Raw genomic sequence first — 72,089 nt, 5'->3', positions numbered from 1 at the left:
GATAAACATTAAACCGTTGCACAGAATGCTATATAATATCTCTGTGCGCTGCGCGACACGCGAAAGAGGATTATACGATCGTCAAACACAATACTGAATCTCGATACGAGAACTCACCGTGCACAACAAAATCGCAATGGTGCCGTTGTTGCCAAATAGGTACTATAGACTTTCATCTGTTATCATCACTTTTTATCGATTACAACGAATAGGAAATAAATATTCTAAAACAAATTTTCAAGTTAAAGGATTTTATTTAAAATGCGCTGAAAAATAAAAAATAATTATTTTCTTCTGCTACGATTTCGATGGTGTTTTTCACATTAAATGAAAGCGTGGAGCAGGATATGTATGTATGGCACACCAATTCATTTCGACGCTTGATTCTGTATTAAATTAATGTACATTCTGTTATGATATACCCTGCTCCACGATTTTATTCAAAGTGAAAAATACCATCGATATTATAGGATAAGAAAATAATTATTTTTCAGTTTTCAGTGAAGTTTAAATAAAATTGTTTTACTTAAAATTATCTTTTATATATTTTTTTATGTAAGTTTTGATTTGCGATTATATGATGATTTAAAGTCCTTTGGATTTGTGGTTATGGGTTATATTTATTGATGACTGGGTAATTTCTTAAACCTCTGGGGTTTTCTTTTTATAATTTTGTACTGTCATCGAAACTACGCACGCCTATAAAGTTTGAAGTTTATTGGATAATTGGAAGTGGGTTAAAATTGAGTTTCTGGATTTGAACTAAAGAAACGAGCAAACCAACAGAGAATCGAAGCTGAGTAAAATCGTTTAATAAAAAAAACGTGTTCTGTATTTAAAAAGACTTGTTTCAAAAGTTTCAAATGTTTGCAACATTTGAAGGGTAAGGGGAGAAACAGGGAATGTCCAATTTTCGTGATTTTGCGATTTATAGAAAATTTTGTTGGTGGCAACTGGGACTACAGAACTGTCGAATCACAAAGGGTCCTAAAGTTCAAATACCCCCGTAAGATAACGTTAAAGATTTGCTATACTAGTTAAAAACAGTAAATGTTCAGTCTGCACTGTAACAAAATACGGAAAATCCCCAATGTTCGCCTAAGCATAAGCTTCTGTTGCCAAGGTAAAACAGGAAATTATTTAAGAAGAAAATTATCTAAGAAAATTAAATCCATCGAACCTTGTTTCTTTACAGACGTACCAAAGCATTAAAACTTAATTTTCTCGGTAAAGCTGTTTTGTGGCAAATATAAAAATATGTTAGACAGAGAATGGGGAAAGAATCCATATTTTAATAGTGAGCAAAATATTGAAGAAAGAAAAAATGGATTCATCCATTAGCAGCATTAAAAAACTCCTTTTTAATGAAAAATGTAAAGTAAAGAGAAGGAAACAAGAGTACCTACGTAAGGCGAGTCGGGAAAAAGTCTTACCAAACTTTATAAAAGAAGCTACTGAACTTTTACTGAAAAGCGCGAAAGAAACGAATTGCTGTTTCGTGTTGTACAAAAGGAAGAACGCCAACGTTTAATTGACAAAGAGGATGTGCGAATTTTTGCTCCAGTTTGCAGACATGAAAGCAAGAGAAAACAGTTACCACTGCCCGCAGTCATAGTGTCTGACGAGTGGGAATGGACATGACGTAAGTAATCAAACAGCTCTCTGACGGCTGTCGTTGTCGAATTATTTCACAGAGAAAAAACTTTCCCGCTGTTGTGAAACAAAGGCTGCGACTAAATCACAACAACGCTTCACTCCACGGCTGATAAAAATACATTTTTTCGTGAGGATGGAACCTCGTTCCCCTGTGTCCATCAATGCTCTGATTGCAAAGCTACCGAATTAACACCCGCGAGCAAACGTTTTATAGAAACATTTCACATTCTCCACCAATTAAACGACGAAACTTTGAACCATATTTAAAAAAAAAATTAAACCGAACCTGCCAATAAGCTGCAATAAATTCGAGGACCATCTACCCAGCGCGAGCACGAATTCTTTCAAAGCTTCCAAATTGTATTCGTGAACTCCTGGAAACCTTCAGCCGTTACGTTGACCGAACAGAAACCTTTCAACGCTACAGTTTCATCGTTAATACATATATCGGTGATATTGAATTCTCAGGCGCGCTAATAAATCGAAGAGGCGAGCTGACGCGCACGTGATAGCGGCAGGTGAAGCGAGGGCGTAAATGAAAGAAGCGTAAAGTTCAAGTTTGCACGCGTGCACGAAATTTCGACGGATGTCGATGACGAAACGTGGTAGACCGTGTTCCCGGATAGGCTAGGATAGGTCGGCGTCTCGAGTACGCGCTCTGCGTTCGAGCGTCGCGACGCGAGTACCGCGAGACGGCGAGCCAGTATAGTGGAGGCGCGCGTCCCGTTCCGATCGTGCAACCCTTGAACCTCGCGATACATTTCGGTGGCGGTCGACACTGGTACGCGAGAATGTTTGCGAACGATTTCACCGACTCCTCCGAGCCTTGCACCGGTGAGTCTTTCATTCAAAATTCTGTTTCGAGCGGGGGTGAAAAGGGGGAGCGAAAGAATAAAGAAAGAAAGAGGGAAAGGAAGAGAAGGAGAAGTGGGATGCACGCGGTGAAGAGCGCAGAAGATTTCGTAGCAGAAATTACATTAGGGTCCATTAAATTTTCCTAGTCGTGCTTTGCTGTTCATAGAGGACATCGCGAGCCTTCCCCAATCGCGTGACGTTGATAAACTAATTCCCCCGTAATTTAAATCCAAGGGAATGGGTATCCTTCGCGCCCCCCGAGTGTGAGAATATTTTTCTGAACCTCCCTCCCTTAATTCGACAATGCGGTATATATAATACATCTTGACGAAACAGACTCTGCGCTGTTGTGCATATTGCATGTGACACTTTACACCGGAGTGTGCACGGAGCACCGTAACCTGTACGGTTTGATAAATTATTCCTGCTGAAAATGGCCCCTTCTTTACGATTCAAAGCGCAAGCACTCATAGGGGGCCTCGAGATTTTGCGCTGTTTTGCAGGGGTTTAGATAAACGACGGCATTGGATTACTCGTGGAAGCAAAGCGCTTGCGAAATTGAAACACGGCGTCCGCGTCGCGACGAAAAATCGCCGAGCCGTTCTCCGTTCCGCGGAACGGGCGAGGCAAATGGAAATCTTCGTTCCGGTCTCCGAATGCTTTTCGTTCCTTTCCATCTACTTGCTAATGATGTGTGACAAGCAAAGAGGGATCGTGAACGGAGTTAAAGAAGAGGAAGATCTCTTCCCGCGTTCCCAAGGCAGGCAATCCACGCCTCTTCTTAATTAATCCCGATTTATTAATGACGCCGCCTCGAGCATTTCTCGTCGCGTTACCAGGCGTCGTCTGTAAAGCTCGAAAGGGTCGCGCAAGTTTAATTCGTTCCGTCAGGAGGTGGCCAGCGGATCGCTGCCGGGGAACTCCCGAAGACGGCTGCGACTCAGCGGAGTGAAGTGCTGCTGCGAGATGCAAACTCGGTGGCTTGCGCTTACCCGTTAACAGGGGATGATCGCGACTGGCCCGTAAGCCGGCCGGGTAAACAGATCGGCGCGATTGGATCGAATAAAATGTTCATCGAGCGCGATGCAAGCGGGCCGCGAAGTAATAGCGTGCCAGCGAATATTACGCAAATACGTGCGCCGCTAAAGTGCGTTTCGAACGGGGCACGCGATCTTGTGCGCCCCGTCGCTAATATCCAGTGGGAAATTCGCAACTTCGCCTGGTACCGTCGCCGGAAATATTATCGTTTGCCGCACTCTCGATTACAGAAACTCGGTAACGCGATTTCGCCGCAGGCTCGAGTGTTCTATCAAGCCACAGTACAGCCCGACGTTTTCCGAGCATGCTGTGCCACTGAGCGGGGTCCCCGTGGCTTCTTTTCCAGACCGACGATACGGCCCGTTTAACTATTAATTGCGGAATTGCCCGTAGGGTCGCTGCGATACATATTCCGCGACCTTTCGATAATCTATGGAAATAAATACCAGGCGGATCGCTTTGCCCGCGCGCGCGCACACACACACACACGTGCTCAAGAGGCCGAGGTGGAAATCACGCGTTCGAGAAAAGCCGGACGCGCGGTTTGATTCTCTAATGAAAATTGACGGTGCGTGACAGAGCGCGAATTCGGACGGTTACAGTCGCGATCCCGTAATTATGAAATTTATGAATGCTCGTTACCGAAGCACGACCGCCCCGCCCCCTCCCCCCACCCTGCGTCGTTTAATAACATATTCAATTTGCCGCTATCGCGATTAAATCTCACGAATCCCCGCGGCGCCACTCAAGTGCCAGATTTGCGTTAATATTATCCCAGGCCTCTGCGGAGGAAAAAATTATTAACAGCACACCCTCGGCCGGCTCTCTTGACCACCATTTAGAATCGAACCGCCGCTACCAATCTCGTGATTAAGCTGGCGCGAGTTATGATATTTTGCAACGGAGGTGCAACTGCTCGGGGCAATCTGGTCGAGCTGTAAATTTCTATCACGCGACACTGCGAGTTCTTGTAGCTGGACGAGAAAGTGGGCGAATTATGATTCGATCGCACGGGATCCAGTTAGGGGATTTTTGTTCAAGTTGAATTTAACGGTTCGGTATGTTAATTAGCGATCCGGCGAGTAACGCGATTTCGGAGGAATGTAGAGATTGTAGAGTGATATGCAAAAGTTTTTGGACTGTTGCATTGTTAACGGTGGACTTTCGGGCAAGGGTTGGAGCACGATTAATTTCATCAGATACCAGCGATACTGAATATCAAATTTTACTGCAATTTCGAATGTTAACTGTGAAATTCATTCTCACTGCTAGTATTATGTAATACTTACTAATTGCGGATGGTAATAGGTTTTAGGAGTAGGTATTTGCAAGGGGAAATACAAGATTCGATGGTCTTCAATTTGTAGCTAAACGTGAAATTGAAATGTTATTGTGTATGGCTAGAAAAATCATTCTGAATTGAAAATTTATGCTGTCTTACTTAGTTTAGGGAGAATTTCCTCTGCATCAAGAAAGCTACGTAGTTTATCAAGTTTGTAAGCCTGTTAGTAGGTACTACTAGTTGTTCTGTAAGGTACTAAAATTATTTATTTATTCTCTTGCTATTCTGTTTGTTCTCTTACAAATGCACGGAGCTTGCACAATTACTTACGAAGCAGGGAATCTTAATGTATGCATACGCTTCCTCCAAAGTGTGCTTCGAATAAACATCGTTCAGCTTTTAATGATAAAGAAATATTGACGGATTAAAAGTAAGGAAGATACTGACGTGGCGGTTTTTTAATAACATATAAGAACATTAGTTAACCCTTTCGCTGCGCTATTCGCTGTGGACTTTGACTTTTCGAATTCACGCATTAAAAAATGCATTCCCTTGTACTGCGATACCAATTTTAAATATTAGATTTTAATTTCAGGCATGGTAAGTCTCAGTTTTAAGTACGTAACGACTGCACTTTGCGCTATTTTTTTCTTTCATTTCTTTCCCTCTCCTCGTGCAATTAAGACGCTTAATAATAATACCCAGCAATGTTCTCCGATGTATCTGGTCTACTGTTTATTTCTTCGATTCCATTCTTGAGCTCCTCTTAGACAGAGATGGGCAAAAAATTATTTGAAATCAAACTTTGTGTACGAAATTTTTATTTCAAATAATTGTTAGCCCATCCCTGCTCTAAGACAGCTCTATCGGCAACCACAAGTTGAAAATAAAAAAACTTTTTTCTACAGTTGACACTTTTCAAGAATCGTCCGCAGATTTAAATACGCAGCGAAGGGGTTAAAGCAAACGACACGGGAGTGGACGAACGCTTGTAAAACTTGTTTCAGTGAAAACTTATTTAATAACGTTACACTGATGAAACTAGGCTTAACTCTTCTTGGTGTTCAGTTATTGAGAAATATGAAATTTCTGTAACTGAAGATTTACTCAACAAATTTATTCCTCTCACAGTGACTTATACTAAAACATTCCTGTGAGAACAGAAATGATACAGTGCTTCATACGAATCCAGGAATCCACAATATTTTCATTCAGTTTTCAGATTTGTTATAACGCAAAGAGAGTATCGTACGAATTTCTGTCAATCAATTGATATTACGTTATACTCTATAAAGTGTCCATTTGAAAACAATCTGCCCACGATTTGCCTCACGAGTGAAATTTAAAACAACAGAAACCAGAAACCCTTCCTCCCTATATGTTCGATTGGCCTTTATTCCTGCCATGGTAACTGATCACTAGCTTATTCCCTTCGCGACTTTTCGTGAATTATAAACTAGCTACTGTAGCGCTGCAGAGGCAGAATCGGATGTGGGAAAACCGTTGTCGCGATATGCCACTGCCCTTACGATAAATTTAATGCTGTAGGAGTTACCTGGAATAGGTGTGTTGTGATGATGGATGGGGCGTGAGGCTGGGTACGCGAGTAGTAACGAATCTTGGCGCATTTACATGATAACAACTGAATGTGACTAATGCAGTACAAAGATGCACCTTGAAATGTATTGCACGTCCTTGGCAAAATTGGATATCTGTCTTCTGTAATTTATTTCTAGTTTCCCTGGCGCCTCCTTGTTGATACCCGCTGCATTCTGATTTTGAAAAAAAAAAAATGCATTTTTAACGTCGACATTGATATTTTCCTATTGGTGGTTTCCGTGTAATGAAGATAAATGTGCTCCAAACTCATTATTGAATTCTTTTACGGGGAGCGATATGGTAAGCAATGTTCTGTAAAGGGGATAACGTTCTATAGTCCTCTTCCGCCACTGTAAATTACATCAGATGAGACTCCTATCTTTATTACCAGCGAGACTGCTGCTGTTGCTAGCATAATGCTTACTTCTGTCTTTTTATTTGCGAAACAGAGAAACAGTGCGCCTGTTTTTTGATACGAAGAGACGAGAGATAGAGCAGCAGAGCAGCCAAATGCAGGGATATATCGTCGATGGTCTAATTGATTTACTTCGCAAGTGCTTTATTTGAAATTCTTGAAAATCAGAATGTCACAATTTACTGTTGTAATGCCCCGTGAAGAGAGTTATATACACCAGGCGCAGCCTATTAACATTTAGAGGGCCGGGATATTTTCATTGAAATTGTAAATTTTATTTACTTAAAATTTATACATATATACCACCCAAATGGCCGGCATGTACTGGAATTTTTAAAATTTGAACTTTAATGTTTCAAAGGGTTTTCGATATCGCTAATCACGATTCTAAGGTCAGAGTATCGAAATTTTACACAGAAACAGCGTTGCCACCCTAAAGAAGCAAAAATGAATAACAACAGTTACATTCATATATTATTATTTCCTCTGGCGTTACCCAGAGCTAAAGCTGTGAACGTGGAAAGTTTTGTTGCTCTTTTTTTTTTGTTTTTGGGGATTTTGTGTTATTTTTGGATTTGATTTTTTAGTTTTCCGATTTTACTATTTATTATGCGAGCTGCAGTCGTGCAACTCACTAATGCACATGCATTATAGAATTTCATGGTTGTTGCAATGAAATGATTTCTATGGTGTGAGGGTGTTCACGACCCTTGCGTGCCTGCTTCCCATAGCAATATATATTCATGATTAGAAAACAAGTTGCTAATGCAAAGTGTTCCATTGCAAACAGTAATACGAATTTTGCATACATAGATAAGGATATCAGTTGTTCACAAAGTTTCCTTTCATGCCAGGTTAAGGGACAGCTTATATTATTCTCTTGGAATATATATATATATATAGAAGTAACCAGAAGGGTCCTACTCTTCTTCACGATAACGTTCGAACCATGTATCTCTCACGTTTGACGCGACAAATGCTAAATGACCTCGAAGTATGAGGGTCTGTGGCATTTATTATACTCGCCAGCTTGACTTCCCATGACATTCTTTCTTTTCTCCCCTTGAATATATTTGAATGAGCTTACTTCTCAACGCTGAACAGCTGAAACACGTTCTGCTAGGACAGACAGAATGGAGGATTACAAAATTCAGTGCACATGAAAATTGAAACGCACTGATTGAAAATAATGTCACCTGATTTAGAAATAATGGCACCTAACCCAGACCTAACCCAGACCTAATTTAGAAGGCTCCTTTGTTAAACAATACCTGCATAACAATACTCGAGCCTAAAGAAACAATACTTTCTACAACACGACCGAATTAATATAATTTATAAAGTATTAGTAGCGAGACACCAAAAATTTTTGCGAAATAATTCTCTTAGCATCTAATAGTAATTGTAAGTATCAAGTGTAAGTGGAATACTGTTCTATCAACTGTAAAATTATTACACAATTTAATGACTTTCTTTTTACGAATTTATCTTCGTAATAATTGCACCCGCAAATGCTTTCATTGGATTTTCTCGTTTCCTTTAAACGGTAAACGTACGAATTAACAATACGTATTTTACGTGGACTTACGCAACGACTGTGCACGAACAACACCAGAACTGTTCGTGTAATACTGAATATCTGTTACTGAAATTGTCCGCGTTCTAAATATGTACGCTTCACGTGAACGTAAAGAAGAATTTATGCACGCAACCACTGTTTACTAAATTAATGGGTACAGAAGATGTGCATTTGTCCCAACAGTGAAATAGTAGTAGGTGCATGTTCTTCATATATTTTGCGATATTCATAAACTGAATTTGAAAATAAGGAAGAGTTATAAAATAAAGAGGAAAATCGGGTAAGCAAGTTCGGTATATTAATAAAATATCTCTATTCTTTGCAGAAGCTCTTTCATGGCCACGTACGAAACATAAAAAAGTAAACGCTGATATTTACTTTAGAAAAACACAATTGCGAAGTGTATATTTATCTTCGTGATTGTGACGATTCTGTACAGTTAAATATCTAACCAAAAACCAGCATTTCCAATGACTTCATTTATTTTTCTTATTAACCCAACTTACCTTTATTCACGTCGTTCACTTTTCAAAAATGAACGATGTCCAGGAGTTAGTTTAATTATTATTTAACCCTCGGTTGCCACACTGGAAAAAAGTGACCCACAATTTGAGTTTGAGATAAAATGTCTTTGAGGCATCATTTGAAAAGGGCAGTACCGTTTAAACATGCTGATATTTTGCAATGTTAATTTTCAACGATGAATATATATCCTACTATGTTCAAACTATATCTCAGAATTTTTACAACTTAATTTAACAAACAGTTTTTAAACACCAGCTGATTGATAATTGGCTTGTGTCCAACTAACCCAGTGTGATAACTCCGTTCGAAGAAATAGGTGTGGCAACTGAAGTGGTCATTTCGGCTAGACGGGTTGAAAAAATCGATTTTTTTAAAACATTTTTTTAAAGTACATATCCTCAAGAATGTACTGTTAATTTTTCATGGAAAAATTACGATTATTTTAGCTCCGTCAGAGGCATTTTGTAGGGACCGCAGATGCTCGGCCTCTATAGATGAGAAGGTTGAACACGTTTTTCTCGAGACGTCAGTTTTTCACATCGTGAAGATAAAATCTCAAAATCCATCGAACCGATTGCTTTATAAATTTTACTGATTATTCTGCACACCTATGATTCTCGCAGGGACTACAACCAAGTATTTTCATTCGGACTAATCTACTTTTAAAATGGAAAATAGCAAAAAAAGCCAAAAAACATTTTTCTTGCATTTTGCTAATTTTTAAGATAAATCACTAATTATAGTCCGAGCGATAGCGACAGTCTGATCAAGAATCTGTTTGTATTTTTGGGTGCCCATAAGTTTAACAGCTAAACTCGCCTTCAGGAGCGAAGCATGAATTTTTAAACATGTCAACATTTTATTACTTTTATATTTTCTATTTACCGTAGAAATGTAGTTTAAAAAAAATAAAAAATAAATTTATTCCATTACTTCAACTGTTTTCATCGCAATAAATTTCTGAAAATCGCTGAATTTATCGGCGCGCTAACCGGAATTACCCCTTAATTGACGCTTCGTTAAAAGATACGAAGTGTCGCTTATATATATACCTTAAAATTCCAGAAATATGCAAGTAGTGACCCGGGGTACGCACTTACCTGCGTCTCTATAAATATTACAGTTAAATGTTAGAAGCTGAGTAATAACAGGCTACAGTACATTGCAAATGATGAAGATACATAAAAATATATCAATGAAATTAAGCTTCTCCAAATGCCACGGGACGAAATCCAGTAATTTTTCTCCGCTTATATACGCACAGGTGTAAAACAGTGCGAAGCTCTTCGAGAATCATGTTATCCGGATCGGTAAAAAGCAGCAGCACTTGAATAAAAATTTCAATTTACATAGGTTCTTGCGAGCCGGCTAACCCATCACATCCCTCTGATCCCTGTAACACTCGAAGATTCCGGGCATTCTGCAAACAAACAGCCCCGCCATTATTCTCGTCATTCTAGCCACCCATTTGTCATTCCTTTAGTGCTTCCCATTTTATTGCGTTCCATTTTTCATCCATAGCGCAGTGTTGTTGCAAGAGCTCTTAGTTAGACTTTTTTAATGGAAATATCCAGAATGGTATATTTGAAAGCCATCCATCAAGAATGATATATATCCGCGTCGAAATTCGCGATTGGGATACGATAGAGGTGTAATCGATCCATGACGCCTCAAGCCGACTCGTCAATGTGTTCCTTTTTGATTCATGCTCGAAAGTTTGCGGTGGACGTGACGAGCCTGTAACAAATCAGCCAGGAAGCGTCAGTTGTTGTAGTTCGAAAATTGTTGAAGGCGAATATTCGTCAGAGTACTCGCGCGCATTAGACCACAATTTGTTAGGGCAAGCGGTACGGATGCAATGCATTCAGAAGTTGGAAAGCAAGAATTACATGGCGGAACCACCGACTGGCGGATATTAGCGGCGATCATTTCCTCTCGAATTGTCGACAGCTTAACCCCTTCGGGCTCGGTATACGTTACAATGCCACACATCAATCTTCACTTTAAACTAGTTGTCCCACTTGGAGCTAGTAGATCTAACGTTACTCTTATTTGTTTGCGTACAGGGGTGTATTTGGAGATTTGGCGCCCCTTGCGTGAAATATCATCAAATAATTTAGTGCCAAAAAGTTGGGGCGATATTAAAATTAAGGGGGTATTTTCGTCTAGGAGGCCCTTTTTTTGTCTTTCTTTAGAGGCGACGCAGAAAAGAACTACACAGTTTTTACCGATGAGCATTATCCACATGGATTTATTAATGTTTCAGTAAATTGTAAACAAATTTTCAGCTATATGTAATAATAATTAATGGGAATATGGGTCATAACGTAAAGCATGTGCAAGCAAATTTAAATCCGCTGATCTAAAACGAAAAAAGGGATTCTTAATCAGTAAGAGTGTGGCTATAGTCCCTAGCACATTTATGAAAAAAATCCCAAAATCGCGAGACATCTCACAAATGAGTTATTGCTAATTTGCTAGATGAAAAAAGGGAATTGTTTTTAAAATTGCCTCAAGCCTCTGTGTTTAAAGAGCACCAGGGCAAAACAGCTAAAATAAAAAACATGGTCCTTTCTATTAAATTATGTCTAATATTTTATTCATATATTAAGCAAATAGGCATATCTGTAGGTTGCCGCCCCCAAAAATTCGCCGTCCTAGGCTGCAGCCTACTTAGCCTGTATGTATACAAATCCACCCCCAATTTACGTAAGAGTGCAGTGGAAGTCTGAGAAAAAGTTGGATAAACAGATGCTGGTACAATATAAAGAACGAAATCATGAAATATGTTGTTATTTCATAAAGGGCAACCATTTCGCATGAGAGCAACTCAATTAGAATACAGAATAATTAATCTTCCTTCTTATAATAAGTTATTATAATAACTTCAGTATCGAGTGATTGATAAATTCAGTGATTAATTATTCTTTGCAATATTAAACGTGGTTAACGCTGCGGAACCTTTTACAATATTATTGTAGGTTCCTGTGTACACGTATAAACAATCGTAATGCATTAGAACGAGGCACATCATTTTCATGTCGAACCGAAATCCCATGAAAATATTCAGACTTTCTACGTTACTGTGATCTAGACATCCTGAACATACAAACATTGTGTAACTTTACGTAGCGATTTTCTTCGTAAAAGCAGATGAAAGGACGGTGTAGGGAAACATATGTGCACGATATGTTTGCAGTGAATTTAGTATTGGCTTTATACGCAGGGGAACGCAGAATTATGCGCGAACAGACGATGAAACGTGAAAAATGGGGAATAGTCGATAAAGATTATTGTGTATTCAGTTGCTGGGAACGAGTATCTAGAAATAAAGTAGCTGCTTCAGCATTTGGGGGAGGGGGGTATCTAAACAAAGGATTTAGTGCGAAATGAAACAGACTGCAATAGGGGAAAAAAGTTTATTAATTTGTAGTAAACGCATTAGCAATTATATGTGCGAATATAAAATTATTCACAAGCGGAGAAGAGTGAATATAAAGCATCTAAGATGTCTTTGTAAAATTACGTAATAGACCACTAAGTATTTTATTGACAATATATTCCATTTTTGTATGTTTGGATGTTCTATTGGTGTAGGTTATTAATTAAAATTTAGGGAGAAATTCGGTTAATTAACTACTACTTAAATTGAATCTTTTTTCCCTTTTCACCCCTACCTTTCCTTAATGGTTATTCAAATCAATTTTGCACCTTGTTACTCGTCAGAAATTGTTAATAATAAGTGTATAATGGTTTTGCAAACAATGCAATAATATATATTACTTTCTATTTTTGTTCTATCGATGGATATCTGCAAATCTGGTTACTGAGAATGTTTACGGTTCCAGGTTATAATCGATGTTCAGCAGGAGAGCATAATATATCTATTTTCCAATAGACGATAGAAAACAATAATTCCTACAGAAAAAAAACACTGTACAGTTTCATAACATGTATCTTGCTTTAATTATTTTCATAGTTCTCCTGCTGATATAATAGTGAAAGAATGCAGTGACGTGAGAGTGACTTGTAAGTATGGTATAAAAGAAGCATAGAGCAACATTAAATCTTTTTAAATGAGAATTATACAACTCGTCCCAGATTCTCAAACAGTAATTCCTTCATACAGGAAGAAACTGTAATCTTAATTAAGTCAGTTTTATTAATTTAAAAATTTCTCGATCCTTCACCAGTTCCAGACAGGTCCACTAATTTTTAAAAACCATGCGAGCATCTGGAAAGTGGAGCACAACATTCGCTCTTAGTTTCGTGTATGGGAAAGTCGTGTATACATTTTTAACCAGCTCCGTGGCCACTGACGACTGGCCGAGGTAGCTAAAAGTGAACGAAAAAATAAAGAAACTGGGAAAATATGGTCTAACGATAAGTAAAGGGAAGTACGTTCAAAGGAACGCTAAATGGACAGTAGAGGGTTCATATTTTGCTTTTTCACATAATTTTATATAATTTTCCTCAACAATTTTTCCATTCTCACGCAACGCACAATGTTGATGCACTACTGTCACATAATTCAATTATCTTTTTTGTTTTCAAAATGAGTTCGTATAATTAAAATGGTGGGAATGAAAGTAAAATGGAAAATTAAAACTACATACTTCAAATCCTTTCAATAGTACAGAGATAAAGATACACTGCTTAAAATAATTAGGAAATTAAATTTAAATATTTAATTAAATTTACTACTTTTCGATGTTTTCAATCTCATTGAAATTATTACCACATTAAATATACCATATGCCTTTCAATTCTGATACATATTCGATTTCCCCTTAAATTCAGAAACGCGACACCTTGTTTCTTAATATATACAATTTTCAAACTGCAGTATATCTATCCATCAATATTACTGGTAAATATATGCCAATGGGAACCATCTGTAGGGTGTCAGTAAAGCAGAAGGGTTAGTGTCAACTTCTTACAATATGTATTAATCGATTGTTTTGAATACACATTGCGCACACGTATATTGTTTCATAACAACGTCAGTATCCTTGTCAAAGCTCCAATGAGAAGATTACGTGCTTCGATGGCCAGGGTTTCCTCACGGGAGCATCGATCACTGCCATTGTCGAAAGATAGTACAGCGCACAGTCGCGTACCAGAGGACATTCCCAATCAAAATCAGTTCAAATCTAATGGTTCACCGATTATTGTCCATGACACTCGACCGTGACGCACTCATGAACCGAGCATTCCATGGTGCTCTGATGGTCGAGCACAGTGTTGGAAACAGACAACTGCTCGATGCCATAGGAATCAATGGGACAAAAGGTTTACCAGGCAAAGATTAAACCATTTTTCTCATCGCTGAGAAGTGTGATGGCTTGTGTTGATCGATTGTATTGCAGGGTTCTCTCTCTGCTAATAATTCAAATACTTTTCTAGCAGATTTGTGCATTATTTGAATAAAATATCTTAGAAATGGTTGTACAAATTGTATATCATCATTTTTCACTTGAAGTTATATTCAAATACTGGTACTTTATTTTATTCGACCATGCGAATGATATTCCTCTCAATTATTTCGTTACTTGGTTACTAATCAAATGTATTTATTTTTGTATTTTGTATTTGTACATATGTGATAACACATAACCGAGATTAATTTTATAATATCATTGCACCTGTACCTGTTCTGTGCATCGCAATTGTAGCTGAAGCTACAACATTTTCTCTACACCATTTAAGGTCCGGAGAATGAGAGTGATGTAAGTCAGGGAAGCTGGAAAGTTGAATTACTTCCATGGTCTGCTTCTTATTATGAAGTATACGTAGCACGGAAGCTGAGTAAGCAGGCTTAATACTAAGTTGCTTATTCTGGCGACGGTGGTACTATATAGGGTCCAATTTAGTCGCATGGCGTATTATCATTACAAAATACGATTACGCTGAAGGTGGTGTTTTGTCAAAACGTGGAACCACTGTTCCTGAACAGTTATATGATTTTTATTCTCTAGTAAAGATTTATTAATTTAGCAGAGTTAGTGCAGTGGTATTAATTTGGATCTTCAGTAACATATTACTGCGTGTGATTGAGAATCATAAAAGAAAATTAATTTTGCGTTTACTACTAGATATTTACTGTAATCTTTCCTTTCGAAAGACTAATATTTATTATTCATTCATTTACTTACTTATTATTAACGTACTTAATAGGTAACTGAATTAGCATACTAAGTAATTAAAAAAATATTAATATTTGGTTTATTTTTATTAATACAATTTGTTGTTTTATAATACTATTTAGACAAATTAATAGAGTAAAACATGTAGCCTTAAGTTGATTCTAAACTCAGTGTTTAAACTGAAAATGACGTAAATTACTTTTGGTCATCCCAAAATTTGTTTTATTGATTCTATCTAACAAATGGTACTTCCAACAACGTATCTTATTTTCTTAAACAATTTGTATACTAAAATCTTAATGGTTCTTCACCAAGTAAGGAACTTCTTCTCAGACAATAGCCAGGGTTACTCAATTTAACTAAATATAGATTCAGTGAAGGATGCACAATAGTTCATTGCTCAAATGTTAACCAGATTTTACAATAGATTTTTGGTAGAGACTCACGCATGTAAAGTAAAAGTTCCATTGTGATTGAAATGAGTTCCCCAAAGTGGAGGAAGGGAATAACAGATAAGAGAAAGGTTCATACATAAAGCGTAACTATATATCCGTGAAAGATGCACGCGAAGCTTGAGTAACAGTATCATAAAGGGTAATCCGATTGACGCCTATCCATCATAGGAATAAAAAATGTAACGTATGACCCAGGGGACTCTAGGATATCAAAGAGACACGGATACCTTTATATCCAGAGGAATGTTTTTTAGCGCCATTCTGAACGCTCCACATTCCGAGAATTTTTGCCACAGCGGAGTTACGTTGCCATGTAAGCGACTAATAAAATTTTAAAGTCCGCTATGTAAACGCTTTTGAACATGATAAACTATACGCGAATTCGTGTCCCACACTGTTACCTTTCATATACATAGTTCGTGATGCGAACTATACAGGATGATTCATAAATGCCTGTCAATACTTCATGGTGTAAGTCTACACACTAATATAAATAAAATCGTGATATCAGCATATGTCCTCGTTATGTGGTGAAGTGAAGTGGAAGGGTTCACTAATTACACTTTTATTTCAAACAAGTAACTTTAATAATAAAATATACTTAATTAAATCAGAAAAGGACAAGAGTATCCTCGAATACTCGGCTGCGCGTTAATAACTTGATAATAATGACTGCTCGCTTAGTGTCACATTTGAAACTGACTTCTCTTGTTCTTTGGGGTCCTATTATATGTACCCCTTTTTGGTGGTGGTGACACGAACCTTGTACCCTTTTGATAAGGCGTCCGAGTCATGAACGAGCCAAAGTAATCCATCACTGGGCAACTAATAGTAAATACATTTGTGTTTAGAATTAGACGGCTATTCTGATATATGTATTTTTAAGCACCTCATAACAGTCCTACATGCCCTTATTTTTTGAGTCATGGAGATATCACGATTCCCTGATCCCAACAGGCTTTTACTTTTAGGGCTACTTAAAAACAATAATTATGTATTCAAGGCAAGTGAATAATGTGTATTTTCGAGTCGAGTGCGAAACTCAATGCTACCCCTTGCCACCCCTTGAATCTTTGGCATGCATTTGTGAATCACCCTGTACGTACAGCGAACAAAACTGTCCTATGTAAACGCAGATAATAATTTATTTATAATAATAAAAGTTGTACGGTAACGTGAATATAAACTCCATCAAAAACGTAAGGGCAGAAGTTTTAATGGATTCGAAGTACAAAAAGAATGTACCTAGATTCACGAAGATACCCACTTTAAAAGAGAATACGTAGGTATTTCGATAGCAAAGAAAAATTTGGAAACTATGTAATGACTAAGTAGGAGGAAGGAAATGCTTGAACTTTTATATGAATTCTGGTTCGTAAATGTAACTGTACCTTTATAATAAATGATGGTTCTCTGTGGTGAAATGTAATCATGAAATTAATCAGGAAATCGATATCCCGGACATCGTGTTCGCCACTTAATTTAGGTAATCAAGGTTTTACCTACTGTATCAGAAAGAGAATTAATTCAAATTTTTTTTTAATCCCACCTTCACCATTTCGTGCTATAGCGTACTGATAAAGAACTTTGTATTACTGTATTATTTAGCACTATCGTGCCATGTAAAACAGGAACAGAATACATACAGCCAAAGTTCGGTTGCCTGCCATGCCCTTCATTAAACTCAACGTTGCTGATACTTGGAACTCTTTTAGGACAGCGCACGAAGCAATGCTTCCCCTATTAGATTTACACGTCGACCAAAACACCTAATTGACCGCCGCTGATCGTCGATAGGACAAACAATACGTTGCAATTGTTAATTTCCTGTACAATTATTGCGGCTTACCGAGGTGATCGATTAAGTTTGCGTTCTGTAATTGAGCGAGCTCACTTGTTGCAGGTGCAAAAATTTCAGGATGTCACAAGCGACTATCAATTATTGAGCAGTGATTTTTCCAAAGGGCATCGCCTCAATAATGTTAAATTACATCCCCCAGGGGCACAAAACGCTACAAAATCTAGCTTCAATCTCTTTTCGAAAAATTGAAGTGAAACTACTTGTTTCATACAAAAGGGCTTATTTCCAATTATTGACAGCAAATAATTCTTCTAATTTAAATATTCCTCGCTCGCCCTAATACATACCAGGAACAGCGGCGATTAAATTTACTTAATGGGCCATACGTAATATTTAAACGGGTGCCAAGAACAGAAATTGCGGAAGATATACGAGATATGTCGCGAAGGAAATTTCGAAAGTTACGGATCATGATACTAGAGCGTGTAGTTTCCAGAATGAATGTAGTCTCGCTGATTTAGGGTTTCGCAAATGTTCTGATGCAGATAGGGGGAGCTAGTGGAAAATTAGAATGCGTCTTCCCTTCGTTGCAGTTATTATGTTTAATCACAAATTTATTCTACTCGCGATAATTTTCACTCTATCATTCCATTCATTCCCGTCTCTATAGATAGTCAGAAGAAACTGTTACCACTTTTAATCTTCTCTGTACCTATTCTCATTTCTCTTGTTCCATTGCGTTATATTGGCAGGTACTTTGAATTAAAAGTCAACTTACAATTCATTGGTAAAGTACACTTAATCTACCTGAATAACTTAAGGTATAATACTTGCCAATATGGTGGGTCTGTATCGCAGTAATACCCACGATATTTCAAACCCTCGCGATATTGTAATACAAAAGAATGAAACTATAACTGTTTTTCATTAAAAGGTCGTGATCAAATTTTCTAAGTACCCCTTCAGAGGGTATTCCACTGTGAACGGTCGAAAAATCAAGCTATCTTTAAAGATTTTTTTCTCAGTAAATACAACATATAATGAAATAAATCTTTTTGATATTCATTAAGCTACTCTTATATTATACCAAAAATATTAAAGAAAATATTTTTAATTTATTATACTTGTTTTTTACAAAGCGTCAATATGACACCTAAACAAAAACGGTATGTTCGTGGTGCAGGTGATTTCGCGGCTTAAGCTTATCCGAAACAAAAAATTCGAAAAGATTCTAAATCTGTATGAGTGTCGTTATCGCCCGTAGCTGAATTAACAATTTTTCTTGAGAGTCTCCCCTTCTTAATCAACATGGTACATCGAACAGCCTCGGCCTGCGTATTACTCTATAATAAACTCGGTGTTCTTGCCATAGCTACAGCGACGATTACAAAATATTTTATACGAATCAATGTTGTGGCCACGAGCAGATGTTCCCACACGTAAACCGTGAAGGGAGCCTTGATGGCTCCGCGGAAGAGATAGACATGTAAGAGGGTTTTCATGTTTTGTGATCGGAGATCGAATCGCGTGGTTAAGAGAGCCTTTTGGCCAAAAGGGTAGGTGTATATATATATATAAGTGTTCTATCCGTAGAGCTGCCGAGGCAGCTGGATGCACGGAAGTTTGACGAAGGTTGGCCGTCGGATGGTAATAAATCGTCCTATCTGAACGAATCCAGCCTAATACATCGCGTAGCCCGTGTCGTGAACTCCGGTAGGGGGACAGTCGTATCTGTACACTGCATAGGACACATATGTATTTATGAGCGCGGTTGCTATCTTAGCTTCATGCAGAATTGAATATGAATTCGACTTCGTAGCATTGAATCTACATTTTGGTGAAGACATATGTCGAGCACCACTCAGCAGTCCTCTCGTCCGTGTTCATCAACGAGCACCTCTAATAGACATTTCATGCACTTTAGGAGTCAAAGGAGATTGGACAAAAAGGGGTGAACCAAAAAAGAACGTGCTGGCTTTATAATTTCATTTTGTTTCTTGAAATACTACTGTTCTTTGTTTAGTTTGAAAGGTATTATTTTGTAAATAACACCTTTTGTAAATAATACCAGTTTTTCTTTTCCACTTTGATGCTGATATTTGTTTAATAGTATCTTTACTTAAGTTCCTTTTAGTATTAATAATTTCGTCGTTACCCTTGTGTATATTAGACAATCGTGCACTTTAGTCACTTCCATTAAAGCAGAAAGAAATTGAGGATTTGATTGCATACTCACATCAACGTTATTTATTTATTCAAATAAAGAAATGATCTATTTTCATTATTTATTGATTTATAATGAAATTTATGGCAAGAAATCTGAAAAGATATGCATAGGTATACGATAATAAGGAACATGGCACAATTTGCAAATTGAGAGAAGATATTCATATTACATAACTTTCGCAAAGTAAATTTTGTCGGGTAGGAATAATTATCCTTTGCACACAATAATTTTTGTAAGTGTTATATAAAGTTAATATAAGAGAAATAAATGTTCGAGTGATTAAATGAATAACCACATTTTATTGATTTGTAACATAGAATTTTAATCGATATTATTTTGAATATAGATTGATTATATTTGGCTGGAACGCATGAAATATTTGTTTTTCTTCAATAGAAATGGAGGTACTTCATCTTGTAAGTGAACCAACTTCGCTTAATTGAAATATTCATCATTGAAAGCGAAACACTTTTACGCAGATTGCTCCGACTTTTGATTGCTGGAATTCTAATCATCTGATCTAGGATTCTCTAATATCCAGGATCATAGATCCTGTAAATTCTAAGAAATAATTTCCAAAGCTTCATACTCGAAAGAAATACTTGCTTTTAGAAAATTACTTGATTAGAAGAAATCAAATGATTTCTATATTCAGGAATGTGAGCTGCGCGTTTAAATATTGTCATCGCTGATTTTGTGTAATCCTGTGAATTCGTTTTAGAGATAGACTGTTATATCGCGAGCAGTAGTTTGTCTACAATTTCGTCGCAAGCTCGATCTTTTGAACAGTCGAAGGAGTTGTAGTTTTAGAACAAACTGCACTTTTCATTTAAGTTTCACTCTTTCGACTGAGGATAGAAACAAGTGATTCAATAAGTATTGAGGAAGGAGGCTGTAGTCGATCGAATTTCCTTAACGTCCTGGTACGGTGAAATACTATCGCCGATAATAAATCTCATTATCCGTGAGAAATGCAGGAAACTCTTGTCGACGGATTCGCGGTGAAGGAATAGAGTTGTTGCATTTCTATGAGTGCATTTATCGAGTACAGTATTTGCATTGATATTCAAGTTCCATGGTACATTTAACGTTATTGACCTGTATAATTATTGTTCATCGTAAATTTATGGAGATTATTGTTCCTTTATGAATTAAAGCAGTTGCTTTAATTATTTAGCAGGACCATAAACTTTAGCTATTTAATTTATACAGTCTTCTATATCATAAATTGCAAAGAAAATAATATTCAATTTCAGTATCTTAAAGATATTTGGACGCTTAACAAAACGTAATATGTACAGTAACGAAATTACAATGATTTTCATACTTTGTTACATAAACTTTTGTTCAACAACAAAATTGGAAATAAATATTCTCTAAGTAATCAGGTCTTAAAGTGAGGCCTTTCCAAGTGATCGCTTTTATCAAGAAATTGTTTTACAAACCGAACACTGAGCCTGGTTTTTTTAAAGTAAATATTCGAGAACTCTCAGACAATTTACTTTTAATAATTAAAGTAATTAAGTTGCTTGCGTTATACATAATGTACTTTCATATAAATCTTACCTATACATTCTGTTTCTAATAGCAGAAACGTATGGCACTTTTGAAATTAACGTTTCCCATTTTTTTTATTGTTATTTTTTACCATCCTTGAAGAACAATGTACGCTGAATATTGTTTGTAATTATAATCAGCAACAGCCCTGGAGAAAGTTCCACGCGAATACAAGGGACCACTGGCAATAATTCCAGGCAAGCAATTAGCAATCATATAACTCTAAAACCAGATTGCAATCTCCTTTACTTCGATTTATTTCGTGTTAGGATTCATTCATGAATGGGACTGGTGTTGCACTCGTCGGCTAGTTGTTATCCCAATGTTAAGAGATGTTATGGAAGGCTGTATCACAATGTTGGAAACAGAGAAATCAGAGTTGCTGAACAAATACTTCTAAGCGATAGTGTATGTAATAGTCTCTCGCTTCGTCCAGTAAAACCATTAAGGGCTTTAAAGTCGTAAGTGGATTCCAGCATTTTGCTCAAGCTTAAAGGTACCGTACAGTTGACTTAAACTCTCACATCCGTGTCTTTTAATACGGTCCGTCGACGCTGGAAACGTTTAACTGGCAAACATCCAGACCGCTGGTTAATTTCTCCGTTATATTTCTTGGCCGATTGTTCCTTAATTATGTTAGAGCAAAGAACAGAGTTACAGTTTGAAATTAGATATTCTTACGAAGTTACTGTCGAGTTGGTAACAGTGTTACGAGGCTGTTGTATAACAAAGCATTATAGCAGAAGTAGAGTGTTTGAATATTCCAAAGGTGGTATTTTCATGTAACTTTGCTCGCCCCCTTGGTTCTATTCATCTAAGTGGTGCGTATGCCAAATTTTGGACAAATTTAATAATATTTAGGGGTTGCACAGTTTTATCACTAGGGTAGGTCTGGGACGGCAGTAACACTTTGACTTTGGAATACGATTACGCTGGAACTATTAAATTTACAACAAAAACTCTTATACGCAAATGTTACTTACTTATCTGACATCATTGAGTCACAACAGTTCCACTGTATGTCAAGTAATATCCAAGTTATGAATAAAAAATGTGAAGCAGAGTGTTATAGCCCTAACGTTACAGTGTAAAGTGTTGCAACCGTCTCTGACCCCGGGTCGGTTGTAACACTGCGTGGATTCAATGCAAACAAGACAATATTATTCGCCTTCTTTGACACTATTCGGGCCTGTTGCGGTACAATCGCCCCCGACTGTGCTTTTGAATTTCAATTATAAATTGTAAGTAACGAAACACGTAAAAGTGCTAAGTAACGATCAGTATTACTTAAAAAAAGGTAAAATTACAGATTTAAAAAAGGACATACTTACAAAGGGAGTGTTTTACATTATAATCATAAGTCAGTAAGAAAAGATTACTTGAGGGTAGGTATCGAAAATTTATTTTGTTTACTATTCATGTCTATTGCGTAGGTATCTATACTGCTAGGACATGAATGTGTGTAATTTCAAATGTCATTGTTGATCATATATCTAAAATTGGTGTTAATATCCATTATATGTTTTAAGATATTAGCGTGTTACATTCGTTCCCCCTGTTACTACCCCTCCCACCGGTCTACCCTACGTATTTTCGCTTTTTCAAGTTTAAAAAATGTGGGTAAAATAATAAGGTACAGAATTTCTATAGACGTGAACAATAATAATAATAATAAAATGTAAATTTATCTAAGTCTAAGTCTTCTTTGAAGTTTAGTTTCTTTTTTAAGGACTTGAGAATAAAATTAATTATCATTGGAAATCGTGTTTCCTTAACCCACTACATATTATTTAGTGTGCAAAGTGTGCAACCCCTAAATATTACTCGATCTGCCTAAAATTTGTCAGATATTTTTTTTATATTAATAGGAACCAGGTCATGAGCAAAGTAAAGAAAATGTAATATTTTAATTTGACCCCTGTAGTATGAAACACCCTAAGCAGGAGGTACTTTTGGTGACCGCAAAAACTTTCCAGGTGGTTTTGATTATAATATACCGGGTAGGTATTTTTTATTTTAATCGACTGACTATAAATATTGTCGAACTGGTCCAGAAGTTTCGAGAATTTTTTGATGGAAGTTGAAGGATATCAAGGAGATATCATCTCTTTTAACGAAAGCATGCACTATTTGGGATAGAATTTTGACTTTAGAAGATACGAAAGTGTCGATTGCGTTAATAATAAAAGATATTGAATAGCCATAAAATCGATCAAGGGCACCTTCCCATCAAATCACTCCAAAAGTAGGTAATTTTAGGATTTTATTTAAAAGAAAGTAAACGTCATAGTGTTTACTTATAAGTAATATTTGTACATCATTAAGGATAATAAGAAAGATTTTTTGCATATTTTATCTAATACTGCTGTCTCTTGATGGCTGTGACTGTCTTGGTGATAAAAATTGTATTATATTTTACATTTACAAATTAACTATTTTTGGAATACTTTGATGGGAGGGTACCCTTAATGCAGTGGATACAAAATTGATTGCTCGTAAGCTGTGTATTCTTTTAGTCTGACAATGAGTGCGACAGTTCATTCAATTCCCAAATAATTTTTTTTTATACATTGGTTTAACGTCGCATCAACTACCTGGTTATTACCGACAGCTATTTACAGTACAATTTCAATTATGCTATCATATTGTATTATAGAATTTTGTTTAGTAATTTAGACTCCTTCAAGAATTCCACAAGATGGTCTAACTCATCTTTGCCGAAATTGCCCTTCAGAGTTGGAGTGATCTTATGGCGGTCGCGGTACATTCTGTATTTCCCAAATAATTCGTACACTGTTCCCAGCATTTGTTGAGAAACATGTTGAAATATGATAATATTTTGACACGAGACATATGTGGGTATTATACAGTTACGAATAGCAGTGTGGTTTAAATGTTGGTGATGTGCAAGTCTTTCGTGGTGCTGTCCTAATTCTCCCTAATTTTCGTGGCATTCCCTCCACAGTAAAATTTGCAAACAATTTCGCTGGGAATATACACCACCATTCGTAACAATTCCATTACAAATTCGCCATCCATACTCAAAGCGCCTACATAATTTCATCTGGAAAACTGTACATTAGAAACGTTTTCATTCGTGCCATTTTTTCCATTGGAAAACGTTTGTCGCTTATATGCACAAGGAAATTCAATTAAATCCAGTTACAGTTTCTACTTTTCCTGGCTGAAAATTATTTCTTATTTTTCACACTGGTCGTCGCAGAATAACTGTGTCATACATCCCTCACGCATACAGAAATCTTAATAATGAACTGAATATTGTAATATTCTTTCCCCAGAACGCGGTGCTCTATATTAAACAGCGAATCAGGTGTGTTTTAATATTTACATACAAATTGAGACATCGGCGAATTGTTAATACCTATCCGATAGAGCCGATTTATTCGTTCTAGCGTCCAGATGCTACAACTTGGACGTTTGTATGTAAATCCCAAAATTGCGGGACTGCTCTTTCCGCGGCCACTCCTCGAAATTCAATTTCGATACATTGAACACGATAGATTATGTATACAGGGACAAGAGGAGTTACAAAGCTGAGAACTATTCTTACGACTGAATCAATAACACAGCCATCGTTCTTTCTATGATTTCATCTGGGCATTTATGTTACATGCATTAAGAAACAGCAAGCTTCCACTAATTTGCTTTATTAGACAAAACAGCTTTTTAAGGTTTCATATCTTGAAGAAAATTCTGCCACTTCACCCTTACTAGTTGGTGATATTGAAAACTCTAAATAGTGCATATGAAAATATTTTTTGCTTTTCAATTATTTTATTTATTTTTTTTTTTTTTAAGGTTCTGTGACATTTCTCGAGTCATGAGCCAGGGTTAGTAATTGTTACTGTATTCCCGCCATAAACAAAGGAACTTTCACCCCATCCGCGATCGGCAATTTCGTAATGTGGCACTTGCGTAACGCGGACCTCTCTATATTCAAACGCTATTATCTAAAAACTGGTTGGAAGCACGAAAAAATTACATAAACGGTAATTATAGAAAATTGAATGCTCTTTTAATATTATTTCAACAAAATTTCGATAGGGCTTACCATTATTAAGATATTCTTTAAATCCCCCTTTCTTGTTGTCCGATTGCAATAAACTTTTTTAGGGATTACTTTTTTATGAAATTGAGGGGGTAAGAGCAAAAGAAATCGGATGGTGAAAAATAAGGGCCACGCTAATACATACAAATCTTGAAACTATTATCTAGGCGCCGGAATATTTTAATTGCAGTTCAAAAAACTTTAACCATAGTTAAAAGAAAATCTATTGGCCTCTCAAGACCACCGACAGCTTATCCCCACCATTACGTTCACCCCTAAATTGTTACTTGCCCGAAAGCTTTCATTTGTCACTGAGTCACATCTATCTCGAACAAGAACCGCTATAATTGTATTCTACGATCTTCGTTTACGCGACAATTACACGGCAAGCAGACTACCGAAATGAATTCGTCGCCGACGCTTTTGTCCGCGAATCTCTCGTTTCGTGCTTGAAACGCGATCTTTATGGGCACAAACGAACAGTGGAATTCGCCTTGCCCTGGCAGAAACATTTCACCTAAAGACGCAGCAAGTTCCCTTGTTCAAAATCTTGGAATGACACTCGAACGTAGCGAGATCAAAGGGAGATGATAAAAGCGCGATATAACGGGTCGAGGATCCCCGTAAAACTGTGTGGCAGAACGAAGGCTTAGACGACGAAAGGGATCGTTTCGTTCGAGTTGCCGTCTCAACGTGCGGACCGAACAAGAGATCCTCAATTACGGCTGATATTATCGTAGGCTTTTGCTCGAATCTTCGCCGCGACCCCACAATTTTTTCCCTTCACATTCGGGGGTTGTATACTCCACGGAGCTCAAGCTCCAATTATACTGGCCGCTGATGTTTCCCTTAATAAGCACATTCGGCTGGCAATGAGGGTCGTGAAAATCAGCCTTATCCTCGTCTGAACTGTTCATTCTGTAAAATTGCTGGGGAACAACGAGGAGAAGCTTCACCCTTCAAAGGAATTTAGCATCGAAATGAATTGGCTCGGTACAGTTTGAGAGTTGGAAACTTGACACTTGGACACGATCACTTGAGTGTTCTAAAAGGAAATCGTACGGGACTGAGATTTTGAGTAAATAAATAGGAGATAGATGACGTATTTAAAGTATTTAATTAAGTGACTATTAAACTATGAGAGATACGATGAAACGTTATTACGCGAAACGTTATGCAGCTGTGCAAAAAATAATAAAAATGCTATTTTTTAATGTATTATTTAAACAAAGGGTAATTTTTGGAATCTGATAACACAGTTGCATTCCGTATCAGAAAATACACCATTTTGCTATTTACACAGTTCTCCTAGTTCTAATAGTTTCCAAGATATTCGACCAAACATGTTTCTCACCCTTAACTTTGAGAGCTGTTTTCACCCCCTCAACATGAATGTCAGCCATTAAAAAAAATACGTGTCGAATGTTTTTGTAAGAACTAAGTACTTTCTACCAAAATCGCACTAAAATCGGTGATTGTCACTTCGATATTTTGCCTTTTCAGTGTGTCGAATGATATTTCTTAATCACTCTGTGTGGCTTCTATGGAATACTTTGTAATGGAAATATTGAACCTAGTATTACATCGCTCTATTATTGGGTCTGCTAATAGATCTGTGCTGATGACCTCCTACAGTGATTTGGGCATTTCAGTAACATGAAACGCGACACGATGTGTAATAATCTATAGACAATAAATTAAGGGTATCGATAGTTACATTGATCACTGATCGCAAATAGTAAACACATTTTTCAACTGTATCTATAGAAATAAACGGATTGAATAAATAACGCCGCGATGGGCTGTGATAGGTACATAAACACATTCGTTATTTCTTTCTTGCTTTTACTATAAATTTTTAGTGAAGTATGTACATTCGAAACTAGATTCATGTTATGACAAGCTGATGCAGGCTGATCATTTATTCTGGGATAATCTGGGGCCACTACACTTTCACTCATTATTATTCAATACCTAGAGTGCTAAGCTTTTCAAATCGAATGCAGTTTCACTCTTCATTACTCTGCTATTTACAGTTACAAGATTTAGGGCATTTACATATTTGTAATGCTCACATATATTGTGTGAAGTTTTATTTGCTATTGCTCTTCTAAATTCCTTCACTTAAAGATAAGAAAGATAATTTGATAATTTTGATACACAGGGGTCTATGTAACGATAGGCTAATCTTAAGGGATATAAATACTAAATAAACTCTGCAATATTTTATGTAGTATTATAATTTATAATCTAACTTTCAAGTTGTTTATTTCTTCACTTCACATTTTTATATTATTTTTTCTTGTACAATAAAAACGTAATAAATACTCATAAAGGTACAAGTGATACTCGTATGTATGCTCCCACCTATAACTAGACACTTCGTACAGTTGCTAGGAGGACTATTTTACAATGTGAAATGACCGGCATTATGATATAAAGTTAACATATTAAATTTTTATTATGTAGAGAATATTTGTTTCCAATCTTACATTACAAATTTTACCAGAAAGTTAGAAAATGATCTTATATTCCCTTTTCCTCTTGACCACTTAAACTAATAGCTGCATCCCTTCGATTAATCTGTTTAATATTTGTGAATTAATTTCTCAGCCTCCTTCCAATCTGTTCCACAGCTCTTTGATTTTGAACATGTTTTTCTTATTTTTCTACCAACTTCATCTCATAACTTCTCGATTAGGTTAAGGTCTGGTGACTGTGGAGGTCATGCCACATGGTTTTTTAATTTTCTTAAATCTTTCATTCAGATCTTTATATTTTATTTATATTTACTTATAAGTAAATTAAGTGAATATACAAAACTGAAATAATAAAACCACTTCAGAAGCTTGTAAGTGTGTAAGTGTTGATGAAGTAAGGCAAAAATGACTGGTTTCTTCAAAGAACATTTGCCAGATTTAAATAAGTAATTTCAACTGGGCCCCCACACCACAGCCGCATTTAGTAATTCATGACTCTCTTTAAAAAGTTGACTAAACTACTTGAATCGGGTATTTAAGGGATTACATTCGCCTGGAGACTTTGAGAAAACCGATTTCTAGCATCTTGCACTATCTTAAAGTACGAAGCCATGAGAATATGTTCGCAAAATATTAAGTCAGGATCTACATAATTAACATACTTCTGGAATTTTAATCGAACCAAGCTCCTAGAGCAAAAGCTCGCAACTTACACCCCTTCGCTCCACAAACCAATAGTCGACAGTTTCTGCAGGATTTGAAATTTTATTTTGTTCCTTAGATAATCTCCTTTCCTGTGCTATCAAATATGTATACACTTGAAATGTGTTTGACCAAGACATAGTGATCGAGGTGAAACAGAATAGAAATATCTTAGTTCAGAAGTGTCTTCTGCTGAATCTATACTCGTGGCTTTCTGAAAGCTACATTTCTCAAATCGGCAGACAGGATATCTCAGGAAATATTTGATTTACTAGAAACATTCAGAGAATATTTTATGAAGCTATCAAGAGTTAGTTACAGTCAAGTGTTTTTATAAGTGCTTTCATTTCTGTTGCAACCGAAGGACTAACAAAAAGTACGGAAAAGTTAATATTCACGTTTTCGAGAATGGTCATATTATTTTCATTCAAAAATTTGAATGTGTTCAAGTGTACGCATCTCCTTAAAAGATATTACCAAAAGGGGAGGGGATTCAATAGACGCTAGATTAGGTCAAAATACGATGAACCATTGGGGGGTTTCTTAATTGAAACTTCGAATATACTTTGTGAACACAAGAACTGGAAACCCCATCGAGAAGACTAGTTCAGAATGCAATTAAGTGTCGAGAATTGACAGTAGCGCACCCAAAGGAGGGGGAAGGGCAAGAGAGTCTGGCACCCATCAAAGAGGGTGCTTAGCAGAAAGAAAAAAAACTGGATTTTCTTCCATAAATAATTTTTTACAATCACCTAATGAATTCCATTGAATTCGCATTAAAAATATTGTTCTCCCTTCAACTTCTGATCCCTTCAATTAAACTTCTCTGTAACTTTCCTCACAAAGCAATAAATAGATTTGACTAACACTCATGTTGGAGATACACAAAATAGTAAATACTAATTTGGTAATATAATCATCTACATATTCTCTTTTGTCACGATACCAAAGAATTAATAAGCAAGTACCTACGCAGTTGACTTCAATACATCATGCTTATACATGCCTCAGTAACAATTCACACAAAGCGCCAAACACGTTACCATAGACATCGACTTAACCGTCAGAGCTCGTGTATGCCAATATTGTCAATCTCTCAGGGCTCCCGTTCGAAATCCTCTGTTTACGTTGCAAATAAAGCTGCACTGCACGAGCATGGAGCTCCCTTAGTATTCCAAGACACCGAGGGGAACATAAAGGAATCGAAACACCGCGTAAGATGGGGGCTGTCTGAGCGCAGAGATCGGCAGCGCGTGTAAACGCAGCGATTCGTTGGCGGAGAACGAGAAATAAAAGTGGAATGTCGCCATTCGTCTTCCTGCATTGGACGTGGCTCTACAGTCTCCTCTACACAAACGACGCTTTTCACCGACGATATTGTCAACGTAAATACAGCTTAGAATCAGAGGATACGTCAGCCCGCGCAGTATATCGCTCTCGGCCCTTCCGATGTTCCTTTAATTTCACGTCGCTATCTAGTAATTTGTGGGCGAATTAAGATCTACACACGCGTAAGTCTCGATTCATCATTTAGCTCGACTCGGGTGGGATACGTGTGAAGTGTTGCAAGTGTTTCACTCGATTCTGCAGGACCCGCTTTATGGATTGAAGTTTACTAGACAGGCTGCTTCACCTAACTTCATCACTTCATAGGGGAGAGTTGCCAATATCGTACCTACTGGTCGTCTAAATCGTACCTCATCAATTGCTCATGACGTGTAATGGTGAAAATATGAGAAATGAAAAACAAAACCTCTAAAGCTCACACCCTATTTTGTGGGCGCTGTTGTATTCCGTATTTTTCGTGTTACTTTTATTTTATTAAATAACTTTATACAAATAACGGAAACTAAGACGATTGCAGATAAATACTAGATTAGAGATTCAGAACTAGATTCTCGTGTCCAGACTATTCGGACTGAAGTGCTCGAGTGCTTCTGCCTGGAAGAATTGCGTGTAATATATATATATATATGTACGGTTTTCGGTAAGCTGAAAAGTGGGGGTTGTCCTGAGTTTAACGGTCGTTAAGGGGGTATACCCGTTTGAACCCTCGGAAAATGTATACATTTTGTGGATTTTTTTACAAGTCAACGGTTTGATGCAGATTTCCCGTTTTTTAACTATGTTTACATAGTATTATGAACTACTTATAAAAAAAGTTTCAGTTAAAAAACTATTGTTTTTCGGAAGTTACGGATACATGTCCGAAAGTCTCTCGATTTTAGACGGCTAAACGGTGGCCCTAAAAACTCGCGCTACGTTCAACCAATTTACTTCAAATTTTGCATGCAGAATCATAATAAGATTCCACATCGTCCAACGAAGGCGATTTTGAAAATTTTGAAAAATAAAGAAATGGTGAGAGATCAAAGGTAAAGTTAAATTTTTCTAAGAGAAAAATCCACCTTTTTCCTTTATAAATAATAAACGGGGAATCGAAATAAAAAAAGCCTTCGTTGGACGATGCGGAATCTTATTATGATTCTGCATGCAAAATTGGAAGTGAATTGGTTGAACGTAGCGCGAGTTTTTTGGGCCACCGTTTAGCCGTCTAAAATCGAGAGACTTTCGAACATGTATCCGTAACTTCCGAAAAACAATAGTTTTTTAACTGAAACTTTTTTTATAAGTAGTTCATAATACTATGTAAACATAGTTAAAAAACGGGAAATCTGCATCAAACCGTTGACTTGTAAAAAAATCCACAAAATGTATACATTTTCCGAGGGTTCAAACGGGTATACCCCCTTAAGGGATGAGGCATAAAGATCGAGGTTCAAGGATGAGTAATAGGGCACGGATAAGGTCATAGAAGAAGGACTTCAGGATGCTTACTATTGCTATCTGGAAAAACTAACGCGCTGACTAATACTTTATGTACAGAAATAGATTTAAATGACGTTGGTATACAACAGCGCTAGAAACATTTAAAAAAATCAGGGATGATTGACGTAACTTTTTACCAATTTATTTTAGCTGATAATAATGTAACCATGCAGTTTCATCCTGTATTTTTTATTTTTCTAAAAGCGGTTTTATCGTGGAATAATTTATATTCATTTTACGTACATACTAGCAAAATACCCCGCGCTTCGCTTCGGGGATAATATATATTGAGAAGTCCGTGAAAACACAGTTTACCCCTTTTCAACCCCTTACAGATTGATTAGAGTAAAATCCTTAAATTGTTTTTTAGGCATTCGTGTGGGCAATCTTTATCAGTAAGAACCAAGTAGATATCTAATCGGGCCTTATTAATTCGAATAACGGAGGTTCTTCCGTAGAACAAAGAACCCTAAAAGACAAGAATTTTTTCCCCGTTAAATCTGACTTTTGTCTGAACGCTCATCAATGAGCGGTCTCGGTGGGATTTTCCTTCAGCAACGACCATTGAATTAACGACGAGCCCGGGAGGAAGCCGTTGAAGAAGGAACCACGGATGTAGCAACTGTTCCATCCCCTTGTCCGACCACTAGGGAATTATTTCACTGGAACCTGCGAGTGACGTCTTCTCCAATCACCGGTACGACTGTCAAGGGTACATCCTAGTGACCTGGTCTAGCCGCTCGATCCGCCCCGATATTTCAAACCATCGTGGGAATTTGTGTGTGACAACTGAGTTATGACTACCCCAGAAATGGTCCACCCGCTCCTCTCCTCCACAGACCCTATCATCGAACCGTTACGTACCACGTCGTTTCACTGGAGAATTTCTGGGATTTGTATCACCTATGACACAACGTACCCTCCCCAAACGTGACCGTCACACGCGACACACGAGAAATTATTTATAGCCAGAGAATAAGTTTTCCCTGGCCGTTACGATCTCCCAGCCTCCGCGGTCTGGTCAAACACGAGGCGCGTTGATTTTTAAGTCCCCTCCTCTCTGGACACCGGTAAAATCTCTGGACGTTCCGCGTAACGAGACGTCTCGTTATATTTGCCTGAAAACGAACGAAACGTTCCAGCGTTTTGAAGTTTTCAAAGCCGTTCCGCCAGCATGGGAGTTTTAGGAGGTTTAGGAAAAGTGAAGAGTAAACGAAGTGTGGAATGTTTCCCTCTTGGAAAAGAGAAGGGGATAGCAGAAGGGCATTGTATTTATGGACCAGATAAATGGCAATATAGGAGGCACACCAGGGTTCGCCTTACTACTTAGTCATCGATGTGTTTACAGACCATTGCTTCCTGATCTCTTTGGATGAAAGATGCTCCCATCCCGAAGCTTGTTTTTATGAAGTATCCAATGGAAGAGGTGTTACATGAGTTCCCCCTGATATACTACTGAAATTTCAAGGCTGCTGGTCATACGTGTAATTTGATCAGTCGCTGCTTGTTTATTTGTTCTATTTTCGAACGCTATATCTGAATAGTGTAGGATAGCTTAGTTTGTTTTATATATGTCGCGGGACACTTGTAAATCAGCCTCACTGTAAAAAGCCTAAACGTCGCTTTTGGAAAACGGTTTCACCTCAATTAATCGTAGCCTCTTCTGAATTACCAAGATGATCCCACTAAATGGGTTCAGGGTAGGCCTGTGTTAGGGAGAAAAGGCTACGATTCCTCAACCTATTTCTGGACAAAAAAGCGTCCAGCTTACGTGTTGTGGAAAGGCTGCTTTCACAATTTTCGTGGAACATATGCGTTGTGTACTATGTTTTGTATACGTTAATATACAAAGTGTTCCCTGATGAATTGTACCACTGGGAGATAGTGACTCTATATATGTGCAAAAATGAATGCAAAACATATGTAATTGGGCCAAGTTATGCAGGAAGCTACCAACCCTCAATGATCTGAAATTGAGTAAATTTAGTTTGAAGATTTTAATTTAACAATAAAAGTAACGTTATTTCTATTGGGTATATTTTATTTCTTGCTATTTCGATGTTTTAATATTATATTAAATTTTCTGCAGCTTTCAATTTTAAGCCTAAAATGGAACTGCGGCTTGGTAGTATTAATAAATATATAATTATTGCATGGTAATTTTTTGCAAAATAAAGATCGCAAAATTATGGGATTTAACTAATTTCTTGTTATTTCGAAGGTGGTAGATTTCTGCACAATATGGCCCGATTATTCTTAAAAGCTATCCACGAAACGAATACCAATATTTCTTTTGATAATTTACTACTTCTTCGTTCAACTTGGCCTTTCTGTTATAAACACTCATTACAAGCACTCAGAGGATAAGCTCGTGTAGCAGTTTTTTCTTATCTCGAGCTAGAGCACACTGGCCTCTGACATACTGTATTTACTTAGGACGGGTATTGCAAATTGTACTCTGAATATTAAGAAATTCACGGTAAACTGAAGTTTAAGGCTATGCACTCCAGCGGGTGGACGATAATGCGTGTCTTTCGCAGCGTACTGGCATTCTCGTTCACTCACAACTTTACAGCACACGAGAACCAAAAACCGGAATTGCATCTACCTAATCGCTGTCCCAACCTAATTAACTAAAAGCAAGCATGACATTCAAATTTATCGTCAGACTGTTTTCCAACGTCCCAGCAATCATGAAACGAAGAAGTATGTTAAAGTTTGCATGCTCGCGTCACATTTGCTGATGGAATGAAAGTAGTAATGCTTGTTATGGTTTCTTGCACTCTTTCGATGACAATAAAATTGCTCCACGTAAGGCAATCCTCGAAATGTAAACAGAATAAATAATATTGGAAACTCGCCTCGTATACGATCTAATTCAAACAGAATCGAAAAAATTCCCTGCCAATGCAATTATATGTACTTCTTGCTAGGAAGTTCTTGCAAGGGTAACAGTTTCCATGAATTATTTACAACTTTTTCTCGTACTGGTGCGTCGCTCACTGCCATAAAAAATTATGCATGTTGGAATGAAATCAACACGCGGCTTCTTAATAAGAAATTGCAGTCTCGCCTGATAAGAAAGTCACGTTGTAATTGACAGTTTGTCAATAACTTGCAGCAGGAAATATCGCTGAAGAAATTCTGCACAAATTGATCGTCTTGCTCGTTATTATTGAGAAAGTAATTACTTAACTTCAAGTAGGATCGATTTTATTGGTAACTGACGCGAAATATCTTGGTGTTTTTTTTTTCTCGATCGAGTTTAATGAGGAGGCAATTATTTGAAGATTGATATAGGTAGTGGAAGCTCGATTATCGGAATTAATAAGGGCATTTTTGGATAATCGATTTTCTCGATTAATCACTGTAACACTATACGTGATTTACTGCGTGCTCTCGAGATAGAAGGCCGACAAATTTTGTAATGTGATGATGACAATTACTAATTAAATCAGGACACGTGCGAAACGGATAGAATAAAATTGACGTAAATTTGAAATAATTTTAATGACCAGTTGACCAAGTCGATGTTTCTATATTGGATTCTTGTTAATCCTAGCACGACCATCTTAGAATACTATTCATCATAATTTGCACTATCTTTTAAGACTAATTAGGGAAGGAATATTTGGATATTCTTGTAGGTGGCAAGAAAATTGTGGATTTATAGTATTACACATATAATTGCACGCAGATTCATGCATATGAAAAAGATGAATAGTTTCTGGTCCCCTTCCTTCGTCTGTCACGATGTAATTCTATACTATCTGAAGTCCATCTTAAGTCTTCTCTTTCCATCCCTTTAAATAAGAAGAATCCTTCCTGGCGGAGCCTTTGTACATCCTTCACTATGCTGTAATCTCACTTCGTTTAAAATTCATTCAAGACTTCCTCCTTGGATGAAGAGTTACAAATACGATGTTCTCAAGATTTTCACCCATCACTATGTATACCAGTGTAATAATAGCTTGAAAGAAGTGCTCTCGCTTAAAAATTTGGTTTCTTACAGGATCGCAAGGTAAAAGGTGATAAGTGAAGTGAAAGAGTGGGACTCGATCAAAATTAAGGAACTCAATATTCCAGTATCTTTACACAAAAGTGTAGAAAACTACGGCACAAACGTTGGTAAAATATGAAGGACAATAAAGGCCTCTCAAAAATAGTGATCGTCCAAAACCGATCCCGATTCAGCTTCGTTAATTTCGATATTAATTATTTGAAGTAGCATGCAAATAATCTGTTTGTTTTAATGAATTTCATTCCAACTTGTAGTTTCTTGACTCACGATCAGCAAAATGCGAATATTTTGATATTCTATATTCTCATAATATTTCTCATAAATTTGACTTGTTTCATACATCACGCAATTAAAAAAATGTAGAAGGTATTGATATTATTTCTTTAAATGATCTAGCACCGTCATTGTTTTTTTTACTCACGAAGAATCTTTTCCGTTTTCCCCAATAGTTCAAAAAAACAAATCACAAAGTATCACGCGCTTATTCTATATACAGTGGCAGACGAAAGAAAGTTTACAACCTTTAAAATCGCATAACTTCTTTAGAATTGGTCCAAACGACTTGAGTTTTTTTTTTGAGAAGCTAGAAGGATTAGTTTTGCTAAGTGACGTGTTTCGTTGTTTGGAAAAAAATTGCAATTGGTCGAAATAGTAGTAAAAAATAGTAAAAGTCGTTTTTTTTCAACTTTTTTGTCTAAGCCTGTAATGAAAATTTAAAAATCCCGTTTGTAGACTTAAACAAGTTGTGTACCTACCTGCTAAAAATTTCATGAAAATCGGTTAACGTTGCTCTGAGCTACAAACACTTAAATATCGCAGAATAAGGTCGAAACTCGCCGACTTCGACATATAGCAGCGATTTCGACCTTATTCTGCGATCTCTAAGCGTTTGTAGCTCAGAACAACGTTAACCGATTTTGATGAAATTTTCAGCATGTATACAAGTTATTTCGGGATTTTTTAATTTTCATTACAGGCTGAGAAAAAAGTCGAAAAACCGACCTTTACTATTTTTTTTTGCTATTCCGACCAATTGCAATTTCTTCAAAACGACGAAACACGTCACTTAGCAAACTAATCCTTCTAGCTTCTCAAAAAAATTCAAGTCGTTTGGACGCATTCTAAAAAAGTTAAGCGATTTTAAAGGGTGTAAACTTTCTTTCGTCCACCACTAGCTTCCTACTATGTGTACGTAAGCTAATAGACATAAATTATGCTTTTAAAACCCGACTGCAGTTGCTAATCACTAAGAAATAAAAGCACAAAGAAAAGCGCAAGGGCAGAGATGTATAAATCCAAACAAAAAGGAGAGCCGAATACAGAGCGGTTTATATTTCGCAAATTTCATTGCCAGCAGTAGAAGCATCGTCCGAGAGAGCTGGTAGCTAGAGCCACTTCAATTTTCATACTCCGCGCGTGTGCGGCGTAAAACGCAGCACGAGCTTTCAAAATAATTCTTTGTGGCTTTCGCCGAGCCTCGATGCGTGAATTTAATGGCGGAAAGAAGCCCCTGAAAGATATTAAAACGTGACGCGGCCACATTTTAAATACTCCATTAAACGCGAACGATTATCGAGCGCGCTGATAGCACGATGGGTCCATCGTTGCTCTGCAATCGGCAGACGCCCACGAGCCTCGAAATTCCTTGGGAAGCGTCGGAGTACTGTGAACTGAAATGTTTTAAAACGGAAAGAGGTTTTTCCACGGCGAGGGATGAGTCCATAGGCCACAGCAGTGCCTCCGCCAGAAGTAGAAAAACATTAAATTGCGCGCTTTATGATAAAACACACCTCTCCTCGATCGTTTGCCAAGCTTCCCGCTGGACGTTGCTGAAATTTCGAAAATAAATATTAGGTTGGTACAGAGGGTTCGTCGCTTGTGTGCGGGGCCGTGCTTCGAGTAAAATGATAAAGTTCCATTGAATGGAAGAAGCTATGAATACAGAATGGTATTGTTCGCAGCTCGATATAGCCGAGCAGAAATTGCTGAAAAATGACCAATAGAAAAGGAGTTCTTCTTCCGCAGGATAATGCTTAACCACACAACGCGAATGATATACTGCAAACTGGGGCTTAAAGGTGAGACACTTCGACGTCCACCGCACTTCTCTCATTTTTCGCCCTCTGACTTTCATTTATTTAAGCATCCCCATCGACATTTACTCTGTAAAAGCTTCTTTAGCGGGGAGTTCATAAATTCTAGAAACCTGGAATTCTATAAAAAACAGGATTGCAGGACGCATTCCCAGAATTAAAACGTACGCCCACGCCATTAGAAGCTACTTCCATTAGAGGAAATTACTTGGAAATTAAGTGATTCCCGTTTGAATCCTCGGTGACAAATATGGTGAACTTTTTGCACCAGCGCAATATTAGTCCGATGCGAGTGGGAGCTCTCTACTTAAAAATTTCAGAGACGAGATCCGCGATCTGCTGCCGGGCCTTTTTAACGTGCGCGACGCATAATAGCCGCAGGAGCTCTCACAATAGAGCATGTGCTTGTCATTTGCCTTTAAAAAGTTCAGTTCGGAGAGGGTATAGGATTTTGCGGAAGGAACGGCAATGAAAGTTTCATAAATCGGGCAGAATGCACAATACACTTTTGTACACGGTTTGCAGGAAGTTACGCAAGGTATGATACGTGGAAAGGATATTAGGGCTCTGAGGATAGACATGGTGGTTCCTGTGATAAGGGTCGGTAATACGATAAGAAGTATGGAAGAACATCCATTACCGAAAGTAGCAGTAAATGTGATTGCTTGGATAAGGAACTTTTTGATAATGGACCACACACTTCTTTGACTCTGATTTTATTCTACGTTTCGTGTGAAACAATATAGAATGAAATTAAGGAAGAATCATTCACGGGTCTTGCGTAGTCTCAAGTTTCTGTACGCTGAAACTGTTTAATGTGTAAACCGTTTTTACTAATGCAAAGTCTACATTGAAAATTCTCAGGGAAAGCATTTTTAATAGGGCAGACCAACCAGTGAATGACCGAATTGTTGAATATATGGACCTTTGAGATTAATACTTGAATATATTTATGTAACAAAAGAATTAATTTAAATTGCATTTAAATTTATTTTTCTTGAAATTTCTATAAAAATAATTACTTATTCTTATCGTAATTTAAACTAAAAAAATTATAAAATGCAAAACGTGTAGAAGCCCAGTAAATGACCGCATAATTTTAATAAGAATTGTATCTACTTATTAATGTTTGCTTAATACGCGTAACTAAAAATATAGGATATTAAAAGTGCAACTACGCTCCATTTATAAACATGTATTAATGTTTAAATTTATGATTGACATTTCTTTGCCTAATGGTCATTCAGTGGTATGCGGTCAATTTTACTGGTTGGTTTACCCTAGCTGTAATCGTGGCTTTTATAATAGCATGCATTATTGCTAATTCTATGGTACTCTGAACACTTTATAATTTTTCAATTATTTTGTGCTTCGTGTCACAATTCACATATGCACTTACGTACATACATACATTGTCGCACCTATTATAATTATTAGAAGGACTAGTGTTGGTGGGTGTACAATGTAGAGGAATGTTTCAACAAGTATTTGAAAGGCATTCAAAAATAGGACTTTAATATTTTCATAGTGAAGATCATTAATATTAATAAATTTCCAGTTTCACTATTCTGATTTCACCTTATATAAATAAATATGTACTAACCATTAAAGTACATTGATAAACGAAACAAAAGATGCTTCGCGAACATAAATTTAAAAATTAAATTTCTCTCAAAGTTAGAACCAATTCAACCAATTTACTCGAGTGCCTTGTTTCATTTAGTAACATTATTTGCTGCAACGAAGTTATTTGTACCTGAAGATTGAATAACTAATTATCCTTTAATAACAAGATTATTTTATAGCATGCTGTTTTTCCATTTATACATGAAGTACTTTATTGAAGAAGAATGGAGACACAAATCTGTCGTTATCGAATCAACGAAGTGGAACAAAAAGATTTCCACGTATAGAAATTTTCATAGAATTTCCTTGGGACGAAAATAACAAAGTTTGTTCAAGTTCCTAGTTGAATTATCCAAACTAAACTAAATGCTACCATTTTTTTCCTCGCAAATTATTCAAGACAAAAAGGATATATAATCAAGGCAACGTCAGAAGAAGAAATAAATGGTATATTAAAAATCAATGCATACAAAAATATGTAAACAATATTACCATTTTACTTATGAAACTATTGTGGTTCGTAATACCTGCTTCACTATTTTTTAAAGAAGCAGACAGAACAGATTTAAACGTGCCTGAAATACCAGTTGTCAATCACAAAAGTGTTTCACGTGAAAAGGCCCTAAAACGTAAGGACTGACTAAGCTACTCCTTATTGCAACTTTATTCCCTTCATTAATTACCTGGAGACAGGAGAAAGCACTTTGTAAATTGCGCAAAAAGCAGTCATTCGATTGGTACAAGTCTAAAGTGAGATCCGAATTGAATCGCTCCCTTCCTGATTTACATTTTGCCCATTGTTTTCTTAACGAAATAGCATCCTATCGGTAATCTCGTTTCGTAATGGAAGCTCGCGGCAATGTAAATTTACGATGATTTCAACTGTGTTTATAATACAACACAATCACGGCGAAGGGTAACGTGAATTGTTTGCTGCGAAGCGCGCCTATTATGAGCACGTAAGAAAATATATTGTAGCCTGATTATGTGCGTCGTTAAGGTAGCGGGATTTGCATAGGAAATAATAAAACGAAATACTCAAGCATTTTATGCAACCGCAGCTTTGCTGACTATGTTTTTCAGCAAATTCCGTGCAATCTGCACAGAGTCCAGGGAAAACACTTTCTCCCCTTAAATTAACACGTTCCATGCCACTGTAGAATTTCAGCTTTTCCACAGGATTTTACCAAGAGATAACAAAAAAAAACTTACGAAAGTGGTAAAAAAAAATCTTTCGCCTAAAAATAATATCCCTGATATCAAGTGAGTAGAATATTAGATATTCCGTGATTTATACTACCAAGATGTCGTGTCCTAGAAAATATAATGCGACCGTGATCCTTTCGAAATCCCTCCGCGCTGGAAAAATCATATTCCTCTGGTCTGTCAGTATGTCATTAAAACAAACAAAAGAGCACACGTCCTATCGCGTTCCTAGCACGGCGGCCAGTTTCATTAGGTGGCTACGAAGGACAGTGATTGCTTTGCAAAGTGAAATCTGGGAAAACGCGATGGAAAATAAGGAAAATCACGAAGTATCTTCAATAAAACGGTATTAGGTCACGTCAGCATTTTGTCACCCTCGCAACAAAAATCGTGCCTCTAATCCAGCAGCATCTACAAACCCCAAAAGTAAAATACTATTATCGAATATTTATTTTGAAAGTGTTTTGCACATTATCAAAAATTTTGAAGTGACCCTTAGAAACATTAATTCCTATTCTCAATTTAAAATTCATGTCATATCTTTTTCTGCAAAGACTAACTTCTCAGAAGCTTTCCCACGCTATTATGAATGAGAAGAGACTACTATCCAACATAATAAAAGGTCATATGTTAGCTTTAATTGTAGGTATTTCGTGGCCAAAAAATGATTCCTGCAGCATACAGGAGAATTCTTAAAAACGATCGGGAAGATAGAAATCTTCATCTTCAACATTTTAGGAAAATATATAGAATAACTTGAAATGAATCGTTTCATTCGTCCCTGTAATTTGGAGCTGCTACATAACTACAAGCAAGAGGCAGTTTCCTTTCCCTCTGCCGATCCTCAAAGGGAGGACCTCGGACCATTACAGAGCCCACTGTTACACCAGTGAGTGTACAGGAAAGAGAATAATACATCAGGCTAGTTAATTAGAAAGACATAAAGCAGTGCAAATTTTAAACACTTGAACTATTCACATTGTTCAGTCTTTGTATTTGTATGACCGGCTTTTGAAATTCGCCAATATTACTTAAATTCTAATCCTTTATTTCAGAAATTATTATTTCGCAGAATGACCGAATTATTAGGTCGTTGCAACGATTTTTGAAATGAGAAAATAAAGGAAGTAACTAAACAACCTTTTGCCTTTTTCGAGTTTAAATGCACAATAATAATTGAACTATTAACAAACTTCTCTGTATTAAATCTGACTATAGTTTGTAATAAGGGGTAAGCAAAAATCACTGCAGCAACTGAGAATAGAAATAAGTTATAACCAAACTGGGAAAGGGATCAAGCAAAGGTAGACTGGATAACATTTATAATACTATTTAACTGAACGTTTGACTTTTATGGACGGCTCGCGTGATCACTCGTTATAATCGATCTTCGAAATCGCTTGACCTAATGACCCCACAGGGCAGCTGAGCTCTAGGGAACATTTAGGGCGTTGTAATATGCATCCATATATTTTTTTTCAGATTCACGTTTTGTGCTCTTAGAAATTCTCACAGTTTTGTTTCCGTATCGCTTGTTTGTTTGTACAACAGAAATTCTACGTTTAGAGGAGAACAAACACCATGTGAAAGAATACTCTGCATTTAAAAATGTTACAGCTCTCTTCATTAAATTCCTCTCGCAATACTTTAATCAAAAACGGTCCCTTAAGGCAAAGTTCCAAGTTCAGAATGTGGAGTATGTTGGAGCGAAGGGAAAAGCACTCGATCACATGGTAAGATGCTCAAGAATGAGAAGAGGAACAGTAGTAAAACACAGTAGTAAAAATACCAAGTAGTAGGGGAGAGAAGAGACGTGGATGAGGGTTAGAAAAGATAAGGCAAATGGTGGCATGGGAATGGGATATTGAAAATTTTTAAAATCATGCAAACATTTGAAGTCTGTGTCAAGAAGCGTAGAATGTTATTATTACGCAGAATTAAAAGTTGAAGTAAAATATATTGTAGGAAACCAAAGGAGTGCAACTGACGAATGTAACAAACAAGTAAGAATAATGAGATGAAATGAATATTAGTAAAACGAAATTAGACCCAAAATGGTTATAATCACGACATTCTATCAACTATCGACTACTGATTTGCGTTTCTACGTTTTGCGGTTTTCTCGATTTGCTAACACATAATACATTTCTAAAGTACCAGTAACATTGAACACATACGTTTCTATTTATTTTATACTAGGTATACGAAGACAGGGGAAATCTACCTTTCAAAATGCATTCGATTTTATTGCTATGATAACGTCTGCGTTGCAAGTGAAATTTTGATATGATCTACTTATAAGTGACACGTATGTAACAGGGCCTTGATTATCCGAAATAATTTACACACATGGGCATTGGGTACAGCCTCTCCAGATACCCGAATTTTTCGAATAATCGAACGATTCACATTATGTCAAAGTTACAGATGAAAAAGTATATCTAATTTATTGCGTATAATCACCTACATGTCTTCCAATTTTCAATCACATTCGTCTGCTTCAAGTGTCATTTTCGAACCACTCTGATTGCGAGTTGCTAAATTGCATATTTTCTTTAAAATTAGTATTTCCGCAGGATTACTTTCTTTTTATGTTTCGTACCATCTAATTACTGTTTCCGATGATATGGATGCTTCAGAATGTGTAGAAATGTTATTTATGTTTTTTGTTGTTTTCATTTCGGTGATATATCGATGCGTAGTGCAACTGAGTATGATAACTGCCTGGCAAACGACGATACTATTCGGATTAATATGGTACAACTGGTTATAATTGACCTGTGTTCGAATAATCGAGCTGCTACTGTATTATGATCACTGTAACAGGTATTGCATGGAGATACAGTTATCTGTAACTCTCTCACGAGATTCTAATACAGAGCGAGAGTACAGAAACTTATTATCAATCATAGGCAGCCTATAAATCATATACCAGAACGCTGACAAATCGGTTCACGAATCATGCTAGCGTCTTCCCTTTTTTTTTATTTGATTTATGACATATATTCCACAACGTGCCCGTTCGAGCGTTAAAGCTCCCACGAGCGGGACCACGTCAAGTAGAAAACGGATGTAAAACGATAAATCCGCTGATAGAGTCATCGATGTGTAGGTTTTAAACACGTAAGTGCGCTTTATTTCACTTTCGATCATTCCGAATGCAACGTACGAAGTGCCCGAAAATTTAAGCCATTATCTATATAGAACCATATTCTCGAAAATCTAACATAAATCTAGCATTTGCACAGATAAATCTGAAGAAATTAATTAAGCCACCTTTGAGGTCTAAAAGCAAATTCAATTTTTGAATACAACGTAAATTAACACGAGTACACTGAAATTAAAATGGTATTATGAGTTAGAAAACTTTACATTGAATGTTGAAAATTAAATATTTTCGAATTCTGTCACTGATATCATTATTGTCGCGTGATAACAGATACATTTCGAAGGGGCAAAAGTGTAATAACTTATGCGCTACCTCATTTAAAGTAAAAATCAGCGGTAGTGACTTTTATCGATATCATTTATGCTAAATGGAGAATTCCAATAAATTTAAAAGGTATTTAAAAACTTCGCGTGACTTGTTCTGTTTAATTGAAGTTCGTCCAATTTCGTACAGCATATGCAATGTGACCTTAATTCGAAATTAGTGGATAATATACGAAATTATATCTTGCCAGATATAATTTTATACAGAAGACATGTAACCACTAAATTCATGGGCATGTAATTCTACTGATAACCACATGTCGATGGCAATCTGGTTTACAGCAGCATTAAATAATTAGAATCGTTCGAACGAACACAATTGCACGGCGAGTCTACTTTAACGTACGAGCGAATATTTTATGCAGAAATCAATTTTCCGTTAATAATCATATTGGAAGATCGGCGACATAAAGGCGGAAGGAAAATACTCGTAAAATGCAGTGCGAAAACTATTCATGAAGCTGATTACCTGGATGTTATTGTACCTACCTTGCATTACTGAATTTCGCCTCCGTTATAATTGGTTAAAACAGAGTCGATTAATAAAAAAGTGAACAATAGATAAATACGGAATAATGATAGGGGCATGTGTATTACATTTTTCACAAACGCCTCGTCACACAAGACACGTTTATGACTCACGATTGGTATTTAAGGTCCGTTTTTACGTGACAGTAAATCGTAACTTTTACGATTATCACACTAAATGTCATGAGTTTTGTTATCGTGACAACTAAATAATTCATTCATTCACGCTGTCAGACAGTGTCGCGACAGCGAAAGTCATCACTTTTACAGTCACGTGAAAAAAGACCTTTGCTACAAAGTCACACAGTTTCTACCTCCTTCTATCTTTATTAAATTACATCTACCTCTGTCCATTAAATCTAATCCATACAGCAGTTGCGAGCCACAGCAGTGTCTCGTGTGAAAGGGCCTTAAGGGGAAACACCACTGTGACGGCCGGAAAAGTCAGCCATTCTTAAGAATTTTTTTCAGGAATAATTTACAATTTCCATTTAAAAATTTTATTACCTACCTTTAGTACAATGTGTTAAGCGAATATAAAAAAAAATGAATAGATAAACATGCATAAATTTTAATATATTAATATTAATCTTCTAGACCCCCCACTCGCGCTGGTAGGATCTGTAACTATGAAACACCAGGTCCGAAATCAAATTTCATTTTTTCTTTAGAAACTATGTGAATGTAGTTTCCGTTGCACGTGCGTAGTTTCTGCTCGAAAACAAATTTTTTGAAATAGGTACGCTGGAAAAATTGTGCATGCAGACTATTTAGGATCAGACCTAAATTAAAGTTAATGAAAACTCTTATTCTTTATGAAAAGAAACTAAGACCTCATCTTTTGCGGCTTGGGGGATGGTAAAACCTCATCAATGGAGTCTCAATGGGGTGTTTGTTTTTTTTCACAAAGAACAAGAGTATTCATTAACCTTAACTTAAGTCTGGTCTGAACCTACACATTTTGTGAAGATGCTCGAATTTGGTTTGAATCGATTGAAACCTCTGTTTTTGAGTTATCACTGCAAAACAAAAGAAACTTTTTTTAAAAAAGCCTCTTTAACCTTTAGAGGGCCGGGATTTTTCATTGAAATTGTAAATTTTATTCACTTAAAATTTATGCATATATACCACCAAAATGGCCAGCACAGTATCCAAATTCTTAGGTGGCCACTATAGTGGTCAGCCCGGCCCTCTAAAGGTTAATGATCCATCTGTAGCATCATACATAATGCATATTTTTGACTAAACAAACAAGTTTTTTAAAGCTTATGATGTTAATAAACTTCATGCCACAGAACAAGTCTCAGTTTCAATTTGTTTCTTTATAATTAATTGAAACAGAAATGCTTCATTTTAGACAGGAACACGACTGCCTAGTACCCTTAAAGATTAATATGCAAGCCTGTACATCTGTCGAGATTTCACTCTCCCTTTGTATTCCAAAAATTACCCTAAATTTCGATTATTAATATGAGCTTCGAATACAGGAGACCCCACCACTGTACATTAATAATACAGCATTATTCCCGAACACATAACACAACAGTATTTTGTCTAATTAGCCCGTTATCTCCAAACAGGCATTGATCTCCAGAATGCATCAAGCGGTGTTTAATATCACTACAAGCAATATTAACACAGGACATAAGCCCTTGATTCCTTACGGGCACGGAGCCAAGAACCCTACAGCTGGCCAGCTGTTGGTTCTCGCGGATTTTAGTGTTTCGCCTGAGAAATTACTCGTAGCGACACCATTGCAGCTTTAAGGGTCAACGTCTAATATGAAGCATTCCTGCATTGTCGTCGTGTCCACATTTCTCCCTAACACACAGACAAAACGTTTCGACAAAACGTTTCGACGAAAATGACGAATGGCTGTGACAACCCTCCCAAGTAGCCGACATGACGTTATCGACCGTAACTTCTCGGAATACGGTGGAACTTTAAATGTATTCTGCAGGAGATTTAAATGCTGGCCGCTCGACCTCCTTCCTTTGTCCTGACAAGCTGCATAAATAAAAAGTCAAGTCTCATATGACTGCATCCTAATGCAAATGAGGGAGCAAAGCGAGGAGCGCATCTTTTCGCAGGTTACTGTGTTTTATTAGGCTGGCGCGCTTGCAAAGCATAGCTCGATGACTGTTCAATTTAGGTTTAAGACCGAAATCGCAATAAGGGTGAAAGGGGGATCGAGACGCGTCATGTCGCGTGGCGACCGTTTGATAGAAACGAGCTAATGCACAGACAATCCTGGGATGCTAAAATCATTCTCTAAGTGATGTGGATCGTGTCCCTTTGATCGCAGGTTAGGTGGATTAAACGTAGGGCTTTGACACCATATAATCGTTAATGGGACTCTGGAATTAATTCCTTCTTTAACGCATCTACGTGGAGGAGGGATGAAGATCAATGTAGAATCGTAAATGTGTATTAAACCTTCGCTGACACTCTGTGTGTGAGCCACCCATAAGCTGATTTTGACGCTCTGTACCTTCTATATGCAAAATAAATACCTTTTCTCCAAGGCCGACTTATAAACTATTTTTTTCTCTGAAAATATTATATCTGAACAACAACTCTGTACATTTTTAGCTTCTAATATTGAAATTTGTAAAAGTTACAATTTTTTGAAGATTTTCATCGTTTTTTCTCGACATAGGGTAATCTAGAAATTTTATAAAAAACTGTGATAAAATTTCAATAAAAATAAATATTGGAATATATTCTAGAGACCTTGAAAATGGCCCATGATTTTTTTCATAACGATTGGATTCTTTAGATGAGAATGGCAGTCGTTCAGAAATTGCTTTGGGTGTGAGCCATCCATGTATGTTAAAATTGATCGAAAAAAGAGGGGTGTCAACTAAGGGTTAATACATTCAATACTAATTGTATGTTGAATTTTGTTAGAATTCAGTAGTATTCGTAAAAGTAAATTTCAGCTGGGCTCTTTTGAATATCCCAAATTTTGCAAACACTTAATCTCAAATAATATTCAGGACTTACTTATGTATAGGTACTATAAGAATACTGTCTAACATCGCAATATTTAAATTGAAAAGCTAATTCTTTACAAGTCGTCCAAAATTCCACATAATTATAGTTGCATCACCATCCATACCCTCAGAAAAAGTTGTTTTGGAAAGCAGGAAATGTTATAAATAAAAAGAGAAAGAAACTAAACGTGAAAATAGTAAATAAAACACTATTGTCAAATAACTATAATTGAAAAGTTTATTTCCAATGTGTCTCGAATCTAACAAGAAGGACACTTTGAGAATCAATTTTTTTAAAGTAATTTTAATACATGTTTCCTTGTTACGAAGTATGCTATCATTATTGATGGATACTATTTCTCGAACCTCAATATTTAATTAAAAATATTTGGGATGTTCAACAGCAGTAGAATGAAGGAAACATTTGTGAATAAGGAATGCACCGACCCAGTTATCGTACCCACATATTTCTCACAGTATCAGCTTCGTTTGCACTTGCACCATTCAGTTCTGCAAACACTCTCTCATCCTTAATCTAGGAACCCTGTGTCATCTCAGCCTTTCCTGTTCCTCACTGAAACTTCCTAAAACTTGTACTATCCAATCACCCGCTCTCCTACTTTAAAAATTCTTCAAACCTATTCCACTTATTCAGTTCGGTCAGTTCAAATTCTTACGAAAGCCAATTCAAATTTTTATGAGTCCTAGTTCCCAATTCTAGCTAGCTGTATCTTTACGCGATCCTGAGTAATCCTTTGAAATATAAATCTTGAAGATAAATTACTAGAAATCGAAGCGATTGAAACGTAATGTACTGTTTTAATTTTATTTTTACTTTTCATATATTTTTAATGTGTATTCATAGATTAAATACAGTTCAATGGTTAAGCATCTTCATAAATTAGAAATAGTTCATATAAAGTTTTCTTAGGTGAAATTTGAACGTGTTACATCACAGTTCAATTATTTATTTTCGAGGTATTCCTAGATGGTACGAGTGTATTCTGAAATTTAATTCTATCTTCGTCAGTATTGCTGTTATTTTCTCGTTTAGTCACTAATCGTGTGTAATCAAATTACACAAGCAGTTTTACGTCATTACACGCACAAAATGACATGTATACGAGGGCAAATACCCATGGTCGTGGCGGTTTGTTAGCTTTTGATCGTCAGTATAAAGTGCCTTTATCGTGTACCTAATGGATTATTAATATCGTTAATGCGTGTTTGATCAATCGACAGTGTCCAATTACTTTTCTGGTGTTGCATTCATTATTGGTAACGATCTTCGTAGTAAATATTATTTCTGACATTACTTTTGGGGTAGCACTTAATTCCCAGCAAATTACTTTTGCATTTATAAAATAATACTGTAATATGTTATCAGAGTATTCTATGCTGGAGGTTTTCTTTCCTTATCGAATTACTATGGACTTTTTAAAGGTGTTTATATTAAAACAAGAAATACCAATATATTAATGTCATTTAGTAAAATTCTAGTACAATAATATATTCTTTATAACTGTAAATTATTCATTCAAGTTTCTGTCTAGCAAGCTTTTCTTCGCGAGACAATTCCTGATATAAAACAGCGAGCAATAAATAAAAAAAAATCTACAGTGGAAGCGTACGAAATATTGAAACAGATAAACAATTCTTATAATCTATGGGTATGAGATTATTAAAAACGAAATACTAAGTAGTATACACATTAATCTTGCTATGGTCCTCGAGTCTTTCTCAAAACTTTTTTAATTTTTACTAAAACATGTGGAAATCGTTACTGGTATGTGTGCTCGTCATCTCTTGAAATTATGTTAAATGTGTGACTGAATTGAAGACCATAATGGGGTTAACAGGGTGGATATGATTGACACTCCTCACCGATGGCATATTATCGACCAAAGAAGAACGTAATTTTAAAGTGTTCATCGAAAGATGTGTAATTGTTGCACTATACACAAGTGTGTTATGTGTTAACAGTAACAATATACTGTATAACGAATCTAGTAGTTTCTGTTTACGCCCATAATACTCTTAATGCAAATAATAAAGATAATAATAATAATAATAATAATACGTCTTTATTACACCATGAGATTGTGTTAGATTAATCCATAGTTAGTTATTTTTTTGTGGTAAATTGAGCTTGCTCACATTTAAAAACATTATTTGAAAGAAAAAATAAAGACTAATATTTAAACTAACGATCTGTTCGGAGTACTTCATTATTTGTATTTTAAAAACAACATAGAAAACGTAACATTATACTGTACCCATACCGGTAACATCATTTCAAAATAAGTTTTTATTACAGTTAATAGTTTTAATTCGAATAAGAGATGAGCTTGAGTTTGAAAAACTGTATTTTGAAAACGTGTAAAAGAGAAGCAAAATATTATAAACAAATGACGCAAAGTACCACACTGAAATGGTGAAATAATTACTTTAAAAATTTAACAGCTTTGCCTCTCACAGCAGTTCTAATTTTAAAAAATTTCACCTGAATGGCACCAATATCACGAATTAATTACACACAACAACATAAAATGAAAAATACATGTGGTTTGGAGCTAAATAATGAATAATTCAGAAGAAAATCATCTGTACGTTCAAATAAAGCGAAGTAGGTACCAGTATTTTGAATGTAACTTGTAAACAAATAACATGATATATCGTTTAAATAATCATTTGTAAAACGTTTTATTCAAGCCTATGGATTTCATGCCTAGTCAGTATAGTCGGCACAGAATATATGTACCTTCGTTTAAAGTGTTTGACATCAGTAATTCCAACAATTTTCAAGTAAATAACTATGGAGTGGCAAGCGGATGAAGAGCATTGTAGTTGCAAAAAAATTCACGTTCTTTCCGATCTCCAGCGTGGATAGAAGTTGAAGATCGATCGACTTAACTCCTTCGGCCTGTCCATTCTTCGCTTTTTGCCCTTTTCCATCCGCCGGGCCATTTTGCTCGTGAAAGGAAATCTTTCTGGATCGCTTTATCAGACCTTTTTACCCGTCAATTTCTTGCTTAAATCTCACACGGAAACTGTGATTTATGATACGTACGCTAGACAATAGGCGGTCAATCATCATGCATGATTTCGTGGGAAAATTGCAAAAAATTCAGACAAATAGGAGAGCCTTATCGAAATGGGATGATTACCAAAGGTCAGCAATATATTTGTGTTTTTGTCAAACAGGAATACGTTAATGAATTGGGCTTTATGCTATTAGAAGAAATATTAATAATTATTTTCTACAAAGATCGCACGTCACATTTACGCAAGACAATTATGTTATTCGTTTGAATTCATCCCATTAATCGTCAGTGAGAGAATAAATTCAAATGGGAATGAGCCAATAATATCGTCATTTCAATATTAACCGTATGTTCATGGGGAGTAACAAAGAATATAATCGCAAATATCTGCGTTACTTTTAATAATACCATATCCTTTATTTTACTAATATTTAATCAACGTGTTACTTCTCACCTTTTAATGAAAGATGCTTTTTTCGACGACTAAATCTAACGACTGATCTGATTGAATGAAAAATATTGAAATTCGTTCAATATGCTTTATATTATTGTTTGGACAGTCTTTCTCTTGGAATAGAAATTACTAGAATGTATTTATTTTATTTATTATTTATTATATACTGTTTATTACCAGAATAATTTGTAACAATAAAATCATCATGGTAGAAAGGTGTAACAGATTCACAGTAAAACAATTTTTACAGGCACGAATCTTTTAAGCTTCGAAAAAATTGGAAAGTTAACTTTTCTTTATTCAACCTTGAAGAAAATATCATATTCAAGTGTTGACGAAAACTGTCGAATTTTTTTGTCACGAACTTTGTACGATGTCAAGTGGCAAGAATGTGAAAAGTAGTCTACCCACGAACCAGATGCTTCTTCGATTTTACGATTCCCTGGAGTCTACTTTTACTTTTGCGGAGACCCTTGCCCCCGATCACAGGTTACAGATCTTTCTTTTTTACATGTCGATAAGTCCAAGTAGAATCGTAGGAAATTTTTGTTACAAAAAAGATAAGTCGCTGTTGGCAGAATTATTTAACAATATCGCATTTTCGTGAAAGAAATATTCGTATGCGTGATTGGTAACTACAAAGGACAAGCGATCTGAGATTCGAATCTAAGACATATCCTTTTTGGACACACAGAAAATTTCTGAGTAAAGACGTTTAATCCGAAGAGAGGAGTAATTTCAGAAAGAGTATTTTTCTTTGAATTGGTTTTATAATTATGAAATGACTTAAGTTATTAGAGATAAGGATAATAACAATACGAAAACAGTTAATTAATCCTTAATGCGTTCAAAATTTGTACGATCTCAAAACGTACATTTCTATCATGACATCAAAGTTACGAAAAATAAAATCGTTTAAAAAAACAATTTCTCTGCTCTTAAAAATCTGTCCACTTCATGCTACGTAAACCCGTGCAGCTGTAACTTTCAAGGAGAACAGATCAAATATTGGCCCGACTGAACGACGCCAGGAAATACAAGCGTTCCATTTGATAATTCTTCACGAGCAGTAATCACTTCCACGGTCGTCACAGTTTCCACAGTCGACAAGTAATTACTTCTGTGTTTTAATTACTTTTCCAGAGATCCATGTGTATTATATAGATATACACAGGAAATTGATTAAAAGTAGAAAAAAAGAATATGCCAGCAGTATTACACAACTGTTATATTGGGACGACGATTCCTTGAATAAGGAGAGAACAAAAAAAAATAGGATTTAAAGTCCACTTGTACAGGGTGTTGCAAAAAAAAGAATTTAGAGCGTTTAAACCTACCCCGGAAGTTCCGTAAAAAATACGTATCGTTAATGAACGCACATTTGAAAAATGAACTATATCAGAGTTGAATATAAATTTTGCCCCTGGTAATTCAAGTTTAATCTGCCTGCATTTATTTATCGCATACAGATTGAAAATAAAGCATTAGCTTTATTATTAATTTGATATTTGCAAAAGCGATTCTAAGTATTTTGATTCGATTTTTACTACAAATTCAATCCTCTTTGAAATATTTTCTACTTACTCTAGCAAAATTTAGAATATTCTACTTTATAACATTGCAAAATTTTAACACGAGTGAAACCATTAATTGAGATATGAATTAAACACTCGTCTCGTGTTTTCACGCGCAGTGGAATAAATAAAAGCAGACAAATCACTTGAATTCTCAAAACGGAAAATTCGCGTCTAACTCTGACAGGCTTCATTTCTCAACCCACGTTATTTAAGCACTTTTTACTTGCAAGAAAACGTCCCCAACCCCAAAATTCAGATTTTAATGAAACTTCGTGTGAATGTAGAACATATTGGACTACGCAAGGAGAATTTCTTTCCTGCAAGAATTCACTCTGAAGGGGTGAATTCAGCCCTTAAAAGTTACCGCGTTCTTTCGTTGTTTTAAATATAACTATCTAACGATGCGAGCTGGAACAAAACTCTTAAGTATAAGAATTGCTCAGTCTTTGTACTCTATCACATTGCCAAAAGAAAAATAAAATTATATTTAAAAAAAAAACGAAAAAACGCGATAACTTTGAGAACTGATTTCATCCCCTCGGAGTGAAGTTCCACAGAAAAAATGAACCCTTTGCATACTCGACTAAGTTTCATTAAAACCAAAATCTTCGGGTGGGTTACGTGTCCTTGTGGCTACGATTTATCCTGCAAGCCATAAACCCTTTCCAGGGAACACGCTGGACACGTTTTATTATCGGTGGCATCGATAGGTGTATCGAAGGTGAAGGAAGATATCCGATTTCTTAGTTGAAAGACACACAAGGCTCTCCCTCTTTCGGCGCCCTATCGAATTCCCAACTAAAAAGACCTTCCCCTTTGTTCCGCCATTGAATGGCGACACAGGATGCGTTCTGGAGTAGCTGATTCTAAAAATACGTACACACCAAGTAAACGTCAAAGCATTTCGATACAACACATAATGCAACTCGCCACTTTTCCCGTGGCAAGACAAACGGTGCAATTATTCGCATCGATAGACCACAGTCGATCACATTCTGCGAGCGAAACTATTTCTGACGGCGCGACAATGAATTCGCAAAGCTAAGGGATACAGTCATAGTCGACTTTCCTATTTAATATGTTCGATCAAACCCGGTTCAGTTAACACGTCACTTTTTAGTTTTAATTCTCGTGTTTGCCAGATTACTGTGCTTTATGACTTTATCATTTGCGTGGCTGGCGCAAGAGCAGGTGGAATTTCTGCGCGCGTCACCCTAAAGTTTATTTCCAACCGAATATGTGTTTGTTAGGGTAAAAGTTCGGGGACCGGTGAATCTTGGAATTCGCCGGGGAATCCCAGCACTCAGCGCTATGGGGCGGCAAAAGTCCGAAATATCCTACAAAACATTCAAACCTCAGACTTCCAGCAACAGAAGCCCGAGGGTTTAAATGTTTCGTGGGATATTTCAGACTTTTGCCGCGCCATAGCGCTGAGTGTGGGGATTCCCCGGTAAATTTCAAGATTCACCCGTCTTAGAACTTTTACAGTGACATATCAATTCCACCAATTTCTCCAAACCGAAAAATATTCGAAAGGTCTGGGTTAACACATTCAGTAGCGTCGACGTGTTTTCGCGCTCAGGGGATTCCACCCTGTACATGGTTTCGGCGTATTTTAGCGTCGATATTTTTTAAAAAGCACCGAAAGTTCTCGGATGAAATTGGTCAGTTCTTGGCTGACTTAAGAAGGGGCTGTTCCCGTCTAGAGCCCATATCAATAGGTGATCTTTAGGAATTAATTAGAGGAAAACTACTACGTATAATTTAATGGAACTTTTTGTATTAAATTAAGGATGTCTTAACCTATAGAACTACATTTTTTATTTTATAATTAATCATTCCAGACGGCACTGGGGAGTCGTTATAGTCAAGGCGTCAAAAAATTCATCGAAATCGGTGGAACCTGTAGCACCTAAACCATCCGTCGGAAATAAAAAAACAATGCCAGATTATTAAAGGGTGTAAAACTCGCTCGTGGACTAAACAGTAAAAATTACAAAAATGACATTTTTTTTAGAAAATAACGACACTCGAAGTTTGAAGTCACTTTTCCCTATATTTTTCGCTCTTTCAACGCCTTTAAAAAATTACAAATTTTCAATTCTTTTTAAAATTTACTAGTCTGTCCACGAGCCAGAAGTATATTCTTCAAAATAAAAAAGTATCAGTCGAATCGGATAATAACTTTTCGAGATACAGATTCCGCCGATTTTAAGAGCACTGTTTCGAGATAAGCGCGTTAAAAAAGTTTTACGTGAGCGCCGAGTGGTCGGGTGTTACGCATGCATTTGCCGCTACTCAAATGCCTATAAATTTCGGGAATTGTACAAATTTCAAAAAATCCTTTTTTAAACACGTATTCTTAAAAGGTTGAACATTCGAAATAAAAATAAAAAAAACAATACGATATTTAAACCGGAACCTCCCCTTAAGCTACTGAGAGTGATAACAACAGCTGATAGCTGTACCTCGCTTCTGCATCGCAGTATACCTCATTTTGCTTGACACTATCTGTCTCCTGTCAACATGTCGTGTATATTATTATGCACAATAAAGAAGTATTATAATTATTAGCATTCGCAACGTAACTAATCCACGTATTTCACCCCCCGCAAAACATGCCCACCCCCATCTTTGTAGAACTTCTCGGCGAAGCTAAAAATTCAGTTGCGTTAAACAGCCGAACCAATTAGTTACATTTAAGCTGTCCAAACAAGTTGCACCGTGCGCGCTAATAAGCACTTGTATCTTAACATGGATCAACTACCAAACTTTACTAACCAGAGCAACTTCTCGCCAAGGTGGTTCTTATCCTACCCACATCTCGAGGGGTACAACCAAAGTGAACATTGTTAACGTTCACCAACTTGGAGCAACCAGCACAATATTAATTCAGCAGTTACAATCGTCTTCCCAATTGCGCGAACGCACATCGTTCAATGCTCGAATGCTTCTGACCTTTGAAGTCCTGCCATTTGTTATTCGAAAAGTATGCGCGCCGTGTCCGTTTCCATCTATAATGCTCGTCTAACGAATTTATGGCAGCGATAAATCCAGAGCGTAACGTAGAAGTTGCAAGCGGCTCGCGTTGCTAAGATGCAAGCTATCTGACCAAATTCCGCGGAGGCTTGCTGCGAGCAACAAAACCACCGCGCAGCTTGGTGCAAAGCTGCTCCTGCCCCTTGTGTACCGATAGTACGTAAACAGAAAGCGGGGCTGCAGTGTAGATGAAAGGTTGATACAGTCGTAGGGGCGGTTGCGCGTGTGTTAATATCGCAGCAGAGATTAAGCGGAACGATCGTTAGATCAGACATCAAGGGGTGGGTTGAATGCAGCTTCTTCTTTCGGGAAGGCGAATTTACACTTTCTGATTTTGGATGCGCATCGCGGATGATTCATCCACGGTGACTGTGACAGATGAAAGCTGGAGTATTTATACTTGTTCAATGGTTCAGTTCAATTCACTACTTAGTACTCGAAATGTCGGCGAGTGAAATAGGGAGTGTCGAGATTGAGTTAATAAGTTTAGCCCTGGCAGGAGAATGTCGTAAAATATTAGATACGAGAAAGGAAAGTACCTATTTAGTCTCTGTGTACAGATTTGGGTGGTTTTTTGTGGATGTTTGAGATAATTCTATAATGAGGTTTTATGGTAATTTTCAGATTTGTTATTCTAGAGACACTCGTAATTTCGATACATCTGTAAAAAGGGTTCCATATTTTAGACTTCAAAAAGTCATTTGCAAATTTTGCTAGCATAATTACACGGCAAAACTGCGTGTTACCTGAACGCCTATTCTTATATTCATATTTTTTTTATTGTAAGTTCAATATTCAACTATATTATAACAGTGGAATCTCAAATCATTGTGCTATAATCATCTTTTTATACAATGAAATTAAGGTGAACCTGTATATTTATGTGTAATTTTGACTGTCTGCTAGTGTCTTAAAAAATCGAGGTATATAAAAATTATGTGTTTGTGTGAGAAAGAAAAAGGGAGGTGTGAAAGCCATGAGTTGTTAGGAAATTGAGCAAGGTAGGATCGCAAGTGGAGAATGATTCAAATTTCTGTAGTTTGATATATTGTACTCTTTGTCACTCGTTTGCTAATTTACTCCGGTTTGGGCAGCTTTGGAAAATGTTTTGGTGTCGTTAGTGACTAGGATATTTGTTTGAGAATTTTCGAATATATCTTTCTGTATTTTAATGGTAAATTCGTCGTACATTTTCAGAAGGTAACATTTTATAAAATAGAAATATGAAAAGTATCGACTTTATTTCTTTGCGAAATAATATCTGATGTGAAAAGTTTTCCTGCGAATTGATGGATGATTATGATACCCCGGTAATTCAATATCTGAAAGTCTTCACTTTGTTCGCGTGTATAAAGTTTTCTCGAATCTGCTGCAAGCGTAAACACGTAAGTAAAGTTTCAGAATTTTCCACTTTATAGACTTTTTATTGAAACACGTCGATCCCCCGGCCTCCACTCTTAGTTCTGAACCTTAAGATGAGCTACCTATGCATGGATCATCTTGAACGCGGTGCTTGCCTCAAGCGACGTAAAGCTATTAATCATTAATCTCGGGCCAGTGCAGCACGGTCGATCCAAATATAGACAACTAAGAATTATAAACCATCTGAACACTGATTGCAGTATGCAACAATCCCATACGCACGCACAAAGATGTAAAAAGTTCATTTTAATATAAAGAAGGAAAGACAAAAAATGTAGTCGTTAGCTAAACCAACGCCACGTTCGTTCAACGAAACCGCGAGAATTGGAAAAAATGAGGTTCGCTAAGCGTAATTAATTATTGTGATAATTGCGAGATATGTGCGCGGTAAATTGTACCTACATTTTAACCGCGAAACGAAGTGGAACAAACAGGAGAGAGACATATTTACCAAGGTGTTTTATATCACATTTAATGCTCGGGAAGAAGTTGCAAAGCAGCCACTAATAAATGTTTATTTAACAAGATAAAATTAAACGTGGACCATATCGTTATCTAATTCAGAGAATATTTTACTAACAGTCAACTATTTAAGATTAAATTCACCATAAAGGATAACTGAAGGACAGTAAATCAATTCCATAACGCGTAAAATATCTAAAGTGTATTCAATTATAATTTATTGTAAGCTCAAGCATTTACTGCGTTGCTATTAACCCATACGAGTGGTTGGTACGATTTAAATCGCAAAGGGAAGATGAAATTATTGTAACTTTGCGTTTCATAAGTTTACTCTGAGAGACAGGCGCGGCGAGCCTGATTTTGTTATAAACTGATTATTAACCCTTTGCACTCCAGGCGTGCCTCCAAGGTGCCCGCGGTATATAACGTATCTGTAAGTTATGCTGAAATTTCGAAGGAGCTTACAATGAACGTATTGCTATTTTGTAACTTTGTTCGCTTAACTTTGTTTCACTTGTATTATTAATTCTTACAACGGACATGCTATTATAATACTTTTCGATGTGTAAAGGGTTCTTGATAGTTTAATTCTATACGTCTCTTATTAAAAATGAGGAACCTAACTTATTGCAATAACATTTATTCCGTTGCAGAAATTAAGAATTAAGACGTCCATATTTTGATAAGCATTAAAACTCAACCTACGTCGATGTAACATATTTCACTTAAAACTGGCTCCACAATTTTACTCGCAGAATATTTATATTACTTTCTAGTTCACTCTTTATAAGCTTTAGGTGATGATTTTCAATTTAAACAAATATAAATAAATTTTGACAATTTCTCACCTATGTATTTAATTGAATGTTTTAAACTACTTTGCAGATTTTGCTGGTCTATTTTGGTGAAAGAAAGTACCGGCTATCTTTCTTTCTTTGTTAACTACTGGTGTTGAGATTAATATTCAAAGGGCACACTTTTGCCTGACCTTTCGTAATTTTCTAATAGCTAGTTCCTTCGGAGAAATCGTGATGCACTGACCGGACAATACACCGTGAACAATAGCATCGTGTGTAACAGTTCTTAAGTCAAGCCTGAGCCGTTCACCAATTTTCTCAAGAGTTCGTTGCTAAACAGACCTGGGGGAACCTTCAATGGACAAAATAAAAGCTGCTGAAACAAGTCGAGTGTCTGTCGAACAAAGAGGATGAAGAATATTTCTGTGTATTTCAAAATTCTTCTGTCACCCATACCAGTTTGCATGACATGGCTAATGTTCCAAAGAAGAACATAACTTTATAATTATGGCTCTGCAAAACGAAGCCTCGTTCGAAAATAGTTAATTCATAATTTTCATTTATCTCGGCTCGATTGCGGCATATTGTAAATTTTTATTGTTAAGTTCGCGTGCACCAGCGAGCAACGTTTCGAATTCAATTTTTCCGAGAATGATGCCCTGTGTAAATAAATTTTACTCCGCATTATTTATTCTTACATAAGGAATCACATCTCTTCTAATTAAATCGTCAGTTCGATTACACTGCATATTTATAGATTTTAATACCACAATGAGCCTTCATATTAGTGCAAATCGTCTGACATTTATACGTACAAATTTAGAAGTTTAAGATAATAATTTCAGTATGCATATAATAATTTTGATTTTGAAATTGAATAAGTTTTATTCATTTTCATAAATTCTGGATTTTTCTATTCGTTTATGATCCTGGACTAAAGCATCTATAAAATAAATGCCTCGTACTTCGCCAAGCAAAGGAAACAAAAATATTTAAATTATTCTACCACTAATAATTTAAATATTTTACTACACGTGTATCACGTAAAAAATCACACATACCTATTTCGAAATATAGTAGAATTCAAAATGAAACAACTGAATTTTTCGGTGAAGGCGCTCGTCATTTCTGAACGAAAAAGATTTTAGAATGAAAGTTCAGCATCCCACGGATCGCGATAACGTAGTTTCAGCATCTAAAGTCTTCCAACGGGGGCACGGTTTTCCTTGTGCTTTTAAAGCACATTAAAGGCACTCTTCCGGGACTAAGATTTGCGTATCGACAGCGTGCCGACAATATAATTACGTTTGAAAAAAAAAGATCACGTCAACGTCAGGACAATATGGGTGAGAAAGGAAAAACGAAGGTAGTGAAGAGATGAAGTTACGGAATGTACAGGGTGCTTTGTCCAACACTCGCGCCCGCGATGTTTTTTTTTGTTTATTCGATAGAAGTTTCTTGGATAAAAACGTTTGTTTCGCGGCAATAATAACGAAGACACGCACCTTGCCTTGAAGTGGCAACTTTGAAAACGAAATTCCAAAACTCTGAAACGTAGGTCGTTACATTCTCTGGGTAATATATGAAATTATTGCTGCATCGAAACAATTCCGAACGACGAAAGTTTTAACAAAATCTTGAATCTAATCCGCCTGAAACTGCGCGAGAGAAACTTCGCCGATAAATATTAGTCGCTCTACGATTATTCGTCACTTGCTAACTGTTGGCGGGGTTGGCGTGGTAAAGAAGATGGATGAATGGGCTCCGCACGAGTTGAGCAACGTTTAAGTGACTAAACGATTTCAGACACGCGCTTCGTTTCTCCGCGGCAAGAAATTATTTCATCCGAAAAGAATAATGGTGCTTTCTGATATTCGTGTACAGAATTTATTATAGCTTTTTAAGTGTCGAAGTGACAACGCTGGCATAAACATGTCGCAAATAAAAGGGGGAGCCATTTAAAATTGGTACACAGCAAGAATTTCCAATGAAACTGGCATTTAGAGTTTTGGTGGGATCATAAAAACTAAGGAAATTCTTCATCATTTCTGAATCTCATTTCCTCTCGTTTAATTTTTCACGCCGAAACGAGAAACAAGCTTGGTTGTTGAATCAAACTTTCCATTTTCGACGATATCGTGCATCGCCAGTGATCCACGCGGCACGGAACGCGTGAATAAATCGATTAAACTTTTCACTCTTATTATCCGTCAGCTGCTCGGTAAAACTCATTTTTTAATAGGTTTTGCATTCTGATTCACGGTATTGAGACTGTTGCAACGAGCCACAACACTCAGAACGCCCTGATAAATATTCAAATAAACCAAAATTCGAATATTTCACGAATATTTCAGTATTCGAATATTTCACGAATATTTCAGTATTCGAATATTTCACGAATATTTCAGTATTCGAATATTTCAGTATTCGAATATTTCACGAATATTTCGTATTCGAATATTTCACGAATATTTCAGTATTCGAATATTTCACGAATATTTCAGTATTCGAATATTTCACGAATATTTCAGTATTCGAATATTTCACGAATATTTCAGTATTCGAATATTTCAGTATTCGAATATTTCACGAATATTTCAGTATTCGAATATTTCACGAATATTTCAGTATTCGAATATTTCACGAATATTTCAGTATTCGAATATTTCACGAATATTTCAGTATTCGAATATTTCACGAATATTTCAGTATTCGAATATTTCACGAATATTTCAGTATTCGAATATTTCACGAATATTTCAGTATTCGAATATTTCACGAATATTTCAGTATTCGAATATTTCACGAATATTTCAGTATTCGAATATTTCACGAATATTTCAGTATTCGAATATTTCACGAATATTTCAGTATTCGAATATTAAATTCAATTAGGGTTATGCGAATATTAAACTATTCCTAATTAAAGCATAATATTCAACTACCGCAATATTCAAATTTTATTCGATAAATATTCAAACACTACTCGAATCTTCGAATACCTACAAAAGAATTCAAACAACAGTCCCAGCACTACTCCCTCACCGTATATTGCTACAAGGGTAACCCAGACCTAACCCAGACCATTCAGTGAATTTTCTAAAAGCCTCGCAAGGCTGCGTCCTTGTGTATTTGGTACATAATCGCCAATGAAGCTAAATCGTTTTGCTAGACGACAAAGGAGAAGGAAATAAATCACTCCCACGATCCTTGACTTGAGATTGGAAGGCAAAGAAGAGTATACTATGAATACTTGCACACTGCAGCAGGTTCGACAGGGGCACTGATAGGGTAGATATCCCTATTACCGTGCCCTGTCCCCATTACCGTGCCTTTATGCTTAAAGAAGCCGTGCAAAAAACTCGAATAAATAAATAAAGAAAGAAATTTGTTTAATTAAGTTAATCCATTAATGTACGTGTTACAAAGGAGAAAATTGCATTTTTAAACAATTTAAACATAGTAAAAAAAATTCAAAAATGCATATGAAGATTTCGATGGATTTACCTAAATCCTTACTGGAAACGGTAAGGAACACGTACTTTACAGAAGTGAATAAATTGATAATTATCATGACTTGCACTTATGTAAAGTATTTATTATATCATAAAAGGTTCAAATTTTACCAAAAAATAGCAAAATGAGCACTTTTGAAACGTTTTCGTATTTTTATAGTGAATCCGGTAATTGGGACAGGAATTTAACGCTTGTTCCGATTACCGTGCCCCTCGAAGCCCACTGGCTCCCTCTGCAACTGCTAAACCTAACCTTACTTTCGTTTCTCAGAACGGGTGAACAGAAATTTATATTTGCATATTTTGCTTTTGTAATGAAAAGGTCATATTAGAATTACATATAAACACCTCTCGTAGAGCAAAAAATGTTGTGAACAGTTCAAAGTCCCAAGACATAACCTAGCCGCGGGAACGCTATTCAAAAAAGGGCACAGTAATTGGGGGCACGGGAATAGGGGCAACGCATTTTTCGGGGCACAGTAATTGGGACAAAAACATGTATTTTTATTTCGATTAAAAAAATATAAAAAAAAATAACATTTTCAAACCGAAAAAATGCCTTATAGAAGAGAGAAGTTCAAAACACCAATATAAATTTTCACCAAGCAAAATTGAAGTAAGAGATGTCAGTAATTAATTCCTTCGCGAGCAAGTTGCCGTCAAAGCACGGTAATTGGGACATCTACCCTACCCTTTTTAAGGCCCCCACTCGGGGCTCTTGAATCCCCATTAAGTCTAGGTGGAGTTGTCACGCTCAAAGAATGCTCTCAAATGAATCTCTTTCGTGATCTCATGGTCAGCACTGATGTTTTCGCTCGGGACCCGGGGATCGCTAGTTCTCGTCTTGAGGAGATGCTCTTGGAGTAAAAAAAAACTTTGGAAGCAAGTTACAAGCCCTGGGGGTGCGAAGATCTCTATTGATTGCAGAATCAGTAAAGAAGAAAAATTGTATATTTGTTCTTCGTTGCCTACTCTTAGCTAATGATTTGATTAATTGAAATGCTTTCTCATTTTTCCAAGCGACGTCAGCACATAGTGCTCAATGGTAAACGTGCCGTTATCATAATTTGCAAACAGAACCCTCGATAATTTCTATTTTAAAAAATTGTACTCTATTAGATCTACAGTTAAATAAGTACTCGCACTTGCAAATACAACGGTTTACAAAGATAGCAAAGTCATGGAACGTTGAACTAAGATATTCTCACTATTCCAACCCAAAGGAGAAATACACTTTGCTCCAGTAGTGTAGCTCACCTTCTGTCCGTGCTTCATGGATTTTCAAGACTGAATTCCTCGGTAGAAGTGGCACATTTGAAAGAGATCGATGCAAAAGGGAGCACCCTTTCAAAAGAAATCACCGTTCCGATATTATCGTTTCGTACAGGGTTACCCATCGATTCAATAGATATAAATAGAAGCTGCAGTGGTGTCGGTGCATCAACTGCACCATGGACGTTCCGTACAGACATACACGCCTGTTGGGCGAAGGAGTGATGTCTTGCCTATGAAATATTGCCTCCTGTGCTGCACTTCAGTTGCTCCTGTAAGTATTGACAGCGTCTTGATAACACGATCAGGCCATGCTCTGGCAACTGGCAACGGTCTTCGCGTACTCCATTACGACGGGGTTAATCGTGTTAGCGCGTGCCGCATCCGTCGCGTCCCGTTTCGCATTACCGTACGTGTAGATACACAAGCGTGGATGCAACCGATGCGTCCGTTTCGTCTATCGTCGGCCATTAGCCGTACTTAACGCTCGTACTCTGCATTTTCATCGGCTGCCATTTATTTATAACATTTCGAACGCTAGTTTCAGGACTCGATTTGCGACAGCAATTTATGACTCCGCCCTCGTGGGCTGATCAGAAGTAGACTGATTATACACGTGTGCGCTGTAACGTAATGATAACGAGGATTGTTTAAACAATTTGATTAATTTCGTTACATACGTCAAGCAGGCATTATTCTAAATGGCTCCCCTTGCACTGCATCCCCTTCCTCTATTTTTTCCAACTTTTAATCTATATATATAAAATCCAGGTACCACTGACTGACTCATCACGATTTCTCTGGAACCACTGATTCTATGACTATGAATTTTTGTAAGTAGGTTCCTCTTAGCCTCTAGGTGCTCGCTAAGAAATCTTTCTAACCCCCACTCCCCTGTCGCCGGAAAAAAAATATATAACCCGGGCAACGCTTTGTACTTTAAGGTAGTATAATATATCCCTTACAGATGAAACGTGCGAACTTCGTTAGTTACACATTCCCACATGGCTAGTTAGTGATTTATTCTGAGCAATATCTATGAAAGATGAGTAACGTTTGAAACCGTGTTTATAGAATTTCTTTTACTAGTAGTTAATAGAGAAGTAACCAGAAGCGGAAAGGAGAGGCCAGAGTACCTGAGAATGGACTGAGTCAAGAGGGAGTGCAGGAGAGAAGAGGAAAGGGAATAGATGCTAGAACAAGGACAGGACTCGAAAATAGTGCAATCAAAATATAGCAGACGATATAAATATATTAGAACGATAGGGTCACCGGAATATTTGTGTAAAGGGAACGGACAAAAACTTATCGCACAATGGAGATACAGTAATTTAGAGAAGTGGAATAGGTATTGGGAAGACAAAGAGGGGAGGCGCTGTGACCTATGTGGGGATGAATTTGGAAACCTAGAGCACTTAACTGGGGAATGTAGGGAAATAGAAAGTAGGCGCAATTTAGAAGACGTGGTAGGCGGAAAAAGAGACAGAAAGACGATAGATTGGTTAGAAAAGTTACAAAAGACAAGAAAAGAAAAAGGGAGGGGCATGAGAAAGGTAACGAGAAAGGAGATAGTCGAGGAAGAGGCGATGGGATAACTTAACTAAGACTAAGATAGCCTATAGTCAGAACTAGAGAGTCCTATAAAGTTATATTGTATAGAAATTATTTATGAGGAAGAGATTGAGAGAGAAGGATGAATGGATAAGATAGCTTATAAATGAAGTAGGAGATTTTAAACCAAACCCAATTCGTGGCTGTAAAGCTGAATAAACATTTATTATTATTATTATTATTATTATTATTATTATTATTATTATTAGTATTATTATTATTATTATTAGAATTTCTTTTACTTCGTTTTGTAACCTCCAATCACTTCTCTCGGAAACACTACTTTTCTCTGTGGTATACATCCTATATATTATATAACATATACCTTAATGAATGTATATTTTACTATTTTACTATTTAAACTTACAAAGAAACGATCCCAGCCCGAAAATTATGTTTTTAATGAAACTTCACGTGAATGTAGAGCATATTAAAGTATGCAAGGAGCAATTTTTTTCTGCGTAAACTCACTCTGAAGGGGTGAAATCAACCCCTAAAGTTATCGCATTTTTCCATTTATCTATCTTTTGGTAATGTAATAGAGCATTTTTGCTGAACAATTCTTATACGTAAAGTTTTGTCCTATCTCGCACAGTTACAAAGTTATATGAAAGAAAACGAAAAAACCGCCATAACTTTAAGCCCTTCAGAGTGAATTTCCGCGGGAAACAAAGTGCTCCTTGCATACTCCAATATGCTCTACATTCAGTAGAGAAGTTTCATTAAAAACAGAATTTTAGGGTTAAGTACGTTTCCTTGTTAGTACAGCTAAAAACTCTCTAGAATTGTGTACCTACCACTCGAATTGCTTTTTACAACGCATCGCTCCCTAAATCACACGTAATAATGTTTCATTAGCACCAGTGCATATAATAGGCCACGACACCTCCTACAATTATGACAACAAATCGCTTCTACTTCATTAACTTGCTCCTCTGACACTCTAGTAGTCCCGACGTTGAAATTCACACTAAACACTGGCAAAAACCCTTTTCTCAACTTTCCAAAACCAGTAATAAATAACAAAAACTAGCTAAAGAAGTAAATAAAATAAAATTCATATTCTGTAGTTAAATTGTTCATGAAAATGTACAAGGTACTCGTTTGACAAGTACTTGTAACTTGTAGTTTGCACTGAAGTTTTCTGAACGCCATGTTTTCTTGATGTTGCTAACTTTTCAGTTGAAGGATTCGTGAAAACCGTAAGTGCATTCAAACATGTTATTCGATGTAAAATATTTCTCGAATCAGGAATTCAGTAATTTGTATTTTTTGCTGGAAGCTAAATAGCAAAATATATATTATTTTGTAAGCAATAATGAAATATATACAGGAATCTCAAATTCAGCAGCTAACAGTATTCAAGGAATTTTATTTACTATGCTTATGAGATTATTTATTGGAGAAGACTACTTAAAATTTAGTCTGAAATCTTCAAATATCCTGAAATTTCCGACTTTAAATTTCATCACTGAGGATATTAGACAACTTAAGGGAAGGAAATATTTTACTTTAAGAACGGAGGCAAATATTGATTGATAGGAGAATTCACAAAAATGCTGTTGGTACTTACTTCAAGACAACAAAACTGTTGTAATGTAATATCTAATTTCTTTAAAGTGAATCACCAGAACATTATGAATCTGAATGATCAGGTGTTGAAATGTAAAGGTTCCAGACTAATTGAAAGTTTTCGTCATTCTAAATTTTTAAATTTAAAGCAATTTCGAGGCCATATTATGGTACATTAACCCTTCGTTGACACACCTCTTTTTTCGATCAACTTTGACATGGGTGGCCAAGAGAAATAATTTTTGAACGACTGCCATTCTCATCTAAAGAATCCAATCGTTCTGAAAAAAAAAATAATGGGTAATTTTCAAGGTTTCTGGAATGTATTCCAATAGTTTTTTTATTGAAATTTTATCACAATTTTTTTAAAATTTCTAGATTACCCTATGTCGAGAAAAAATGATGAAAATCTTCAAAAAAATTGTAACTTTTACAAATTTCAATATTAGAAGCTAAAAATGTTCAGGGTTGTTGTTCAGATATAATATTTTCAGAGAAAAAAATAGTTTATAAGTCGGCTTTGGAGAAACGGTATTTATTTGACATATAGAAGGTGCAGAGCGTCAAAATCAGCTTATGGGTGGCTCCCACCCACAGTGTTAACGAAGGGTTAACAGGCAACTCATTTTATTGTGTAGTGTAATATAAAAAGGATAAAAGTATAGAAACAATTTCATTGGAAAAAGAAACATTAATAAGGCTGACAACTTAGAAAAGAATGACCTGGAGGAAAAATTATGTTCTTCGAGTTCGTCCTTCATACCCATCTAAATTATGGTACGTGCATCTTTTGCATATTTTGATTCGTGGTCAAAGATATTCAAGTGATTCGTTTCTAGTGACTGACTATGTATAACACCTCTCTGGAACGCAGTATTGCATTAGAAAGGAAATATGTCAGATAATACAATCAACAGAGATAATAGACGACAATCAATCGCATTTTACATGCGGTTGATACCGATTCACCAGAGCTTAATTTCAATTTATATGTTAAACTGTTAAATTGTCGTCGCCTATAACGCTGAAATTGGAGCCTCGCTGTCATGCCACGCGATTGTATTGACTATTATCGACTACATATTTCACGGACAGTGAAAATTTAACGCAGAATACAGGCAGACATACCTACGATTTTAGATAATATATCGCTATACTTTTAGATATTTTATTTTTATTACTACATCATAGTATAGAATTTCCAGCGTACACCTTTTATTTACTTGACTCAATTAACAAATGTATGTAATCAATGACTTATTGAAGAACAAAATTTGTGTCCAATTAAATAATTTAATTTAATTTCTCAATCATTGCTAAAACAGCCTGAGATTTTAACAAATCGTATTACACCTTAAATTTAAACTGTAACACGAATGAGAGAAATAGAACGGCTCAAGGTTTTATTACAAACTCAAATAAAATTTCACTTTCATAGTGAATATCAGCTGATAATAAAAATATACTTATGTGAAATATTTTTGAATGCTCAATCCATGTGTGAAGTATCATAAAAATCGGAGATAGTCAACTAGGTGGTGTTTCTTGTTAGTATCGTCAAGAATAATGGAACACTCGTGCACATTTCACGAACTCAATACTGCTCAATGTCCCTAAAATATCTTCAGGCACTTGAATATGTTGGAGGTACAAATACGAATAGAGTATTCGCTGAAAATTTATAGCACTTCCATTGCAACCAGCATAGATATTTTTGCTAGAGACGCAAGTAATAGGTACGGGTCTGTAAATCGCTCGTACGCTACAAGCGAACCGACAGATACAATCTTATACTTTATGAAACGTCGAAGCTGCCGCTTATCCTGCGTGGGATACCTCGCCAATAGATAAAAATTTATCTATCACGATCCATTTCTGAAACTTACAACCGAATAATTTCCACTTTCGTGCAATAATCCACTAGATATAAATTCAGTACAGAAATATCCGGCCCTATACTCCATTTCTATTTTCAAGTATGTACTACATTTAGAAAAGTATTTTTACCAATTCATTTTTGGAGTTGATACTTCCGATTAGCAAGATTCGATATTGGTACTTAAATTGACTAATTTAAAATATAATAATTTATTTTTATTTATTAATTTATAAAACAAATGGGTGAGATAGTTTCCCTGTAGTTCGCATAAGTAGCATAGGCAATTTTATATTTGCAAGGTTAATCGTGAAATTGTTGCTTATATGATTTTATTTCTACCTATAATTTTGCTGTCGTAAATTGAATTATCGATGCTTCTCAAAATCTATGTATTAGGTACGAAGTGGTCAAATATAGAATACTGAAGATAAACTATCCAACTGATTAGGGGGTTTAAATTTTACAATCAAGGAATTCCTATTAAACCCAGTTGTCTGGAGGTCATTCAAAGGAAGTATACCGTTTCCTCTGGCGACAAGCTAGTCTAGAAGCAATAAAGAAGGCGAATATCGAACAAGTAAAAAGAAAAGAGATTGAAAAGGGGTAGAAGGGGGTGAGAGAAATCCCGTAAGGGTGCACAAGGGCTACAGATATTGGGTGTGAAAGAGACTCAACAACTCAACAAACACTTTGATAACTAATACTGCTACTGCTGAAACAGCTTTGTATTATTATCGTACACTATTTCTGACTTCTGCCTTCAATGTAATAATATTCTATGTGATATATAAATTACTGCATATTAACGTCGTTATTGTGAAACTTTTTTCTGACCAGATTCAATGAATTCTCAAGGAAACAGTATAGATACATACATACATATAAAAAATATATATAAAAAATTTAAGTGAAACGTTTTTATTAAACTTGATCAATAATAAATAGAAAGTAAAAAATAATTCTTTTCGTATACTATAATTTCGATGGTGACATGTGACTTTCAATAAAAGCTATGCATCGTAGTAATACGTTATTTTTCTCTTATTCTTATTATTCTCGCCATCAAAATTATTGTCGTACAAGAATCAAGTTAAACAAAATCATTTCACTTGAATTTTTTTTATATATTTTTTATTTTTTCCTTTTTAGTGTTTGTGTTTTGCAACGAATCTTTTTCTTTTGAATTCTCCACTCAAATATCTCTCAGTAAATAATGAGCAGCGAATTTAAGTATATCTGAACATTCACAAATTACAATTAATTTTTATTTTTAACAAATTACAGTAAAATTACTTCTCGACAAATTAAAATTGTCCTTATGAAGTTTCAAATCGATTGGATTTATGGAAATAGTTTAAAATTCTAGGTGATGCAATTTTTCACATCCTCGGGAGTGAGTTTTTCAAAATTTTGTATCGTCATCATAACTACCTACGCTTGCAAAGTTTCAAGTCGAACAGATCTGTGGAAGTGAGTTAACATTGAGTTATAAGATTTGAACCAAACAAACGGACAGATAGAGGAATGAAGTTAAATGAAAGCGTTTAATACTAATGGAAATAATTTGTTCTATTAAAAAAAAATCTACCCGATATTAAGGAGAACGTGTAATAGAATATGTAATCAATTTCTCATATCCTGTTTCTCCCTTGAACCATAAAACTCACTTTCACTTTATAGCACGAAATATACTCAGTACCTATTCTCCCTTGAAATTGAAAAGCTCAAAGATACAAAACGAAATAACACATCCATATCTATCTGGCGATCTCTTTAATTAACTAGTTGTTTTATTTTAATTATCTATTCCTGTTATCGTGTTTTCTGTTCTTAAAGTAGTCGTCCCGTAAATAAATAATTAAATGAATAAAATCAAAATGAAAATATATTCAACGCAAAGATCAATGCCAACTTAAAACTTCATTTAGGCATTTCTTCTGAAGTTGAATATTACTATTTTCTTCGAGCACTTTCCCAAACTCCTTCGAAAATTGAAAACCCAAATATTTGGTAAGAAAAACGACGTGCGAATAGTACTGAATTAATACTGACAGTAGGTACGTTTCAATTTCAAACAAGACCTGATTTACGTAAATACTTTGCTGCGAGTAACTGCCGTATAAATCTTGCGAAGAAGATTAAGGGTGGTCCACAAGGGGCGTTCCAGATAATATCTTGAATTAAACTTGCAAAACGACTTGGGGGATGGGTGTAAAATTCGGCGCGAGGGCAAGGCTAAAAGGCAGATTGCACGTGCGCGAATGCTTGAATGCAGAAGTTAAGATGGCTCAGGTGCTGTTTGGTCTGTGCTTAGGTGTTTGGTATCGCGCGAGAAAAGGGAGTGCGCAGCACACTGGAATGTTTTCGAGAAGACGGCCAACTCTCGCGAGCCACCTACGCCCGGAATAAATTTCACCTCTGTTCTAGACGGAAAAACAATGAGGGTGTGGTTGAGGAGCAGAGGGAAAACCGAAGAGATGCTAGATAGCGAGAAATCACGAAGAAAGCAGCAAGGGGGTCGCGGTTAGAAGAACCCACCCAATTCCGCTCGGATGCATTTTTTCCGAGTGCATCTGTCAGGGACCATGACCGACTCGAAATCATGGCGTATAATTCGTTCGGCTGTGTTTCTAATAAATACAGAATGTTGGCATTAATTATTTTGAATTATTAGTATTATTTTTAGTTACTATTAGGGGACGCGTATTATTGATTCATTAATTTTCTTTTAGTTTCCTAGTAAAACTGTCAAATAGACATAAATATGTTAGCAGTGGCTGAAAATTGAAGGGGAATTAAAAATTAAGTTCTGACAGTGAGATGACATTTTTGTGGCTGGCAACTGGTTATTTTGATATAATATTTCTTATAATTATTCTAACTTCTCTAAACTAACATTACCTCTACTAACAAGGGGATGTTACGATGGGGACGTAGGATTTTTAAACGAAACCAGAATAAAAATGTATTGAACGATGGATATAAACAAATTCTAGAGTATTTGCTACTAGAACTCAGCCATTTTTATAAAAAATTTAAACTTTAAAATTGTGAAATCGTCGGATCAACTTTGTTCTTGTTTTAAATATTTAAATTGTAGATTTTGGTGAAAGGAATACAGTATCTTCTGCGTCGTTGCTGGAGGAGCACTCATTTAGCATGGCACCATAACTTCTTTCGTAAAGTGAATTCAGTTGCAAACCTAAGTTTGAAGAGTCCTTGTAGAAAACACTACAGGTGCCAAAAATCAAATTCTATACTATAGTGTTACGTTATAGTAAATGTTACATTGGCACGTAAAACATTTTCCGATAAATTTTTTGTTTTAATTTTGGGTCTTACAGGGTTTCTCTAAAGAAAAAATTAAATAATATAAAAAACCCATTCATTAAAATTGTTTACTTCAAAAAAAAAAACCAGCCTGAGAACTGTTAAAACTATAAATTCTATACTAATTAAAATCATTAAAAATCTATCCTTACATGCATAAATCAAAATAAAAATTAATAAAATCAAAACCTAACCCTCGACATTCATGAGAAGATCTAAGTAAGTAGTACATGATTAATAAAAAGTGATCCTCTTTTACCTAGAATAAAGACATGAAGTTTTCGTAAATGAAAACCTCAAGATCAACAATCTAGTTCCGTCTGAATTATTGGAGGGTAATTGAATTTATGAAATGTATTTAATATGAATTGAATATTAGAATTTTAATTGATTTCTTGAATTTTAATTAATCATTGGGGGGTAATTGAATTAATGAAATGTATTTAATATGAATTGAATATCGAAATTTCAATTCATTCGTCTAGTTCCGTCTGAATCAACCGACGTTTACAGGAATAATATTTTTGTAGCCCGAATAATTTGAAGAACCCTCGTATGAACATACCGAAACTGAACTGCACAACATTTATTCAGCTGTTGCAGTGTATGAAAATGTCCATAGTGCAGCATGTGAAATTCTCAAACAACGCAACTATCCTCCCCCTCCCAACTATGTAAACTGCAATGCGGTCTGACAGAACTTAATCCAGTCGAGTACGCACTGCTGGCGATCAACTGATAGAGCACTGGCCATTTCCCAGGAGCTGTTTTTACTGCCACTTTAATTCCACCGCATGTGACGCTTCAATTTTGTGGCTACACGCTTTTCCTGAAACCTCAGATCCATGGAACCACCGCTGACTATAGCTCACCGACTAACTTCAACACTTTATCCGTCGCACATTTTCGAGTAAATACACTGGCTGTCAGTTTTTGTC

General features: G+C 36.2%; 1 long non-coding RNA gene across 1 annotated transcript; it reads left to right on the top strand.

Annotated features, from left to right (window-relative positions):
* The first annotated feature begins 36,530 nt into the window (after positions 1–36,530).
* Positions 36,531–37,663, top strand: LOC143374232 (uncharacterized). The gene is made up of 3 exons (XR_013086626.1): positions 36,531–37,090; positions 37,198–37,314; positions 37,439–37,663. It is a non-coding gene; the product is annotated as an uncharacterized LOC143374232 (long non-coding RNA).
* The last annotated feature ends 34,426 nt before the right edge of the window (positions 37,664–72,089 follow it).

The sequence above is a fragment of the Andrena cerasifolii genome, chromosome 10 (genome assembly GCF_050908995.1).
Source record: "Andrena cerasifolii isolate SP2316 chromosome 10, iyAndCera1_principal, whole genome shotgun sequence".
NCBI classification, from domain to species: Eukaryota; Metazoa; Arthropoda; class Insecta; order Hymenoptera; family Andrenidae; genus Andrena; species Andrena cerasifolii.
Note: the sequence above shows the minus strand (reverse complement) of the source record. Positions and strands in the feature narration are given on the sequence as shown.